Genomic DNA, 72,089 nt, shown 5'->3' on the forward strand with positions numbered 1-72,089 from the left:
TTTTATTTATATTTAGAAAGGTGCATGGTGAGTTTTTTGAAGTGGTAATTTTTTTCCCACAATTCTTTGCAATATCAAGATTTTTTTTCTTTCTTTTTTTTTTTTCACTAAATTGTCAAATTAGCAGGTTATTTCTCACACACAGCATATGCATACCACAAATTATACCCCTAAACACATTCTACTATTACTCCCGAATATGGCGATACCACATGTGTGAGACTTTTACAGAGCGTGGCCACATACAGAGGCCCAACATGCAGGGAGCAAATGCAGGCGTTCTGGAGCACCCAGGCCGATTCTGACATTTCTCTCCTACATGTAAAAATCATCATTTATTTGCTAGAAAATTACACAAAACCCCCAAAAATGTTTTTTTTTTTTAGCAAAGACCCTAGAGAATACAATACAACTTTTTATCTTGCACAGTATTTGCTCAGCAATTTTTTGAACGATTTAAAAAAAAAATGTTTTGTGCTTTAAAAAAACAAAACAGCAAAATTAGCCTAATGTTTTTGTATAATGTGAAAGATAAAGTTATGCCGAGTAAATAGATACCTAACATGTCACCCTTTAAAATTGCACACGCTCGTGAAATGGCGCCAAACTTCGCTACTTAAAAATCCCCATAGGCGATGCTTTAACTTTTTTTTGAGCTACAGAGGAGGTCTAGGGCCAAAATGATTGCTCTCACTCTAATACCCCACATGTGTGATTTGAACATCATTTTCATATGCAAGCAGGACTTACGTTTGCGTTCGCTTCTGCATGCGAGCACAAGGGGACAGGGGCGCTTTAAAAATTATTATTTTTTATTGTTCATTTTACTTTATTTTAGTTTGACACTTTTTTCCCAAAATTACATTTTTTAATCACTTTTATTCCTAGTACAAGGAATGTAAACATCCCTTGTAATAGGGATATGGCATTACAGGTCCTCTTTACAGTGAGATATGGGGTCAATAAGACCCCACATCTCACCTCTAGGCTGGGAAGCCTGAAATAAAAAAAAACAAAAAATGATCCTGGCTTTGATCGCAGCGATGAGTCGGTAGAAGCACCAGAGGGCGGCGGGAGGGGGGGAGTCCCCTCTCACCTCCCATAAGAATGATAAAGCAGTGGAACAGCCACTATGATCATTCTTATGGTGTAGGGAATCGCTGGCTGAAAAAGCTGATATCTGAATGATGCCTGTAGCTGCAGGCATCATTCAAATATCCCCGCACAAAGTCAAGGACATCATATGACGAACAACGGGCGGGAAGTGGTTAAAACGCATTTTTGTTTTTTAACACAAAGTTGTCCATTTATACATTATTTCTAACACATAGCATGTACATAACAAAAATTACACCCCAAAATAGATTCTCCTACTCCTCCTGAGTACGCCTATACTACATGTGTGAAACTTCCACAGCTTTGCCACATACAGAGACAGAGTACAGTCGAGTATAGCTGAGCATGGCCGAGTATGGCTGAGCATGGCAGAGTATGGCTGAGCATGGCTGGGTATTACCGAGTATGACTGGGTATGGCAGAGTATGTCTGGGTATCACCAAGTATTGCAGGGTATGGCAGGGTATTGCAGAGTATTGCAGGGTATCGCTGAGCATGGAGGGATGGCTGAGCATGGATGGATGGATGTGACTACATTTGTCACAGAGCAGCTCTGTGGGCACTACAGATCTAGCCCACAGCGCTGCTGCCACCGATCTCTCTTAGAGAGAGGAACCAGCGTCATGACAAGACACCGGTTTGTTTACATTTGATCATTTACCGTGATCTGTGTCTTTGGATGTCCGCCCAAACACTGTTCAGCGGACAAAGTTGGGCGAACAGTCCGCCCGTGTGTACGCGGCCTTAGAAATGGTAGAAATGAATCGATCTGATATAACAGACTGAAATGATTTGAAATGAGATGAAATGACAGACATAATTCAAACGGCATGAAATGATTGAAATGGCATGAAATTATTCGAATTGGAACGGTCCGACCGGTTTACGGCTTGAAAACAACGTGAAATTGCCATTGTCCGGACTGCTTGATTTAACGTAATGAGCAGTCGGCTGTGATTTCGAAACGATTCGATCGATTCGGATATAGAGAAATGATCGGGGAGTCGTTCGGCTCAGTAGTGCCTACGAAACGAAGTGCCTGATGTGGCACGATCGACATGTCCCGAAAAGGTGATAACGACTTCTTCCGAAAGAAAGGGGGTAGTGACATGAGGTAACGAGTACGAGTGCCACAGTTTAAAACGTTCGTGAAAATGAAAGTGAGAGGTTCGTGAGTTCAGGGACTCTCGTTTGCGTGACATTGTAACACGTGAACTGAAAAGGGTGCCGAAGCCCTACCTGCGACAGCCGGCCCAGACGTGTTGTACGACAACAGAAAATTTCGTTGAGTATAGCGACACTCGGACGGCAAACACACGGACGCTGACGAATGACAAGACGACTTGTCAAATGTGAAGGCGAACGGACAACGCGGGAACTCACGAACACGGCTCACTACGTTTTGGTCTCGAGGATAGTCGGCCCTTGATTTCTGACGTATCAGATATCGCGCACCGGAACCGACGAGGAGGATAGGCGAACGGGCTGGTTATATACTCCACCGGGCTCCTCCCATAATTTCAGGCCACCATACTGGCCTTTCTATATATATATTTTTTTTATTTATATTTAGAAAGGTGCATGGTGAGTTTTTTGAAGTGGTAATTTTTTTCCCACAATTCTTTGCAATATCAAGATTTTTTTTCTTTCTTTTTTTTTTTTCACTAAATTGTCAAATTAGCAGGTTATTTCTCACACACAGCATATGCATACCACAAATTATACCCCTAAACACATTCTACTATTACTCCCGAATATGGCGATACCACATGTGTGAGACTTTTACAGAGCGTGGCCACATACAGAGGCCCAACATGCAGGGAGCAAATGCAGGCGTTCTGGAGCACCCAGGCCGATTCTGACATTTCTCTCCTACATGTAAAAATCATCATTTATTTGCTAGAAAATTACACAAAACCCCCAAAAATGTTTGTTTTTTTTAGCAAAGACCCTAGAGAATACAATACAACTTTTTATCTTGCACAGTATTTGCTCAGCAATTTTTTGAACGATTTAAAAAAAAAATGTTTTGTGCTTTAAAAAAACAAAACAGCAAAATTAGCCTAATGTTTTTGTATAATGTGAAAGATAAAGTTATGCCGAGTAAATAGATACCTAACATGTCACCCTTTAAAATTGCACACGCTCGTGAAATGGCGCCAAACTTCGCTACTTAAAAATCCCCATAGGCGATGCTTTAACTTTTTTTTGAGCTACAGAGGAGGTCTAGGGCCAAAATGATTGCTCTCACTCTAATACCCCACATGTGTGATTTGAACATCATTTTCATATGCAAGCAGGACTTACGTTTGCGTTCGCTTCTGCATGCGAGCACAAGGGGACAGGGGCGCTTTAAAAATTATTATTTTTTATTGTTCATTTTACTTTATTTTAGTTTGACACTTTTTTCCCAAAATTAAATTTTTTAATCACTTTTATTCCTAGTACAAGGAATGTAAACATCCCTTGTAATAGGGATATGGCATTACAGGTCCTCTTTACAGTGAGATATGGGGTCAATAAGACCCCACATCTCACCTCTAGGCTGGGAAGCCTGAAATAAAAAAAAACAAAAAATGATCCTGGCTTTGATCGCAGCGATGAGTCGGTAGAAGCACCAGAGGGCGGCGGGAGGGGGGGAGTCCCCTCTCACCTCCCATAAGAATGATAAAGCAGTGGAACAGCCACTATGATCATTCTTATGGTGTAGGGAATCGCTGGCTGAAAAAGCTGATATCTGAATGATGCCTGTAGCTGCAGGCATCATTCAAATATCCCCGCACAAAGTCAAGGACATCATATGACGAACAACGGGCGGGAAGTGGTTAAAACGCATTTTTGTTTTTTAACACAAAGTTGTCCATTTATACATTATTTCTAACACATAGCATGTACATAACAAAAATTACACCCCAAAATAGATTCTCCTACTCCTCCTGAGTACGCCTATACTACATGTGTGAAACTTCCACAGCTTTGCCACATGCAGAGACAGAGTACAGTCGAGTATAGCTGAGCATGGCCGAGTATGGCTGAGCATGGCAGAGTATGGCTGAGCATGGCTGGGTATTACCGAGTATGACTGGGTATGGCAGAGTATGTCTGGGTATCACCAAGTATTGCAGGGTATGGCAGGGTATTGCAGAGTATTGCAGGGTATCGCTGAGCATGGAGGGATGGCTGAGCATGGATGGATGGATGTGACTACATTTGTCACAGAGCAGCTCTGTGGGCACTACAGATCTAGCCCACAGCGCTGCTGCCACCGATCTCTCTTAGAGAGAGGAACCAGCGTCATGACAAGACACCGGTTTGTTTACATTTGATCATTTACCGTGATCTGTGTCTTCGGATGTCCGCCCAAACACTGTTCAGCGGACAAAGTTGGGCGAACAGTCCGCCCGTGTGTACGCGGCCTTAGAAATGGTAGAAATGAATCGATCTGATATAACAGACTGAAATGATTTGAAATGAGATGAAATGACAGACATAATTCAAACGGCATGAAATGATTGAAATGGCATGAAATTATTCGAATTGGAACGGTCCGACCGGTTTACGGCTTGAAAACAACGTGAAATTGCCATTGTCCGGACTGCTTGATTTAACGTAATGAGCAGTCGGCTGTGATTTCGAAACGATTCGATCGATTCGGATATAGAGAAATGATCGGGGAGTCGTTCGGCTCAGTAGTGCCTACGAAACGAAGTGCCTGATGTGGCACGATCGACATGTCCCGAAAAGGTGATAACGACTTCTTCCGAAAGAAAGGGGGTAGTGACATGAGGTAACGAGTACGAGTGCCACAGTTTAAAACGTTCGTGAAAATGAAAGTGAGAGGTTCGTGAGTTCAGGGACTCTCGTTTGCGTGACATTGTAACACGTGAACTGAAAAGGGTGCCGAAGCCCTACCTGCGACAGCCGGCCCAGACGTGTTGTACGACAACAGAAAATTTCGTTGAGTATAGCGACACTCGGACGGCAAACACACGGACGCTGACGAATGACAAGACGACTTGTCAAATGTGAAGGCGAACGGACAACGCGGGAACTCACGAACACGGCTCACTACGTTTTGGTCTCGAGGATAGTCGGCCCTTGATTTCTGACGTATCAGATATCGCGCACCGGAACCGACGAGGAGGATAGGCGAACGGGCTGGTTATATACTCCACCGGGCTCCTCCCATAATTTCAGGCCACCATACTGGCCTTTCTATATATATATTTTTTTTATTTATATTTAGAAAGGTGCATGGTGAGTTTTTTGAAGTGGTAATTTTTTTCCCACAATTCTTTGCAATATCAAGATTTTTTTTCTTTCTTTTTTTTTTTTCACTAAATTGTCAAATTAGCAGGTTATTTCTCACACACAGCATATGCATACCACAAATTATACCCCTAAACACATTCTACTATTACTCCCGAATATGGCGATACCACATGTGTGAGACTTTTACAGAGCGTGGCCACATACAGAGGCCCAACATGCAGGGAGCAAATGCAGGCGTTCTGGAGCACCCAGGCCGATTCTGACATTTCTCTCCTACATGTAAAAATCATCATTTATTTGCTAGAAAATTACACAAAACCCCCAAAAATGTTTTTTTTTTTTAGCAAAGACCCTAGAGAATACAATACAACTTTTTATCTTGCACAGTATTTGCTCAGCAATTTTTTGAACGATTTAAAAAAAAAATGTTTTGTGCTTTAAAAAAACAAAACAGCAAAATTAGCCTAATGTTTTTGTATAATGTGAAAGATAAAGTTATGCCGAGTAAATAGATACCTAACATGTCACCCTTTAAAATTGCACACGCTCGTGAAATGGCGCCAAACTTCGCTACTTAAAAATCCCCATAGGCGATGCTTTAACTTTTTTTTGAGCTACAGAGGAGGTCTAGGGCCAAAATGATTGCTCTCACTCTAATACCCCACATGTGTGATTTGAACATCATTTTCATATGCAAGCAGGACTTACGTTTGCGTTCGCTTCTGCATGCGAGCACAAGGGGACAGGGGCGCTTTAAAAATTATTATTTTTTATTGTTCATTTTACTTTATTTTAGTTTGACACTTTTTTCCCAAAATTACATTTTTTAATCACTTTTATTCCTAGTACAAGGAATGTAAACATCCCTTGTAATAGGGATATGGCATTACAGGTCCTCTTTACAGTGAGATATGGGGTCAATAAGACCCCACATCTCACCTCTAGGCTGGGAAGCCTGAAATAAAAAAAAACAAAAAATGATCCTGGCTTTGATCGCAGCGATGAGTCGGTAGAAGCACCAGAGGGCGGCGGGAGGGGGGGAGTCCCCTCTCACCTCCCATAAGAATGATAAAGCAGTGGAACAGCCACTATGATCATTCTTATGGTGTAGGGAATCGCTGGCTGAAAAAGCTGATATCTGAATGATGCCTGTAGCTGCAGGCATCATTCAAATATCCCCGCACAAAGTCAAGGACATCATATGACGAACAACGGGCGGGAAGTGGTTAAAACGCATTTTTGTTTTTTAACACAAAGTTGTCCATTTATACATTATTTCTAACACATAGCATGTACATAACAAAAATTACACCCCAAAATAGATTCTCCTACTCCTCCTGAGTACGCCTATACTACATGTGTGAAACTTCCACAGCTTTGCCACATACAGAGACAGAGTACAGTCGAGTATAGCTGAGCATGGCCGAGTATGGCTGAGCATGGCAGAGTATGGCTGAGCATGGCTGGGTATTACCGAGTATGACTGGGTATGGCAGAGTATGTCTGGGTATCACCAAGTATTGCAGGGTATGGCAGGGTATTGCAGAGTATTGCAGGGTATCGCTGAGCATGGAGGGATGGCTGAGCATGGATGGATGGATGTGACTACATTTGTCACAGAGCAGCTCTGTGGGCACTACAGATCTAGCCCACAGCGCTGCTGCCACCGATCTCTCTTAGAGAGAGGAACCAGCGTCATGACAAGACACCGGTTTGTTTACATTTGATCATTTACCGTGATCTGTGTCTTCGGATGTTCATGGGTGCACGCCCCAGGGGGCACGCGAGAGCGGGAGAACATCACTGTACTCCCTCCCAGAGTTATCCAACCGCCCTGAAGCCGTCATTCGGCTATGTGTCCATTGGCAAGTAGTTAATGCAGGGCCCCTACAATGAGAAAAAAAATGTTGTGTTATCTAACAGAGGGAGACAGGAACCTCAAAGAAGAAATCTCACAAATATTTTTTAAGTTTTATTTATTCCCCCCCTAAGCACAACTCTAAAAGCTAGCTGTTGCTCCTCCCCATTCTGAAGGCCAAATTATGGGTATTCCTGTGGGAGGGAGGTACTGCTTTCACAAATCTACATTCACGACAAATAGATCAGCAATATCTGGTCAATCATGTGTATGACACAACCCAATAGTACAGCTTATTTGTTCATAAAAATGATCCATTGACTTGTGGCTAGTCATTTACAAACTGCTGCAGATAGACACAAAGCACTGTAGGTTGTGTGATTTTCTTTTGTGACAATATATTCAAACTACATAACAGGGGGGCATTCAAAACCATATGGAAAATTCTCAATTTCTGGGGCTATTCTACCATATAGTAAAAAAACAAATTTTTTGTGACTGGCGGCACTGGTCTCAAGAGTGATCCCTGCTGCCAGAGACTAGAGCTGGCCCTCACAAACACGTCTCCTTAGCAAAAGAAGGACAGATCTGAACAGGACCAAGCTCCATATGCACATGATCCCCCCAAGGGAATAAATAACATTTAAAAAAAAAGGTAATGAGACTTCTTGTTTAAGCCAGGGGCATAAAGGTTTGTTTTAAATTGATATATTTCTCTCGGTTAGCATTTCAGTGCAGCATTAAAAATAACCAAGAACATATGTAATATTGCATACATCTTTAACCAATAAAAGATAACATATGATTGGGTGCATTGAGTTGACATTAACATATATATTGAAAGATTAAGAGAAAAAACAAGGAGGAAATGTCCTCATTGTTTCAAGTTCCAAATCTGAATACACTGTGGTGGGTTTGCTGGAATCTGTCTGAACCACCAGTCTTTGAATTTTATTGCCTTTCCATTTACAGGAAAGTGGATGTCTGCATGCAAAACTACGCTATTTTTCCTTATACCTTGTAGTATTTCATTTCATGCTAATCTTTCTCATTCAGACTAAGCATATTTGCTTTATATTTAATAACAAGCATTGCTTCATTCTGACTAGCAGCAAAGAGCCGAGAGTGGAACATTTGGATATATCAGCAATAGTTACTGGGAAATGATATCATATAAACAGCATTTATGCTTCTCAAATTACAATTATGCTGCTTTTGGATGATCTCTGATCATGAAATATTATGAAGTGACAGGTGTTATATAATTGTGATTTCTCTGGTGAGGGCCTATGTTGCTTTCCTTTCATCTTTAATAAGAAACCAGCTGGCCAGATCATAGTAAGATTATTTATCTTCCATGAATGTCATACACAGACCATACCGTTTTGTAATGTGATATGCTTTGCCTTGACAAGGAAGCTATCAAGCAGAATATCATAATACAGAAGGTTTATTTGGAAAATAACTTCATATGTCTGCACAAAAGAATTGGTTGTAGCGGTGGTGACAGCTTATTTACCTTTCGTGCATTTTAATAAACACTTCTCGGTTAAAGTGGTTCTTAAGGCAGAACGTTTTTTGTATCTTAATGCATTCTATGCATTTAGATAAAAAAAAACTTCCATGTGCAGCAGCCCCCCTCAGTCCCCCTAAGCCCTTGTACACACGGTCGGACATTCTGACAACAAAATCTGTCAGATTTTGTCCGAGGGATTTTGTCCGAAACTTGTGTTGCATACACACGGTAGGACAAAGTTGTCGGAAAATCCGATCGTACGTAACGTGATGACGTTATTTCGTTAAGATGGGACTACGTTCAGACTAGTAACCAATAGCTTTGATTTAGGAATTTGATCTGAGCATGCGTGGCACTTTGTCCGATCGGAATTCTCTACATACAATCGGACAAAGTCCGATCGGATCATGTTGTAGGAAAGTTTTATAGCCCAGCTCTAAAACTTTGTCCGTCGGATATTCCGACGGAAACAGTCCAATGGATCCCACACACAGTCGGATTATCCGACAACATGGTCCGATCGGGCATTTTCCGTCGGAATGTCCGACCGCATGTACGAGGACTAATACTTACATGAGCCCATCTCTATCCAGTGGAATTCAACCACTTTGTAAAAAGTGAACGCACACTAATGCCGCTTACACACGACCGGACCTTTCGGCAGACTAAGTCCGACGGAATCAGTCCGTCAGACATTCCGATCGTGTGTGGGCTAAACCGATCATTTTTCATAAAAAGAATAAGACGGACCTAGAAATAGAACATTTTTCAAATCTTTTCCGACGGACTCAATTCCTATCGGGAAAACCGTTCGTCTGTATGCTGGTCTGACGGACCAAATACAACGCCAGGGAAGCTATTGGCTACTGGCTACTGAACTTCCTTTTTTAGTCCCGTCTTCTGTCATTACGTTTGAAATGAACAGACTTTCAAAACGGACTTAGACTGTTCGTGTGTGGGCAAGTCCATTCATTCGGAAGTCCGTCGGAACTCTGCTGAAAGTCCGCCGGGAAGACCGTCGGACCCTTTCTACTGGAAAGTCCGGTCATGTGTACACGGCATTAGAGTTAAGTCCAAGGAGCTGCGTGACACCTTGTGGGCTTATTTCTATTATTTACATTTGATAGGTTTATTGCTCTGCCAGAGATACACTTCCTGAGCTGAGCGGAGAGAAGCACACAAGGCAGCTATGCCTGCCCCTCCCCTCTGCTGTCCATTTACAGAAGCTTTTTTCTGAATGTGTTGACATGATACCAAGGCTTCTGTGATTAGGCAGGAGGAGCGGTGGGGGAAGACATAGCAGCTGCAGCAACTCTCCTGTTTAAGATGCACAGCACATAAGGGTCAGTGTCAATCTCCTGGAACTACAGCAATAGCTGTCTTCTGGAAGTATTATAAAGCTACCAAATAGAAATAATAGAGCTAAACCAAGGAGGCATCATGCCTCTCATTGGACTTAACTCATAGCATGCCTTAATTTTCAATGGAACTGAATTCCTAAAATTCAGCTTTAAATATAAATTTATGTCTATGTCTATTTTTGTACCTGCCAATGTCATTCCTACCTCTATGCAGTGATTGTTTCACAACCAGGGCAATTGTCACTGTGCATGGAGGCAGGGCCAGGACTAGGCTAAAAGAACTAGGGCGCACTACTGCCTAGGGTGCAGTCACGACCACTGATTTCCCTACTAGCCTGGCCAGGGAACACAAGGGGCTGAAAGCCCCCACCCTGCACAGGGCTGGGGTGCTGACTGACTCTCTACTGGCCAATCCAGAGAAAGCAGCAGCTGTGGAGAACATCTGTCACAGGTGGCTGCAGAGGAGGTCAGCAGCAGCTCAGTGTGTAAGGAGGGCAACACCGAGCCAGCTCTCAGGAGTCGGAGGACAGCTGGGGGGGCAGAGGAGGTGGGCACCATGTCTTCCCTCAGGATGGAGGAGAAGCTCTTTGTGGGCCAGTACCGTGATATAGACAAATTCATGACTGACTTCAGGAGCATGCTGGAGGGCTGCAACTTGCTGCACGGCACCGACCACTGGCTGTCCAAGCAAGCCCGGAAGCTTGAGCTCAGGCTGGAGCAGAAGCTGGCACTGCTACCCCGGTGAGTCTGCTTTGACAACCAACACATGGACAGCTGATAGCTGCACAGGCTGACCAGGCAGGATGGTTTATACTGTGTACACCTCATCAGTGGGCAGCACCGTTCCTCTACTTCTCACATACACTCAAGCTTGGGGGGTTCTTAAACTGAAACCTGCTGTAGATCAATGGGCAGCATCAGTCATCTCTTATGGTGTAATGGCAGCCCATGCAAGGGCTATGTCCATGCAGCACCTGGCTGTAAGTTCATACTGGATGCGGTGGATAGGGGGGTGGAAGTAGTGCCTAGTAAGTGAATATAGTCAAGCACTGGCCCTGCACAGAGGTATGCCGTGGGACCTGCATGAGACTGCACTTCTGAATGTTTCTGGTTATATGGGATGGGCTCCCAGAAAAGGCAGGAAGAAAGAGAAAGAAAAAGGTTGTGTGGCAGCCAGTGGCTATCTTTTTTAAAACTATAACATATCTCTTTCTTAAAGGCTAAGTTCACCTTTCAATAAAAATAATAAATGCACATGCTTTTGCAGATAAAAAAAATATGCATATGTTTTTTTTTTTTTTTTAACACTGCAGCCTGCAAAGCATTGCACCCACAATCAGAGCATCGTCAGGCTCCTCTAGACACATTAGAGCTGTTTGTCTGGACGGGAAGGTACTGGAGGGCAGGAAGAGTCAATGAATTATGAGGGCACTTATCAGTGCTCTTGTAGTTCATTGAGAAACACAAGCCATTTTCTGCAGTTACAGACATGACTAGTAGTTCATTCATTCACAGATTCCTGTGAATCTGTGATCGCTGTTTTCACAATTTGACAATAAGTTAGGGAAGAGGCACCCCTGCCTGTTATTACAGGGTAAGATCAGAGGGGTGCAGGGGACTGCTCCAAAGTAGCATGTCCATAAGTAAGAAAATTACCTCCCTAAAAACCATACTATTCTTAATGTGTGACAGGATATAGTTTGGTATTTTTTTTGTAAAGTCCGTTACACATGTAGCACCCTCCTAGGTAGGTGCTAAAAGAGAGAATTGTTTTTGATGTTTCTGCTTACCAGGAAGATGGTCAGGTAAAACTTAGTGTGCTCTATGCCTACCAGGGAGCAGGATCTATTGGTTAGGTCTGCTCATTGTGCTCAGGTGCAGCTCAGCTTGTTTGACTGTCCCTCACTGTTCCAATAAGTAGTGTGACAGAGAGATGCTCTGTCACTATAAGTTTATATGAAAAGGTGACCCAGGAGTCTCATTAAGGGTTAATGCAAGGTTCAGAACTAGCATCTCTCCAGATTCTGTAGTTCTGAAACAGAACATTCAAACCTGGGTTATCACGTACCTGGTACAAGAGCCTGAATGGACAAGAAAGGCCTCCCTTACTACTCTGACTCAGGGCCTCTGATAGAGCAAACAGAAGGCACCGGAGTGCAGAGTCACACGAGCGCCAAGAAGTCTTTGGTGGCAACAGGGCGGTTAGTCCCAATAGTGCTGGTGAAGACACAGGAAAGCTTCAGCAGAAGACCAGCAGGTGGCAGCAGGTGCAGATGACAGCAGCAAGTAGCAAGGTCAGGCAGGCAGGGTCATACACGGCAGGCAGAATTGGTACCAGGTTCAGGCTGGATCATAGTCAGGAAACCAGCCAGGTCAAGCTGGATCAGTGGTGCAGGTGCCAGGGAGAAGACATGAGATTGGTCACAGGATAAGCCGAGATCGGTAAATGCAGGGTTCAAGGGGTTGTCAAGACGAGCCGGGTAGATAGCAGGAATCAGGACACGGGTTCACAGGACACAGGATACTCAGGAGCTGATGACAAAGCAGCACCGGGCAATGTACTGGCTGAACTTAAATAGATTTGATTGGCGTCAGTGCAGGTGCGCGCAAGAGCCGGTGCACGTGGGTGTGCGCAAGTGCCAGAGTGCACACGGGTGCACGCAGGCACCGTCGCACACGAGGGTGCGCTGCAGCTTCTGTTTATGCTCCCGTTAGGGATGAGCTTCGTGTTCGAGTCGAACGCATGTTCGACTCGAACATCGGTCGTTCGTGCGTTCGCCGAATTCCGAACGTTTGGGCCGTTCGCGGCAAAATTCGTGTGGCCCACAATGCACTGCGATGGCGCAATGCATTGCTGTCTCACGATTGGCCAAGCATGCACTGTGACCCCGCATGCTTGGCCAATCGCAGCGCCAGTAGCGGGAAGAGCAATGGTTGGTCACAGGCATCCTGCCTGTGGCCAATCATAGCTCAGACAGTGTAGTGCACGGCCCACACTATATAAAGCTGCCTTTCAGGCGGCCTCGTGTAGTGTTTGTTAGCATCTGAAGCAGTGGGTGTTCTGTGTACCTTCAACACAGTTACACACCAATCGTTTTTGGCTGATTTACTATTTTGCTCTTGTGTAGTGGTTACTGTCTGTGCCCTGACCGCAGTATACACCACTATATTCACCTCACCTATATAGCTAGTGATCTAGCTTTAATAATAGAGCTTGCAGTCAGTAGTGTTAGTGCGTGCTGTCTGCGTGCTCTGTACCCAGTACATACCACTATATACACCTACATAGCTGTTCTCTATTTGAGCCTGATTGTCATTTGCTGGAGTTATTGGAAGTTGTGTGTGCCTCCAGCACAGCACAGTATACAGCTGTATATGCCCCTTTAACTCTGCTGTTTTCTTGTTATTGTCTGCGTGCCCTGACCGCAGTATACACCGTGATATTCACCTCACCTATATAGCTAGTGGTCCATCTTTAACAATAGAGCTTGCAGTCAGCAGTGTCACTCAGGAGATAGTGCGTGCTGTGTGCCTGCTCTGTACCCAGTACATACCGCTATTATCCACCTACATAGCTGTTCTCTATTTGGGCCCGATTGACATCTGCTGGAGTTATTGGAAGTTGTGTGTGCCTCCAGCACAGCACAGTATACAGCTGTATATACCCCTTTAACTCTGCTGTTCTATAAAAAAGGCATCTGCAGGAGTTAGTGGGTGTTGTGTGCCTCCAGCACAATATAAACTACCCAACTACTGTTTTACCCAACTCCCTTCAGGCCATTACCATGTCTGGAAGGCCAGCAAGGAGAGGCAGACAGGCGCGAGCCGATAAAAGAGGGCAAGCAGGCTCTGTGTCTAGAGACAACAGTGCTGGTCGGGGACGCGGTGCATTGTCATCAGCACGTGGCCATGGGACATGCTTGTCCTTCTTTTCTGCAGCTGGACATGTTGAACCGCAACATGCCAACGACTTGGTAGAGTGGATGACCAAGCCCTCTTCATCCTCCTCATCCTCTCTCACCCAGTCTCAGGGTAGTAGAAAAGCAGCTGCCAACACATCGTCGTCCCTCCTCTCAATGTCATCATCAGTGACTCCTTCCCTAGACCCACCACGTCCTCCTGAGGAGTCTCCTGAACTCTTTGAGCACAGTGTTGGGTACATGCTCCAGGAGGATGCCCAGTGTTTGGTGGGCTCTGATGATGACACTCAGCTAGAGGAAGGCAGTAGCGTGAGCACAGAGAGAGGGGATGCTCAAGAAGGACAGCAATCTGGCAGTAATGTTCCACAAGCTGCAGCATACTGCCAGGTTTGCTACAGCGATGAAGAGGGAGGGGATGATGAGGGCACTGACTCCACGTGGGTGCCTGGAAGGAGGGAGGAGGAGGAGGAGGAGGAGGAGGAGGCACATGTCCAACGAGGCAGGATGCCCTCCGGGGGCCAGCTTAGGGGCAGCACACCGACTGAATCACACCGCAGAGCTCCGCCTGCGCAGAGCGCTTCCTCTGCGCAGAGCGCTTCCTCTGCGCGTTATTCTAAAAGTTCTTTGGTGTGGGCCTTTTTTGAGACGAGTGCATCAGATCGCACCGCTGCTATTTGCAACATATGTCTCAAGCGTATCTCACGTGGCCAAAACATCAGCCGCTTGGGCACCACATGCTTGACCAGACATATGTTGACCTGCCATGCAGCTCGTTGGCAAGCATACCTCAAAGACCCACACCAAAGAACAAAGCGGACCTCTCCTTGCTCCTCATCAGCTGGCATCTCCAACCCCACTAGACCTTCAGTCCTCTCTGAAACCTGCTCTGAGAGGAATGAAGGTGTAGAATTAGGTGTGTCACAGCCAAGTGCTTCCGGGAACTCTGCTAGTGGTACATCCACGTCCGATTATAGCAGACAAATGTCCCTGCCCCAGCTGCTGGACCGGCGGAAGAAATTTACTCCCAGCCATCCACATGCCCAGCGGTTGAATGCTAGCTTGGCTAAATTGCTAGCACTTCAACTGCTGCCTTTTCAGTTGGTAGATTCGGCCCCCTTCCGTGAGTTTGTACAATGTGCGGTTCCTCAGTGGCAGGTCCCCAAACGCCACTTTTTCTCACGGAAGGCAATTCCGGCTCTCTACCGGCATGTGGAAGGCAATGTCCTTGCCTCGCTGGACAGGGCGGTCAGCGGTAAGGTGCATATTACCGCTGACTCATGGTCCAGCAGGCATGGACAGGGACGTTACCTGTCTTTCACGGCCCATTGGGTCACTCTTCTGGCTGCTGGGAAGGATGCAGGACAAGGTGCAGTAGTATTGGAGGTTGTTCCGCCACCACGCCTCCAAAATGCTACTATTGGTTGTGACACACCTCTCTCCTCCACCCCCTCCTCTTCTTCTTCCTCCACGGCCTCTTCCAGTGCTCTGTCCTCAGAACCAGCGGTGCTCCGTAGGCGTTGCAGGGGCTACGCAAGTACGCAGGCAAAACGATGCCATGCCGTGCTTGCGCTGGTTTGTTTGGGGGACAGGAGCCACACTGGGGCGGATGTTTTGTCAGCTCTGCAGGGGCAGGCCGAGAGGTGGTTGACGCCACGCCAGCTTAAGCCAGGAATGGTGGTTTGCGACAATGGCACCAACCTCCTCTCCGCCCTCCGACAGGGACAACTGACCCATGTGCCCTGTGTAGCTCACGTCCTTAACCTGGTGGTGCAGCGGTTCTTGGGCAGGTACCCCGGCTTACAGGATGTCCTGAAACAGGCCAGGAGAGTCTGTGTGCATTTCCGCCGATCATTTAATGCCTGTGCTCGGCTGGCTGAGCTCCAAAAGGAGTTGAACCTGCCCAAGAACCGCCTTATATGTGACATGCCCACCAGATGGAACTCAACATTGGCCATGCTGCAGCGGCTGCACACGCAGCAGAGGGCCATCAATGAGTACCTGTGCGACTACGGCACCAGGACAGGGTCAGGAGAGCTTGGTTTTTTCTCACCACGCCAGTGGGGCATGATCAGGGATGCATGCACTGTCCTGTCACCGTTTGAGGAGGCCACAAGGATGGTGAGCAGTGACAGTGCATGCATCAGTGACACTATACCTCTTGTCCACCTCTTGGAGCATACGCTGCGTGGAATAATGGACAGGGCACTTGAGGCAGAACAGAGGCAGGAAGAGGAGGACTTCCTTGCCTCTCAAGGCCCCCTTTATCCAGACAGTGTTCCTGCTGTGCCACCCATCACACAGGAAGAGGGTGAGGAGGAGGAAGAGGAGGAGGAGGATGATTGTGTCAGCATGGAGGTGGAGGCTGGCACTCAGCATCAGCAGCAGCAGTCTTATAGGGATGATTTACAGTCCCAAGAAACACGTGGACTTGTACGTGGCTGGGAGGAGGTAGCTGCGGATCATGTTGTCCTTAGTGACCCAGAGGACTCCGGACCGAATGCCTCAGCTAACCTACGCTGCATGGCCTCCCTGATCCTGCAAAGCCTGCGGAAGGATCCTCGTATTCTTCGGATCAAGGAGAGGGACCATTACTGGCTGGCCACTCTCCTTGATCCACGGTACAAGGGTAAGGTTGCCGACCTTATCTTGCCATCGCAGAGGGAGCAGAGGATGAGACATCTCCGGGAGGCCTTGCAGAAAGCTCTGTGCAACGCGTTCCCAGAGACTGGGAGGTCACAAACTCCTGGTCCTGGACAACGTGTTGCTGAGGCATCAGTCAGAAGGAGCGGTGGAGAAGGTGGCCGTCTGACTGATGCGTTCAGACAATTTTTTAGTCCGCAGCCCCAAGGTATGATTGGTTCCAGCACCCATCGCCAGCGTCTAATTTACATGGTGCAGGAATACCTAGGGGCAAGGTCAGACTTGGACACCTTTCCCACTGAAAATCCTCTGGCTTACTGGGTCTTGAGGATGGATCACTGGCCAGAGCTTGCACAGTATGCAATTGAGCTCCTGGCCTGTCCTGCATCCAGCGTTCTTTCGGAACGCACCTTCAGTGCTGCTGGTGGCTTCGTTACCGATCACAGGGTGCGCCTGTCCACCGAATCAGTTGATCGACTGACCTTCATCAAGATGAATCAGTCTTGGATCACCCACAGCTACCAAGCACCTGAAGCTGATGTAACCGAATAATTTTTTTTGAAATACCACATCCCTTCAAGACTGCCTATGCTGATGCTGAGTGACTGTCCTGTTATGTTGATTGTCTATCCTCTTCCTCCTCCGCTGATATGTTGGAAGAACATTTTTGGTTCTGGGTGATGCCAGCAGCCCAATTTTTCTGCCCCTGTTTAACAGGGGTGTTTAAGTACAATTTTTGATGCAATGCTTTGCAGCAGGGCTAATTCCTGCAAAAAAAATAGAGTGTATGGCAGAGGTTGCAGTGTGATGGCACCAGTGCCTAAGGCCCAATTTTTCTGCCCCTGTTTAACAGGGGCGTTTAAGTACAATTTTTGATGCAATGCTTTGCAGCAGGGCTAATTCCTGCAATAAAACTAGAGTGTATGGCAGAGGTTGCAGTGTGATGGCACCAGTGCCTAAGGCCCAATTTTTCTGCCCCTGTTTAACAGGGGCGTTTAAGTACAATTTTTGATGCAATGCTTTGCAGCAGGGCTAATTCCTGCAATAAAACTAGAGTGTATGGCAGAGGTTGCAGTGTGATGGCACCAGTGCCTAAGGCCCAATTTTTCTGCCCCTGTTTAACAGGGGCGTTTAAGTACAATTTTTGATGCAATGCTTTGCAGCAGGGCTAATTCCTGCAATAAAACTAGAGTGTATGGCAGAGGTTGCAGTGTGATGGCACCAGTGCCTAAGGCCCAATTTTTCTGCCCCTGTATAACAGGGGCGTTTAAGTACAATTTTTGATGCAATGCTTTGCAGCAGGGCTAATTCCTGCAATAAAACTAGAGTGTATGGCAGAGGTTGCAGTGTGATGGCACCAGTGCCTAAGGCCCAATTTTTCTGCCCCTGTTTAACAGGGACATGTAATTACAATTCTTGATATAATATTTCACAGGAGGGCCCCTTCCTGTGCCCACCCAGAGTAACTGTGAGGACTTATAGTGTTGTGGCACCAGCACCACAACCACCAAAGGTCAATTTTTCTACCACTGTTCAACAATGGCATGTAATTACAATTCTTGATATAATCGTTCACAGCAGGGCGCTCCAGCGGCCACCAAGAGTCACTTTGAGGGCTTACAATGTTGTTGCAAAACCAACACCTTGTTCCGCCATTTCTGCAGAGCATATAGGGCAGGCCCCTACTTTCAAACATCCAATTTACAAACATCTCCTACTTGCAAACGGAAGGAGACAACAGCAAGTGAGATGAAAAAAGATGGACGACAAAACAAATTATACAGGGGTGATAACCCTTCCCTATGTTTTCCAAAAAGCTTAAAGATATTTTTTTTGACTGGAGCTACACTTTAAAAATGTACCGCTTGAAAATGACAAACAGATTCAACTTAACACAACAAACCTACACAGTCCCTGTCTTGTTTGCACCGCCTGTATACTGCTGTTCTGAGTATATAGGGCCTGGGGGCCACACGCATTTCCTTTTTTTAATATGGGTACGGGGTTCCCCTTAATATGCGTACAAGACCCAAATAGGCTGGTAATGGGCAGGGAGGGCTACCCATGCCATTTTTCTGAATGATTTTCAACCATATTACAGGAACCAGATATAACATTAAAACCGCAAGCAGTTTTAAATGGTGTTATTTCCGTTTAATGTCATTTTGTGCAGGGACTGTTCTAAACATGGGAAACACGTGGCACTTCACAGGCATACTATAGACACCCCCCAGGCACCATATTTAAAGGAATATTTCACTTTTTTTTTTCACTTTAATCGTCATTAAAATCAGTGCTCCCGCCAAAACGGTAGTTTTTAAAACTTTTTTTTGCAGTGACCCATGTCCCCTGAGGCAGGAGGCAGATCGCCAAACCCTTTTTAGCACACTATCTTGCATATTAGCCGTTAAAATTAGCACTTTCCAATTCGAACGTTCGAGTCCCATAGACTTCAATGGGGTTCTAACGTTCGTGCCGAACGCGGGGGTCGTTCGCAAGTTCTGGTGCGAACCGAACCGGGGGGTGTTCGGCTCATCCCTAGCTCCCGTCTGCACATGCACACATCTATGCGCCATAGCCCGGTTTCTGTACATAAAAGGATTGCCTCAGGAGTCTTCTGGGGGGATGAGACTGTCCGCTGGTGGGTGCATCCTGACATGGGTCCAGGTTTTGCTAGAAGCCTGCAACCTGGCTCACTACACAGGTGTGCAGGGTCATTATATAGTCAGGTCTGAGAATTGCTCAAGGATCTCACTTCGGAGACAGCTTCCAGTTTGTAAACGGAAGGCCTCACCCGGGTCAGGGGGCCCCAGCCAGAAGCTACGAGACAGAGGTCTCATCGAGGGGTCAGAGGGTCCAGCCAGAGCAGGTCTTGGTCCCAGGAGTCAGGTCAGCTCCTATTAGAGGTGTCAGGAGAACCCCAATTCTTAGGTCAGAGGTGGGACACGCAGCATGGCACTGCGACTGAAGGCTAGAGAGCCAAGTGTTCTGAGAGAGCTGAATGACACAGTCAAAGGCTGGTAAGAGGAGCAGCCATGCTGCCAACACATAAGCAAGGTGGCTTGGTATTTAAATTAATTCATGTTATGTAGAAGAATCTCCTGCGTGGGCAACTGATGTATAAGTGAACTTTCCTTATTTTAAATAAAACACAATACAGTTTTGGACTGGCATACTCACTGGAAATGCACCTACCACTTGAGTCTGATCACCCCAATCTTACAAGTGGTGGAAAATGCAGACAGAGTTGGAAGAGTTCCAGATCCTTGCATACCAAAAACAGTGAGTAGCAAGAGACTGTGTTTTACAGCAATAATGTGAGGAGCAGCTAATGTGAATCAGTGGAGTTTGCATGTGAAAGTGTGCTGCTTGCAAGTCTTAAAGAGACAGTACACCAAATTGTCCTGTGTTAAAAGGAACTGTGTTAAAAAGCATTGTGAGCCTGACTTCAGAGAGGGGGCGGTTAAAACGCAAAAAGGAAGCAATGTTTGCTGACATGAGCGACAGAACCCTGTGGCTGGAGGGGTTGTTACCCCAGACTGGTGCAAGATGCATTTGGCTGCACTGGAGCAAAGACAAAAGGAAAGCAATCCTTCACTTACTGCAAGGAGTTAGCAGATGGGTGCGGTTGCCTGTGGCAACAAAGGAGAAATCTTTATGGCTGACTTCATACAGCCTATGTTGCCTTGTGAACATGTTGAAGTCTTTTTGGCTGAATTTGTGATGATTGCTTCCTACCAAGGGTGGCCCAGGGGCTGCTACCCTGAATTGATGCAACCTTTTATGACATGAGCGAGATGACTACGATAATTATTTAGAAGCCATCCAGTCTATGTAGCGCTGGAAAAGTTCTGCGGGGAGAATGTAGTCTCCTATAGCAACCAGAGAAAGTCTGTTTGCTGAAAGGAGGAGCTAACGCAGAGATGTGGCTCAAATTCTGAGTGAAGTGGTCCATGCAAAAGTGTCTGTTGACACCCCTGGCAACCGTGAAGGAAGTTTTGTTCAGCCTGCAGGGGGGGTTGGAGAGCACATGAAACCAGTGGTTTCAAGTTATGGCTGCTTGTGTGAAGTGGTCAGCCCAGAGCAGAGAGCACAGTATCTAGCATCCTGCAAGGGGTATGACCATGTGTGTGCGTCTGCTGTTACCCCTGGCAACAGGAAACTGGTTTGGTCTGCAGGGGATGTTTGAAAATTCAAGAAGGATGCAATGTTGCCCCGTGTCGATATGGGGGCATTAGCTTGTGAGAGCACAACAAAGAAGCAACAACGTTCTCAAGTGAAGCTTTCAACACCTGCCAAATGGAATGGTAAGATCGTTGCTGTTACAAATGTGAGAGAGACTGCTTGGTGGACTATTCCCTGTGAAGTGGGAGTAAGTCCAGTGAGAAAATCTGCTTTCAGAGACTTTCAGCAAATGAATACCCTGTCTAGTAGCAAAGCACAGTTTGAAGCTGAACCTACAGCAAGCGTGAGGACTGTTAAGGACTTGTCTCTGTGCAATGCCCTTTGTAGCAGAGAGACAAGGGTTAAAGCTAAACTCAATGATGTGTTGTGTACTAAGAAGTCTGAAAATGGTGATATATTTTCCTCTATGTTGATGTTTAAAAGGAAAACTGTTCTGTGGAAGGGGCAGGACTGATTCAGCAGACTTCTGAAGTAGATAGGTCAGGTGTGACCACTGAGAGATATGTGCCATTGCCCCTAGAAACCATGATGGGGGAAACAAGGTTGTCCCTGGAGACCTCTCATGGTGTCTGAGCTTGAGGTTTTCTAGGATGACTGTGTAGCCACCCTGACGGGTGAGAGAGTGTCTTATAAAGTAAAAAGCGATGTAATAAATATCCCACAGGCTCAAGCTGGTAATGAGCTGGGACAGTCTGTGAAAGTCAGGAATGAGGAATGTATGTCTGACAATGTTGATGATGAAGGTTTCCCCCTAGCAACCACAGGCAAGGCTGCAGAGTTTTCCAGCCACGTTGTCTTCCGCAGGTGGCAAGCCCAAGCCACCATTCTGGAGCTGTCTATAAAACTAAAATAAGTCTGGGAGATGACTCCACCATCCGACATCCGGCCATTCTTCCCCACGTCCACATACAAAAATTTGTATGTCACCAACACCACCGCCAACAACACAATACTATTAAACCCCTTATAATTATAGTAGTATGACGTAAAGTTAGGGGGGTGGGATGATGCAGACATGTTTCCCATCGATTGCCCTTCCGCAGTTTGGGAAGTGCAACTGCTGGGCAAATTGGGATTCCACAGTCTGCCATTCCTGTGGATTTATAGGAAACTGTGAAGTCAAACAAATAAAAAAAAGTACTTTTGCACATAAACATTGCAAGCAGATTAGACACAAACATTCTTGGCCAACATAATTATAACTTTTTAAGACACAATTATAAGGTCCACATATCAGATTCCTCACCCCCTCTAATGGCCCATTGTGAAAATGTTATGGTGGGGGGGGGGTGGGGGGGGGTGGGAGATGTTTTGGACAGGTAACCCTCTCCACTTCATTGAGAGCTGAATGCATAAATAATGTGTTTTACTTTGGGCAGCCCACCTTACTTAACTATTGGCAGCCCACTGGACAGGTAAGAAGTGTCGTAATCCAAAAATATGAATACACACTGTACAAATTCAAGCACATTTTTACATTCTGCAATTACCTATCAAGATTTGAATGTATTCAGGCAGGCCCTTGCACTACAAGGTATAGTTTGTATGGGTATGGAAAGTCAGCAGATAGAGTATTGTTATCAGTTGACTTAGTGGTTGAGGGGAGGGAGGGTTCCAAATGAGCTTTCGCCCCCCCCCCCCAAAAAAAAAGCCTACGTAAATTTAAGGACAAAAGTCACATTTGTACATGTTTTAGGGGGTGATTAGGGTAAGCACTACAATGGAGCTGACAAAATACACTGTTAAGTTACTAGGCTAGGTGTGTATGGGCCCAGGATAGCATGCTGGGGAGGTTAGTGAAGGAAAATATGCATGAAGGACAAAAAGAGAACTTTAAAAGCTTCCAGCATGCGGGGCAGCACAGTGGTGTAGTGTAGTTTTAACTAGCAGCAATAGGGTCGCTGGTTCAAATCCCGACCGCGACACCATCTGCCTGGAGTTTGCATGTTCTGCCTGTGCCACATGGGTTTTTTCTGGGTACTCCGGTTTCCTCCCACACTCCAAAGAGGTTAATTAGATCCTGTCGAAAAAATTGGCCAAAAATATGTGCTTGTTGTATGTGTTTGTAAGCCTGTCGGGACCCCATGGGGAAAAGGACCGCGCTATACGGCAGATAGACACTGGCAGCAAAAAAGCACCCTGAGGCTATTCAGTTCATATAGGTAGCACTATATAAGTCACTCATTCATTCAGAAGGATAGAACTTACCTTAATATAGTCCTTCTGCAGGAATGATGGCAGAATAGGTCTCTGGAATAATGATCTCCAAAGCCTGGGGGAGATGCCTGTCAAGAACTTGATGTCCTTCAGACTTCTCCCTGTTGCCAAGTACCACAAGGTGGTGACAAGTCTCTATTGGGAGTGATGACTTGGTGCATGCAGGTGTCCTGCTTGGTAATATAAGGGGACAGCAAAGCCGACAGACAGTGAACAATGGGGTCTGTCATCCAAAGATAATTCCTGAAATCATCTGGATTATTCTCATGGATCTCCCGCAACAAAGGCATGTGTGAGAATTGGCCATGAACTCCTCCTCGCCCTCTTCATGAGGACTGGGCTTGGGACAAAGTAAGAAACCCAACACCAAGCTCCTGCACAGCACGAACTCTACGATGAGTACATGGCTAGAAAATTTTTGGCTGGTCAGAACGCACTGATAATCAGAAAGGACGATCTGAAAATCAAAAATGACCGGACAAGAACGCACTGAAAAAGATAGCATTAGTATATCAGCCTAATATTAATTTATGTTGATGTCCTTGTTAAATGTGCTCATTTTCTTTAACATTCACTAAAGAGAAATGTCTATACAAATAATGTCAACATATTGAGGATCGCTTAATACATTTTTTTTCAGCTTTGTATTATCTATCGTTATATTCACCATACTTAGCAACATTTGCTTGACCAATTACAAGTGCATTCCTTGTCATACTTAGCAACATTTTATTTATTTTTTGACGATTACTGCATATGTAATTTTCCTGTCATCTGTTTTTTTTTTCTGCTATATACATATTGGATGTTGTTCACTGAGCACAATATTATAGAAATCAGACAAGCATCAATTGTCTGATTACAGTATATTAACATGGTTGTGTTCTAAATAATACATGAATATCAACTTATTGAGACTGGGCTAATAAAATGATTTCAGATCTGTACTAATGATCATCATCTTCGTCATATTTACTTGCACTTGCATGACCAATTACTGTGTGTCTAATGTTCCTTTCATCTGTTTCTTTGCTGTTATATACATCTTGGATGTTTTTAACTGGGCAAAATAATGTAAAAATCAGTCAGGTATCATTCATGTGATAATGATTTACACTAACCAATGTCGACTTAACAACACTTGCTTGCAGTTACTGGTTATCCTCATCATACTTAAACTAAGCTATTGGAGATGTACTTTCATGTTATTTATAAAGTGACGAACTGTTAGGCGTTCTGGGTTGGCAACGTCAACAGCACGTCGTCCAGGTCTGTTCGCAGATGGTGTCTGGTGTTTGACGAAAATCTGCTCAGCCACCTTCCAGGTAAAATCGGCATGAATAAGAGGCTTGTCACTCTTTGCTCTGTATAATACATATGCATTCCAAAGGCATTGTTCCAGAAGATGCCGGAAAATCTTTTTATAATATTTTATTTGCTGTTTGCGCATAGCTGGATAAAATGTCATTGCCTGATCGGCTCTGTCGACACCTCCCACAGTGCAATTATAGTCTATCACGACTTGTGGCTTCAGCACATCTTTCCCATGTTTGTTGTGGACCATGGCAGTGGAGGTATTGTGCACAGTGCTCATGAGACACACGTCCTTCTTGTCTCGCCATCGCATTGCCATCATCTTACCCTTCTGCCAGGCAACCATTTCTCCGGTTTTTAGCTTTTTCCTGGAGAACATAGATGGCACGTCGGTTAGGCCTAACAGTACCATACGCATCGGTCTTGTTTTGTAGCAAAACCTCAAAAAGTTCCAGAGGCGTATAGAAATTGTCCATGGTCACACAATATCCCTGGTTCAGCAATGGCTCCAGCAGTGTAAGGACAGAAGATGTGGCCATCCCACTGTACCTGGGGTTGAACTTCGTGTCTTTACTGGTGTAAATTACCAAATTCCAGATGTACCCGGTGGATGACTCGCAGAGCATGTAGGATTTTATGCCAAACCGTGCTCTTTTGGATGCAATAAATTGTATCCAGCTCAGGCGTCCCTTGTAGGCCATCAAGCATTCATCCACGTAGATGTCCCTTTCTGGCACGTAGGTCCGCTGGAAATTGGTCACGATAATTTGGCATACCTCCCAGATTTTTTTTAGTTTGGGTGCAGGATGCATGACCTCATCAAACTCTTCATTGTTTGTGAAGTGGAAATACTTCATGATGAGGGAAAAACGGTATTCGGACATCACTGTGCCAAAAACGGAGTGACCAGTAATTTATTGGTGGTCCAGTACCATTTCTGGAGCGGTTTCCCCACCACCCCCTGAAGAATAATGAGTCCCAGGAACTGCCAGATGTCCTCTTTGGTCACTGGTTCCCACTTTCTGCTTCGGGAAAACCTGGCATGCAGCGTAGCGGATTGCTGTTCTTGGTAGCGATTTGTCTCTGTGACAATTTTTTCAATTACATCCTCAGTGAGGAATAATTGCAGGTATGCCAGAGGGTTGTCATGCTCAACATCTACCTGTATCCCAGGTGATCCAGTGAAGGGGAATCTTGGCGGCGCTACCTGGTCCATATCGCAGTTGATAGGGCACCAATTACGTACATCGCTGAGGTCAGGTGCAGGATCATCACCGCTGTCACTTGTCAGATCCGTGTCAGTGTCAGACGACAATTCTCCCCATGACTCCCTATCGCTAAATTCTGCCAGCAACTCTGTGTCGCTGCTGCTGTCACTCAGCTGGTCCAAATGCGATTTTGTAGCGAAGTGGCACTTTTTTGATGCCATGTTAGATTTTATTGGCTATTTTATTGGAGGCAAGGGGCACTGTACAGTTATCAGTCAGATAAAGAGATGCTACAGTGTATCACCTCTTTTTATGTGTTTGTGTTATGTTTCACTTTGAAATTCCCGCCCAGTTCCGCTCCCATGCGCCGCTGCTGCTCGCAGGGAACGGAACAGGAAGTGAGATGCTGGTGATCTCGCCGGCGATCACGTCGGCGATCACAGGGGAGGACAACAGAGGAAAGCGTAGAACATCGCTGGAGCGCCAGGAGAAGGTAAGATCTCTGCTGGCCGCACTGCAATGTTACCCTATGCGTGACGAGTCACGCTCGGGGATACCGCCAAGGAGGTTAAAGCCTGACTGAAAACTTCTAGAGATAGCATCATCCCATCCTGCCTTGCTAGGATATTACTAATAAACTCGCAGCTGTTACAGTTCACTTCCACCATCACAGGAGTGAGCTTTTTCACTGATTCAAACCCCCTCACATGTGCTTTCTTCCCCATAATACAGTAGCTCGGCATTTGGAAGCTTGCTCCTGTGACACTATGTTGACCTTAAAATGGTTTTATTTAAATTGTCACTAAACCCACAACAGTAAAATCAGTCTGTATATGCAGAATAGCATGCTTGTTATACTCACTGTGGAACTTAAGGGGTTAATACTCTGCATTGTATAAAAAGGCTGTTTGATTGTTTATGCATAGATCCTCCCCCTCCTGCACTGTCCCCCTGGACAAGTCCGGATAAGACACAGTGAGTGGAGTCGGGCTGCACATGCTCAGTTTGGTCACTATTGCTGGAGAGAACATTTCTTGTTTGATTGGAGCTAGTCAGGTCACATGGTATGACCTCACACATTTGGGCATGTATACAGATTCTAAATGGCAGCCCAGTCCCTCCTTCCTCCTTCATGCCCAGTAACTAAAAGAGGACACAGTGGGTGGGATGTCACATCTTGATTGATTCCCATAAACATGATAACACCAGTGTACATGCTACTGCAATGTTCTACATTACACATGTAGCAATCATCCATGATGTCCATCCTACCTGGCACCCCACTGCCACCTTGCTAATACTCTACCTCCTGTCATCTTCATCCTCATTATACCTGGCACCCCACTGCCGCCTTACTAACATCTTACCCCCTGTCATCCTCATGACCATATAATACCAATTTTTGGTTAAAATATAAAAGATGAGGTTGCATTGAGTAAATAGATACCAAACATTTCACGTCTTAAAATTATGTGCACCCGCGATATCGCCAAAAATGAGATGCCCAAAAATTCCCATAGGTGGCGCTTTAAAAGCCTTAGCAGCTCATCAGTTCAGAGTTAACCAGGAGCTCTTGTGCTAGAATTATTGTTCTCACTCTGACATTTATGGCGATATGTCACTCGTATGATGTGACTGCTGTTTACATGTGTGTGTATATCCTGGCTCACATTTGTGCAGGTGTGCGGGGCGACGGGGGTTTTCACCAATTTTTAAAAACTTTTTAATACATATACTTTTTCCTTTTCTTTTTACATATTTTTTTTACTTGATTGCTATCACAAGGGGTTAATAAACCCCTATGTGATAGCATTGGGCAGGTGACAGGTACTCTTTATGGAGACATTAGGGGTCACAGATCGGCTTGGTTAGATGTATCCCCTGGCTGTGCTGGCCAGGAAAATGTGAATCTGAAACCAGAAGTGACATCACTTCCAGCTTCACAGTTTGTATGTGAAATCGAGGCATGGATTTGCCTCGGTCTCACTGCATCCTCTTTCCCTCAGCCGCCGACTGTGTTCCTGGCCACTGGCGAGTACAGGACAGCCTAGGAACCACAGAGGAGGGTGGGCCGCCAGCGTAAGGGGGGGAGGTACTGTGCTGTTGGCTGTGTAAAAGTGATTGGCAACTATGAAGCCACAGCCTCACTTTCACTTTTGAGCTGGGAGCTGGCTGAACAAAACCCACACAACCTGATGGCTGCGTGGCTGTGCCATCAGCTTGTGATTAAAGGTTCATGCTTTGGGTTGTACGTAGTATGCCAAAAGAGCTGAATTGGATATACTGCTGATGTAAAAAGGTATTTACGAGTTTATATTTACTAAAATAATTGAATTTCCATGTTCTGTGTACTGTGGGAGACCAGATGAATGCAGGTTCTGAGTTTAGTAACACTTACTTGCTCAGCAGTGTATATATACGTTGCCAACATGCGCACACCCCCTGCTGACCCATGCTGTGTCCAACCACTGATTTTGTCAGCAGTTGTCAGCCAATAATTTATGGCTGAGACATGCTAATCGGCTGTGTCCAAACACAGCACAGAGTCCTGTATTTACAAACACGCAGGATTCTGTAGACAGAGCAGTGATCTGGCTGTTTCTTAAAAAACAGCCAAATCTCTTAGTAAAAGCAGCACTTATTACACACATTGATTGCCCTTTGATGTTAATATCTTCCCAGCCAGTGTCATTAGTACAGTGGCATTGTACAGTATTATAGCTGATCACTATATTAGTATCCCTATTGATGTCAGTGTCAGTTAGTGTACTTCCCAGCGAGGGTCTGTTAGTGCAGATTGCCTGGCACACTATCACGGTCCCACTATAAGTTGCTGATCACCACCATTACCAGTATAGGGTCATAGCTGAGTAATTTCCAGTATATATACTGTATATATAACATAGTATGTAGATATATATATATATATATTTTTTAATGAAGACATATAGCAGAATACATTTCGGCCTACATTTTCAGAAGAAATTAGATTTTTGGATTTTTGGATTGGATGTGTTTTATAACAAAACATTGGAGATATTGTTTTTTTGTTTTGTTTTTTCAACATTTTCAGTCTTTTTTTATTTATATAATAAAAAAAAAATAGAAAACCCAGTGGTGATCAAGTATCACCAAAAGAAATCTCTATGTGTGTGAAAAATTATATAAATGTATTTTTACGTGCAGTGTTGCATGTTTCACACAAAGTCAGATCTGCTGTTAAACATCAAGAATCTCTTTCTTTGTTACCCTTAGCAACCAAAACTTCTACTGAGTGTTCTTTACCTCCTGTAGATCAGTGCCCTGCTATCGGTAACCACATTTCCTCTGCATGTCATCCATTGAAGGCTCCCCCTGCAGTACTATTACTCATAGAAACCTCTCAGACCTTTTTCCTGCACTTCTGTTGCTCTTCCTTCTATGCTCCTCAGTACTGTTACTACTTTTCCATCAGCAGTACACTCTGGTCAGCACCATGCAATTACTTGCTGTCCACTGCTGCTGGTGAACTGCTATCCGCTGCTAATCTTGCCTCTGGTAAACCTCTGTCTTCTGCCAAGCCTGCTTGTGACCTGCTGCCAACCGCCCAGCCGTACAATGCTAATTCCCCGGGCTGCCACCCAGCTGGACTATGCTGATTTCTGGGCTCCTGCCCACCCAGACTATACTGATTCCTGGGCTGCCACCCAGTTGGACAATGCTGATTCCCAGGCTGCGACCTAGCAGGACTATTCTAACTCCTGGGCTTAGGTTCTTGCTTGCTGAGGGGTTTGAGACTTTTGTGTTTCCTTTGTCACGTGGCTTGTATGGGTTATCTGGTTGGTCTGAGATCCCTACTATTTATCCTTGAGTTTCTTGCTCCTGTTGCACCAAAGCCAGGAAGTCCAGATACCCACTTGCAATTTGAAAGCTCCAGTAGAGCCCCAGTAGTAGAGGTCTTCTAGCAAAGGTCAGTGTTCCATTTGAACCTTGTCCTGACCTGGGTAATAATTTTGCGATCTCAGGTGCATTCGGGGACCTGAGTTGGGTAACCTATGCCTTGGATAGACCTGAGAGGCAGTAAAAGTGTGTAGCAGTCTCTAGCTATCTGAATGGGGAGGGTCCAGTAGTGATCGGACACCCTGGCATCAGGGTACCTGTTTGGACCAAGGAATTTTGGACCAAGGAATTTTTAAGCTTTCAGTGTTGCGCCTCATGGGAGATCTGACCAGCAGGGAACCCAGCCAGATTTTGGACCCTGGGGCTGGGATATTCATTCAGCTTCCAGACCCTGGCAGTGGGGCACAGTGGAGCATTTTGATGCCGCTACTTAAGGCAAGGAAACTGTCAGGACCTGGTTCACCTGCTGTTGGCACTGTGGGTCTCTGGGCTGTAGTTCCAGTGACCACCAACCAGTGTCTCCCAGCAGCCAGCAGATTCCTGCAATCAGTTCTACCTGAACCTAGCTGCAGGTGAGTACTTAAGTCTCACCTTTTGCAACTTATGTCAGTGTTTTGATTGCCATCCTTGCTGTCAGATCCTTATGCCTGTGTATCTTTCTCTTGAGCTAACCTTGAATCCTGTACCCAGCCTTGATTTTCCCCTTCCTTACATCCCTGGTATTCCCTGTTACCCACATCCCTCATTTTGTATATATTTTGTATATACACTGTAAAAAATATTGTGGTAAGTCTACTCAAAAAAATTGAGGCAACTATTTGCATCAGCTTTTTAAGTATTGTTAATTACATTTATTTTTGTTTGACTCATTAGACTTTTTATGTTTTCAACTTTGTTGTTTTAAGTAAAGCCAACTAAATTTTTTACGTTTATAGACCATAATGTTTTAAGTTAGGAATACATATGTCAACTTCACTGGAACTATATTTTTAAAGTGATTGTAAAGCTTTGAGTTTTTTTTTTTTCAATAAAAAAACATGTCATACTTTCCTCCATTGTGCCCATTCCATAGACGCAAAATGCAGGACTGAGCCCCATCCCCCAGCACCCACGCCATTGTATTTGATTGACAGCAGTGGGAGCCAATGGCTGAACTGCTATCAATCTATCCAATCAAGAGCCAAGAACCCTGGGCAGAGAGGTACAGCGCGTCTCTTTTGAGGGATAGAAGGGTTCAGGTGAGTAAAAAGGGGGATGGGGCACCCCTTTAAATACAGATTTTGATCTTTTTTTTATTTTTATGATGGTATAAGTCTCTATATGTGTTGACCGATCTGCCAGATATTGGCTGATACGGCCACACATTATGAGATTTCTTTGTTTGTCGTTTAGTTTTTTTCATGGTATGTGAATATACAAATTAATTTTGATGATTCATTGATTATGTTTTCTTTGTATTTTTTTGGATGAACTACATGATTCAGCATACTATCTTCAAGGGAAGGCGTCCTTTTGTCCCATTTTTTAGCTATTGTTCAGATATACCCATAGATATAAAAATGATGTATGAGAGATACAAGGGGTGGTTTGTGGAGATTGATTCCAGCTGAATGTAATTAACTGATTAATGATAGATGTGAGCTATAAGCCTTTATATGTGAAGTTGGGTACAATTTTTATTGCAGGTATGTGGTCATGAGGAAGGGCGATATCATGCTTTGCCCGAAACGTCACCTGAATACCTGAATTATTCCTGATGTGATATATATATATATATATATATATATATATAGAGAGAGAGAGAGAGAGAGAGAGAGAGAGAGAGAGAGAGAGAGAGAGAGAGAGAGAGAGAGAGAGAGAGAGAGAGAGAGAGAGAGAGAGAGAGAGAGAGAGAGAGAGAGAGAGAGAGAGAGAGAGAGAGAGATATCTCTAATATATTCCTTTATATAATGCAAACCCATAATATACTGTAGGTGTACATTATTTATTTGCATTAGGCATTCATTTTATTCTTTCTAAATTCCCTTTATTTCAGTGAAGGACTTCATGCTCATAGAACATCTCCCCAAACGTTCACTGCAGGTGCACTGCTTTAATATGTCTAACAGTTCCACCATCATAAGTTCATCTTTAATTGATCTTTATCTTATTTCCTCTATAATAAATTTGTTTAGAAAAGTAAACGCAATGGTGACTACAATATAATATTTTACACCCGTGAAGCCAGATTATTCTGTATGGCACAAAGGTGTTGAGCTAAGCAAGGATGTCTAAGTATTCATAGTAATTTGTCCCATATGCTATAAGCCTACATAAATATAAACCAATAAACAAAAATAAAAAAGATGTGTAGAATTCGGTCAACTATTAAAATACTATTTGGATTACAATACATTTGCAGGTTTAAGTTTGCTTTGAACAGCTAGCTGATCCTCTGTGCATTTTCGGTATTGGAAATATTCACACCATTTATACAAAGATAAGACATTTTCACACTGTGCATAGGGAATAGGATTGTCTGAAGATTATAATTTATAATGCACAATTCACGTAGTCTCTGTAAATTAATGGATTAAAAATTCCAGGCTGATACAGATGAGATGGCAACACTTACTATACATAAAGGAGACAAAATGAAAATTGAACTAATTAATGTTTTTATAGCATAAGCCATTGAACATATTCAGCTTTGCAAAGCTCATTCCATTAACATAGATGAATAATTCATAAATCTAAAGAAAATCACAGCAGTATTTGCTGAAGGAAATAATCGGGAACAGAATTCTAACCTGTGCTCAGGCTGTCATGTTTTTCAATTTCTGCAATTACATATAACTAGCTTACACTACATAGTAATTTGTGGATTTCTGAACATTTTAATGTAAAAATAATAGTTATCTTTCTTAGAACCTACAAAAATACCAACAAATATCAATCATTTTAAATTGCACATATTCATAGTACATTAAAGGTTGGGTAACAGTAGTAATTTCTGAAGTTCAGCTTAAGAAAAAATTGTAGATAGCCCGATATATACTGTATTATGTGGTATGTATACAGCTACTTTTTTGACAGGGATTCAGATGAATAGTGACCAGCATGCGGTACTTACTGATCAGTGTTTCTGTTATAAAAAAAAAAAAAAAGATTTGACATAGAGAATGTACACTGTTTGTTGAAGGTTTAAATCTGATAGATTTATTTTTTTGTCTTACTATTATAATTCAGTATGGAAAAGACTAATTATGGAAATGTCAAAAGATGATTTATTAATAAAGACGTGCAGAGATAACTCTTCTTCTCTTTACATACCATTGGTTATTGTAGCTGTCACTCAGTTTTCTGCTACTGCTCCATATACATCCGCCATGACTGTGTATTGTAACAACTATTGGACAGACAGGAAATGAGTTTAATATTGACAGCCAGAGCAGAGAGTGTCTAAAAGAAGCCATAAAAAGTGATTGATTGCATAGTAACAATAAAATATATAGATATACCTATAGTATTGGCTATTAGTGTACTCTGGCAAATGTTTTAATGTTTTGTCAATCTTATAAATCATACCTCTTGCATACCTGAAAACTACATGTCAAAATAATTATTAGATCCAAAGGTATTGGCAGCTGAAATTATATGCATATGTCATACTTTTTCGTGGGTGGCTTCATTAACCAATAGGGAGGCTCAAGAGGTTGCAAAAGATGGTATGAAGCTAAACTTTAACAGGAAAAGTTAAGATTTTAATAAAATTTCACCTGACAAGGAGGTGAATAAGTAGAGGGAAGTTGAAAGAAATGGGCTGCCAGAGAGGTGCGTATACTATAGACCCAATGCACAAAGCTTTTTTTTTCATTTTGAATGTTATATAATTATGTAGTTGTTATGTAGAGGTAGTCTATTTACAAAAGTCAATACCATTTCTTAATCAAATTTAGACCTTTTTTTATGTAGCAGAATAATAACATGTTAGGCAGCATTTTGCCTACTATTTTCTTGCCTTAGATATTATTTTAACAACTTAAAATATGCATGACATCCTATTCACAAAGATCCCTTTATCACTTAGGTTTAGAATTGTATTTATGTAAGAATAGTAGTGTCCTGCTATATACAATAAAAATGTGTTTATATATGGGTTAAAATGAATGTGCAACAATTTCAGAAAGGAAAATACAGAAATTTTTGCCCTTGGCACTTTAAATGAGGTGTGACACTGGTATTAATTAAATAAAAAACAACAGATTTATTACTTCACACACGATCTACGGTAGCCACAAACAGATAAAAAAATAGTAAGGTATCCCTGTGCTACCACAAACAAGGCTAATAAGTAAACTTAAAACTGATTGCAGCAAACCACCAACAAAGGTGCAAACCCCACCAAAATAGATGAATGTTAAAAAAATCAATAATTGGTGTTGCGCTACCAAACATAAATATTAATTACCACTAAAGTGCCTAGTGCATAAATATAGAGTGAACCACATACACTATATAGAAAACTGATGACAGAGGTGCAAACCCCACCCAAATGGAATTTATAATTAATGTAACAATCCCTACATAAATAATTCTGCAAATATATTCAAAGTGCCTAGTGCATAAATATAAAGTAAAACACACACAATGTGTTGAACGAGAGAAACTATCAAAAACTTGCGTGTTAAAAATCCATATCACTAATATGATCAAATATTAGAAATAGCAGCCTCCAAACTAGCAACGTTAAAGTGCAAACAGTAGCAGAAAAATCAAATCAAGTGCATTAAAATAAGTGGGATAAAACAACAGATTCAATAAATAAAATCCGTGAATCACACAGTGCAAACAAGCAAATAAATACAGTCCATAAACAAGATGGAGTTGAGTGACATTCAGTGACTTATTAATCTTGTGCCTCTCCATTGAGATACGGGTGACTTAATACTCCTGTGCCTCTCCAGTGTTCACCGCACACCAGGTGAAATGGCCCCTTACCTTACTGCTGTAAGGTAAACAGCAAAATTACAGAGATCCAGGCGCTGTGTCCCATTCCTGGTAAGTGGATCTGTCACCCTAGACGGCTGGCACTAATATTTTACTATTTACGTGATGATCTCATCAAATATCTAGAAAAAGGGGCTCCAATGGTGAAGTATGTAACACATTTATTTTAAGTTAAAAATGCAAAAGGTACTCACAAAAATCAATGCAAAACATGCATAGTACAAACGAGCACAGCACTCATACTGCGGGCGTCACACTGGAGAGGCACAGGAGTAGGGATGAGCCGAACACCCCCCGATTCGGTTCGCACCAGAACTTTCGAACGGACCCCAAATTCGTACGAACGTTAGAACCCCATTGAAGTCTATGGGACTCGAACGTTCGAAGTTAAAAGTGCTAATTTTAACGGCTAATATGCAAGTTACTGTTCTAAAAAGGGTTTGGGGACCTGGCTCCTGCCCCAGGGGACATGGGTCAATGCCTAAAATGTTTTTAAAAATGGCCGTTTTGGCGGGAGAACTGATTTTAATGACGATTAAAGTGAAAAAAAAGTGCAATATTCCTTTAAATATGGTGCCTGGGGGGTGTCTGTAGGATGCCTGTGAAGTGCCACGTGTTTCCCGTGTTTAGAACAGTCCCTGCACAAAATGACATTAAACGGAAATATCACCATTTAAAACTGCTTGCGGTTTTAATGTTATATCTGGTTCCTGCAATATGATTGAAAATCATTGAGAAAAATTGCATGGGTAGCCCTCCCTGCCCATTACCAGCCTATTTGGGTCTTGTACGCATATTAAGGGGAACCCTGTACCCATATTTAAAAAAAGGAAATGCGTGTGGCCCCCAGGCCCTCTATACTCAGAACAGCAGTATACAGGCAGTGCAAACAAGACAGGGACTGTGTAGGTTTGTTGTGTTAAGTTGAATCTGTTTGTCATTTTCAACTGGTACATTTTTAAAGTGTAGCTCCAGGCAAAAAAAACATTTTTTAAGCTTTTTGGAAAACATAGGGAAGGGTTATCACCCCTGTATAATTTGTTTTGTCGTCCATCTTTTTTCATCTCACTTGCTGTTGTCTCCTTCCGTTTGCAAGTAGGAGATGTTTGTAAGTTGGATGTTTGAAAGTAGGGGCCTGCCCTATATGCTCTGCAGAAATGGCGGAACAAGCTGTTGGTTTTGCCACAACATTGTAAGCCCTCAAAGTGACTCTTGGTGGGCGCTGGAGCGCCCTGCTGTGAACGATTATATCAAGAATTGTAATTACATGCCATTGTTGAAAAGTGGTAGAAAAATTGACCTTTGGTGGTTGTGGTGCTGGTGCCACAACACTATAAGTCCTCACCGTTACTCTGGGTGGGCACAGGAAGGGGCCCTTCTGTGAAATATTATATCAAGAATTGTAATTACATGTCCCTGTTAAACAGGGGCAGAAAAATTTGGCCTTAGGCACTGCTGCTGGTGCCACCACACTGCAACCTCTTCCATATACTCTAGTTTTATTGCAGGAATTAGCCCTGCTGCAAAGCATTGCATCAAAAATTGTACTTAAACGCCGCTGTTAAACAGGGGCAGAAAAATTGGGCCTTAGGCACTGGTGCTGGTGCCACGACACTGCAACCTCTCCCGTATACTCTTGTTTGATTGCAGGAATTAGCCCTGCTGCAAAGCATTGCATCAAAAATTGTAATTAAACGCCCCTGTTAAACAGGGGCAGAAAAATTGGGCTTTAGGCACTGGTGCTGGTGCCACGACACTGCAACCTGCAACGTACAACACGTACAATGTGACTAGAAAAAGGAAGTTCAATAGCTAGTAGCCAACAGCTTCTGTCTCGTAGTTGAATCTGAGCAAGCGTGATTTTTGGCATGTCGGAATTGCATACACACGATCGGAATAACCGATAGAAAGTTATTACATTGGGAAAATTGAGAACCTGCTATAAATTTTTGGCTGGCGGAAATTCGGACAGCTAAATTTCGACGGAGCAATACACTAGCTATATAGGTGAGTTGAATATAGCGGTGTATACTGCGGTCAGGGCACGCAGACAACAACCACTACACAACAGCAAGATCGAAAATCGTCCGAAAACGATCGGTGTGTACTGTGTTGAAGGTACACAGAACACCCACTAACTCCTGCAGATGCCTTTATTATAGAACACCAGAGATAAAGGGGCATATACAGATGTATACTGTGCTGTGCTGGAGGCACACACAACTTCCAATAACTCAGATGGCAAGTGGGCTCAAATAGAGAACAGCTATGTAGGTGGATATAGCGGTATGTACTGGGTACAGAGCACGCAGACAGCACGCACTAGCTCCTAACACTACTGACTGCAAGCTCTATTATAATTAATAGATCACTAGCTATATAGGTGAGGTGAATATAGCGGTGTATACTGCGGTCAGGGCACGCAGACAACAACCACTACACAACAGCAAGATCAAAAATCGTCCGAAAACGATCGGTGTGTACTGTGTTGAAGGTACACAGAACACACACTAACTCCTGCAGATGCCTTTATTATAGAACACCAGAGATAAAGGGGCATATACAGATGTATACTGTGCTGTGCTGGAGGCACACACAACTTCCAATAACTCAGATGGCAAGTGGGCTCAAATAGAGAACAGCTATGTAGGTGGATATAGCGGTATGTACTGGGTACAGAGCACGCAGACAGCACGCACTAGCTCCTAACACTACTGACTGCAAGCTCTATTATAAATGATAGATCACTAGCTATATAGGTGAGGTGAATATAGCGGTGTATACTGCGGTCAGGGCACGCAGACAACAACCACTACACAACAGCAAGATCAAAAATCGTCCGAAAACGATCGGTGTGTACTGTGTTGAAGGTACACAGAACACCCACTACTTCAGATGCCAACATACTACACAAGGCCGCCGCGCTGGCGGCCTTATATAGTGTGGGGCGTGCACTACACAGCCTGAGCTATGATTGGCCACAGCCATCCTGCCTGTGGCCAATCATGGCTCTCCTCGCTACTGGCGCTGCGATTGGCCAAGCATGCGGGGTCACAGTGCATGCTTGGCCAATCATGAGCCAGCAATGCACTGCGCCATCGCAGTGCATTGTGGGCCGTGAGCGCCACACGAATTTGGTGCGAACTGACCAAAATGTTCGGACTTCCCCGAACGGACGAACAGCCGATGTTCGAGTCGAACGTATGTTCGACTCGAATACGAAGCTCATCCCTACACAGGAGTATTAAGTCACCCGTATCTCACTGGAGAGGCACAAGATTAATAAGTCCCTGAATGTCACTCAACTCCATCTTGTTTATGTTTCTTCACAGTAAGAGCTTGAAAATGTGGAATACACTCCCATAAGAACTGGTTCTGGCCACCTTAGTAGATTGCTTTAAAAAAAAGGCCTGGATTCTTTCCTAAATATGTGAAGTTGATCCAGGGAATATCTAATTGCCTCTTGAGGGAACAGAAATAATTTTTTTCCGCCTGCTGGTGGATTGAAGCGTCTTTTGTAACATAACATTGATCTTCTTCAGAAGGATCCAAAGAGAATCACTATGTAGAGGTCCCTGCTAAAACTCAAAGTATTTCCAGGTCCAGATAATGTTTCCCACGCAAAAAAAGTGTGCAATAAAGGCATTGCAACCAGCACCATTTTAGATGGCATCTAGGCCAAAGCCTCCTTGATTCTTTAAGGCTTAATTTTAGGTTTCAAGCCTGAAAGACCATTCTGCCTGATACTTGGGATATGCACAAGCCCCTTATGTATATTCATTTAATTTCATTTATTGATGATACCTGTGGGGGCTATTACAGATATCAGCTGTAAGTACATGCTCAGGAAGTGAAGAGAGTCAGCGTGTCACAAGCATTCATCCAGGCTTATAACTTTCTTGTTTGCCAGTTCCATCTAGTGACCAAAATGCAATATATTTTTCTAATTGAGGTATTTCAGAAAAATATATCAAAATTTGGCATGACAATTAACTGTATGGAAAGTCAGATTCATGAAACAGGTTGTATAGAAAAGTAATAATGATATTTTGTATTTCTTAATCATCAGTTTGAAGAGTGTTTAGATACACTATCAGAAGTCCACAACAGCAAGTTTTTACAACAGCAAATTGTGAAATGCCAGAAAATATGAAGTGAAGTGGTAGTGGAGCAGGAGAAAAGCATGCACTACATGCACCCTGTGTACTTCAATCAATTATTTTTGGGCATTTGTAGTGCACGCAATGTTCAAAACTGGTTTACATCAAAACACATTTTTGGAGGTCAGGAGAATTATTTGCCATCACTACACTGACTATTGATAAATAATCAACCTAATATTTCAGATAGTGATTCTGTTTAGAAAGAAATATAAATCGCTATTTATAAATGATTTTCTTGATCATACATCACGGGACACAGGAGCTCATTACATAGTGGGTTAAATAGGCACCTCTGGTGATTGAACACTGGTTAACCCCAATTAAGGAGAATTCCTCCCCTATATAACCCCTCCCATATGGGAGGCACCTCAGTTTTTTCGCCAGTGTCTATGGTGGTTGGTCACGTAAAGCATGTGCTATGAAGAAAGCTCTGTGCAGGTCCCTGTGGGGGCCTAAGGGCTACAACAAACTGGATCCATATCTCGGGCCGATATTTGACTCCCAAGATGGTATGGTACCCGGGCCTCGTCATTCGAAGAAACGAGGTTTGGCCTGTAAGTCCTCTCCTATTGGAAGACTGGGCTCTGGGAAAACCAGACTTGGTGTACTGTTTACATAGTGGCACGAAAGTTTCTGGCAGAGTCTTTTACAAGGTCCAGGTAGGAGGTTCTTCTGAGAAAGAACCTCAGATAAACCTGAAGGTTGGCAAACACTGTCCGCCGTGATTGGGTGAAGGCTGGAATCTGTCTGTTTCAGCAATTCCTGCGGCGAGGACAGGTAAGGGAAGTTAATCCTATATATAATTATATTATGGATTTCTTCATTTTGAGTAGTAGTATGTCTTACCTAGTTTTCACCACTAGAGGGAGTAAGAGCAGCCTGATGTATACTTACATGCCTTTCAGTACACATGCTCAGTGAAGCCTGGTTCTCCAGAGGTCTCACGTCTCCACTGCAGTCCCTGCCACAACAAGGTAATACAGGGGTCCCTCGTAGTCTGGGGTCCCACGCAGCTCTGATGGAGATTCCTTCCCCCCTTGGATTCCGGCGGTCCTCGTGCACGCGTGCCGAGCGCGCTCCCGGGCTAATGGAGGAGGGGGAGTGTGGTTGTGAGCCATGCATGTTGGTGTGCACGGCGCTGTACTGCGCAGGCGCCAGGCGGCAGTTTTAACCACTTCAGCCCCAGACCAATTAACAGCCTAAGGACCGGAGGTATTTTTACAATTTCGCACTGCACTGCTTTAACTGGTAATTGCGTGGTCATGCAATGTTCTACCCAAACAAAATTTGTGTCCTTTTCTTCTCACAAATAGAGCTTTCTTTTGGTGGTATTTTATTGCCTCTGCGATTTTTTTATTTTTTGCGATATAAATGGAAAAAGACCGAAAATTTTGAGAAAAAAATATATTTTCTACTTTTTGTTATAAGAAAAATCGAATAAACTAAATTTTAGTCATACATTTACGGCAAAATGTATTCAGCCACATGTCTTTAGTAAAAAAAATGTCAATAAGTGTATATTTTTTGGTTTGCGCAAAAGTTATAGCGTCTACAAACTAGAGTACATTTTCTGGAATTTACACAGCTTTTAATTTATGACTGCCTATCTCATTTCTTGAGGTGCTAAAATGGCAGGGCAGTACAAACCCCTCCCCCCCCAAATGACCCCATTTTGGAAAGTAGACACCCCAAGGAAATTTCTGAGAAGCATGTTGAGCCCATTAAATATTTTTTTTTTGTCCCAAGTGATTGAATAATGACACAAAAAAAAAAAGTTTTCAAAAAGTTGTCACTAAATGATATATTGCTCACACATGCCATAGTTATATGTGGAATTGTACCCCAAAATATATTCTGCTGCTTCTCCTGAGTACGGGGATACCACATATGTGGGACTTTTTGGGAGTCTAGCCGCATACGGCACCCCGAAAACCAATCACTTCCTTCAGGGTTTCTAAGGGTGCAAATTTTTGATTTCACTCACTACCTATCACAGTTTTGAAGGCCATAAAATGCCAAAATAACACAAAACCCCCCCAAATTACCCAATTTTGGAAAGTAGACACCCCAAGCTATTTACTGAGAGGCATGTTGAGTCCATGAAATATTTTATATTTTGCCACAAGTTGCAGGAATATTACAATTTTTTTTTTTTTTGCACAAAGTTGTCACTAAATGATATAATGCTCACACATGCTATGGGCATAAGTCAAATTACACCCCAAAATAAATCCTGCTGCTTCTCCCGAGTATGGGGATACCACATGTGGGGGACTTTTTGGGAGCCTAGCCACGTACTGGACCCCGAAAACCAAGCACTGCCTTCCGGATTTAAATATAAAACGCTACCAAAAAAACTGTTAGCGATCACAGGGATCAGGCCTGACTCTGCGATCGCAGGGATCAGGCCTGACTCTGCGATCGCTGTAGTTATATGTTTAGTGTTTTGTAAGTGACAGTGATCGATCGATACTGCACTTGGGTGGGCTGGGCGGAGGGGCAAAATGCAGGTGCCAGCAGGTATCTGGGCTGATCCCGCTAACAATGCGTTTTTTTGGAACCCTAAACTGCTGGGGACGCTAGTATAGATCTGATCAGATCAGATATTGATCTGTTCAGATTCTATACCACTACGGGAGGTTTATGCTTTGCACGTGGGTGTTAGCGGTACTGGCACTAACCTAGCGCTGACTGGGGCGACGCAGACCATGACCCTAAAACCTAATTGATATCACCTGCCGGGTGATCAGGGGGTTAAACCTTTATTGGGTAATAAATGGTGGGTGCCCTGATGCTATAAAAAGCAAACTAACTAACCAGAGTCACCCGTAACACTTATACGGTGATCACTGGTGAAAGGGTTAACTAGGGGCAATCAGGGGGTTCAAATTTTTATTAGGTAGTATATGGGGGTCCCTGGCACTATATAAAAACCTGACGGGGAACCTAAATAACTAACTGGCTAACCAGCATCACCAGTAACACTAATGCAGCCATCAGAAAAATGATCGCTTAGTGACACTGGCAAAAGGGGGTGAAATGGTTAACTAGGAGCAATCAGGGGGTTAAAATCATTATTGGGTAGTATATGGGGTACCTAGCGCTATAAAAACCTGGCGGTGAACCTAAAAAAAAACTAGCTACCTAGCGACACTAGTGGCACTAATGCAGCGATCAGAAAAATGATCGCTTAGTGACACTGGCAAAAGGGGGTGAAAGGGTTAACTCTAAGGGCAATCAGGGGGTTAAATCTTTATTGGGGGGTGGTAGGGGGCTACCCTGGACCTAACAATAACTGCCCTGACAGTTTTAACTTTTACAACTGACACTGAATGCAGTGATCAGTAAATAAATGATCACTGCAATCAGTGACACTGTGACTGGGGGGAGGGGGGCGGGGGGACATCGGGGGGCGATCGGGGGGGTGGTCGGGGGGGTTTGTGTGCCTATGTGTTATTTAGTGTCAGTGTAGTGTTTGGTGCAGACTTACTGTGTCCTCTCCTCGTAGTCTGGTCAATAAGACCGCCCCGAGGAGAGTGACATCACTTCCTCCCTGCCTGTGTATACAATACACAGTGGGAGGAAGCTTCTCATTCGCCAGGAGCGATCGAGAGGGGATGGCCAGAAACCAATGGCCATCCCCTCATCCCGGATCGCTCCTGAAGCGAACCGGACCGCTGCATCCAGCGGGAGGGGGTCCGATCGGACCCCCCACCCGCTGGAAGGCAAGCACGTACATGTACGTGCTTGTGCCTGTACATGCCATTGTAATGACGTACAATGGCATGCGGCGGTCCTTAAGTGGTTAAAAGCCCAGAGCGTCAGGGGCCTGTAAGTGTGAGACACAGGAGCTGTAGGCAGTAAGCATCCCAGGGGATTAGATGCAGGCAAACCTTAGACACCTACTCAGCATCAGGTTGTGCAGTATTAAGCATATATATTTATTGTGAGACTTTAAGCACAACAGTGATTGCACTTTATACTAGTACCTCTGCTTTGTAGCTTAGGACTATGTCTCCTCGTAAGAGGGTTTCAGGGGGAGGTAACAAGGGCACTGGTAAATCACCGCCTAGGTCCAGGGGTTCTAAAAAGGCCTGTAAGTTACCATCCCCCCCTGCAAGACTGGAGCCAGCCTCACAGGACGAGTCAGTGCCCCTGTCAGGTTTTGTAGCCTCTCCTAATGTCTCAGCCCTGGTATACGTCACTGAGGACTCCCTTAGGGCTACATTGGAGGGTTTTGAAGGGAGAATCATGAATTTTATTTCTGCTTCCCTGAAAGATAGCAGGAACAGGGGTAGATCTCCTCCCTCTGCTGAGATTCCTCTTTCAGATGATTCTTCTGACAATGAGGAGAGATCCCTATCTTGGGATAGGGATCTTGAGCAGTCAGAGGAATCAGAGGAAGAGGAGAGAGTCCCCTCCTCCCAGGCGCTCAGAAAACAGGTGCAGTATTATACTGAATTGGTGCGTACCACATTCAGAATGCCTGCTGCTGAAGTCGCTATGTCCTCTGTTTCTTCCCTAGGAGTCAGGAAAGTCTCACAGACTGCTTTTTCCTTTCCAATTCATCCCTTAATGGATAAATTGATGTATGAGGATTGGGGACATCCCGATAAACTGTTTACTCCTCCTAAAAGGTTTTCTATGCATTATCCTCTGGAGGAAAGTTTCACCAAGAAATGGGGGGGTCCCATCTGTCGATGCGGCTGTTTCTTGTGTGAATAAAAACCTGACCTGTCCATTGGATAATGCTCAGGTATTTAAAGATCCAACTGAGGTTGGAAACATTATTAAAAGCCTCCTTTTCCATGACTGGCGCTGTAGTGCAACCTACAGTCGCAGCCGTGGGGTTGTGTCAGTTCCTCAAGGAACAGGTTAAGCAGATGCTTGGCCTCCTTCCCAGTTAGGAAGTGGAAATTATACAGAAATACCTCAAATTCTGTGTTTCATGATTGATGCGATTTTGGATTCTGTCCAACAAGCATCTCGTTTGTCTCTCCTGTTAGTACACATGCAAAGGGCCCTATGGCTAAAGAATTGGGCAGCTGAGCTATCATGCAAGAAGCATTTGATTGGGTTCCCGCTTAAAGGGGAACGTCTGCTTGGAGAAGAATTAGACAAATTTGTCCAAAAAATTTCAGGGGGTAAATCTACTCTCCTTCCAGTCAAAATGAGCAAACGTCCATCATTTAGGCGTTCTCTCTCTCCCGGAGCATCAAGCTCTAAGCAGTGGCGACGGCCTTCTCAACCCTCCTCTACAGGAAAGGCTCAGGGCCGGGCCCAGGGGCAGAAAAAGACTTGGGGGCAGAAGCCGGCCAAGCAGAGCCCAAAAGCTTCCTTGTGAAGGGGCGCCCCCTCTCGGCCGAGTGGGGGGAAGGCTTTGGCAGTTTGCGGAAGCCTGGCGGGAAGAGATCCGGGACAAGTGGGCGATCTCTTCGGTATCTCTGGGCTACAAGCTAGAGTTTCAGGAGATTCCACCTTCTCGCTTTCTAAGGTCAAGGATCCCCAGGGATCCAGTAAAGCAAAAACCGCTATTTCTGGCCTTAGATCACTTACTATCCCAAGGGGTGATAGTAGAAGTGGACCCAAAGAACAGGGTTCAGGGTTTTACTCGAATCTCTTCACCGTTCCGAAGCCAAATGGAAGTGTCAGACCTATCCTGGATCTGAAGTATCTGAACCGTTTTTTATGCATCTGGTCCTTCCGAATGCAGTCAATTCGCACTGTGGTCTCCTCCCTGCAAGGGGGAGAGTTTATGGCATCAATAGACATCAAGGATGCATATCTCCATGTGCCAATTTTTCCCGCACACCAAAAGTATCTAAGGTTCGCGGTAGAGCAGAGCCATTTTCAATTTGTGGCCTTGCCGTTCAGGCTCGCTACGGCCCCTCGAGTTTTCACAAAGATTCTGGACCCTCTCTTGGCAAACCTAAGAGCTCAGGGTATAGCCGTCATCGCTTATCTAGACGACTTGCTTCTCATGGAGAAAACAGTAGCGTTCCTGAACCACAGTGTTTCCAGAACACTAGAACACCTGGAACGCCTAGGTTGGATTATAAACCTAGAAAAGTCGTCCCTACAGCCTGCTACCAGGTTGGAATACCTGGGTTTGTTTATTGACACCGCTCAGGGCAAGGTGTTTCTTCCAAGGCCAAAAGCCTTGGCCATCGGGGATCTGGTGCACCTAATTCTGGGCAGGAGATCTTCCCCCATTCGGTTGTGCATGAAACTGTTAGGGAAAATGGTCGCCTCCTTCGAGGCCATTCCATTCGCCCAGTTCCACTCAAGGCCTCTGCAAAGATGCATCCTTGCGGCTTGGAACAATCCTTGGATCTTCCTATGCGTCTATCCCCAGGGACACGCAAGAGTCTCGTCTGATGGTTACAAACCGAGGATTTGCTGAAAGGCAAAACCTTTCTTCCTCTTTCATGGAAGGTTATTACGACAGATGCCAGCCTGACAGGCTGGGGAGCAGTGTTAGACGAGATGTGCTCGCAGGGGAAATGGTCTGCGATCGAGAAGCTATTGCCCATAAATGTCTTGGAGATCCGGGCAGTTTATATGGCTCTCATAAAGTGGTCTTCCAGAATACGAGGTCTTCCTGTTCGTGTTCAGCCCGACAATTCCACAGCAGTGGCCTATATCTCTTCAAAAGTTTTTTATTGGTAACAGGAACAAAGAATACAGAGATAACAGCCATATAGTATCAATAAAAAATAAAAAGCAAGAGTCTGATACATAACAAATAAGGCCAGACAGAGTACATCATAGGCACATATTAACACACATGGCGATCATTTTAAACGAGCTCGTAAAGCAGGTCCCAGATCTGCCACGGGCTCCAAAGGAGGCCTGCTACGTGACAGGGCCAGGACCCTCACGAATTTGACATTCAGAGTGCAGTTTATTGCCATCTCGCAGGAAACAGTGCAAGGACATAAACAGGACTGCTAATAACCTATGTTACCTAAATAAGTATCAAAAAGATATAGAGGGTATACACGAACAGAGAGCAACAAAGAGGGAGGATAGGGGAACTGAAGAGGTACGAAGATCGGGGAAAGAGAGGGAGTAGGATAGCTAGAAGAAAGAGAAGAGGAAAAAAGGCAGAGGCGCCAGGGAGAAGAAGAGGGGGGAAAGAAGGGAGGTCGGCCGACTCACACCAAGAAAAAAGGGGGGGCAAAAGGTATACACGTACGACTGGATCAGGGGATATGTATGTTTAAGGGTTCAGTAACTGTCTATCAAAGTGCGGTGGCAGATAATGGTCAACCCAGGGTTGCCAAATTTTAGTGTGGCGAGGGATCTTGTCCAAAACAGTGGCTTCAATACGACTATGAATCATAGCTTGTGTGACCCGATTTTTCACTTCGGTTACATGAAGGGCTGGGCTTTTCCATGCTTTGGCAATTGTTTGCTTAGCTGCCGTGATAAGCTGCAGAGATAAACGTATCTGCGCCGTGGTGTGAGAGTCTGGATAAAAATTCAAGAGGGCCATTGCAGGGTCAGGGGTTATCGGTTTCTGAAACATAGTGGATAGCATTTGGAATACTGTTGCCCAGAAGCATTGCGCCACAGGGCATGTCCACCAGATGTGCATGTGGGTACCTCTTCCGCCGCAATTGCGGAAACAATTTGGAGAGTAGGACGGTAGGAATTTGGCTATTCTGTCAGGCACTAGGTACCATCTCATAAGCACTTTGTAACTGGCTTCAAGGGCAACAATATTGTGTGACGAGATTTTTGTGTTGTGCCATACACTGGACCAGTCCTCCTCATCCAAGGTTAGTGACAAATCTTTGACCCATTGTTGTGCGTAGGTCGGCAGTGTCGTGGACCGGGAGGTAAGGTATTCATACAATTGGGATATAATGCCCGGTGCGTGAGGGTCGGAGTCGCAAATCTTCTCAAATATGGAAAGAGCATGTGGCGTCACAGCTGGATTAATGACCCCCCGCACGAAGTGAGAAATTTGGAGGTAACGAAAATATTCAGTATTGGGAAGTTTGGCTTGGGTTTGGATGGACAGGAATGTTTTGAGAGTGCCCCCAGTCACTAGGTCACAAATACGGGTTAAACCTGCCTGGGCCCACGCCCGGAAAGAGGCAGGTTCTGTATGTGCCGGGTAGAAGTGTTTATGGCCTATGAATGAGAGGAGCGGGGAGTGCAGGGATCGTAGGTTAAACCGTTTGCATAAACTATCCCAGAGCTTCAGGGTGTGCTGGGTGATGGGGTTAATAATGGGATCCCGAGCTGTACGGGGGAGCCATAAGAGATTTGCCAAAGGTATCGGGTGTATGTCTATCGCTTCCAGGCTCACCCACAGAGGGATCTCAAACTTAGCATGGTACAGGGTCATTTGGGCCAGTTGGGCTGCATGATAGTAATGAGAGAAGTTAGGGACCCCCAGTCCCCCCCACTTATGATGGCGGAGTAGCACAGATCTTGTCACCCTAGGCCTAATGGATCCCCAGACGAAGCTGAAGACCCGGCTCTGGATGATACGATGAAAGTAGGGGGGCACTGGTACAGGGAGAACCCTATAAAGGTATAAAAGTTTAGGTAAAAGGGACATCTTGGTGGCAGCAATGCGACCCATCCATGAGATATGAAGGGAACTCCAGTCATGAAGTAGGGAAGACAGGTGTTTCAGCATCGGGATGTAATTTGTACGAAAGAGGTTTGCTGGGTCACTAGACAGTTTAATACCAAGATAAGGAATAGAGGAGTCAGACCATTGAAAGGAGAAGTTTTGTTGCAGAAGAGTGACAGTATCCCTCGGCAGAGACACATTCAGAGCCCTTGATTTAGCTTGGTTAACTTCCAGGCCGGAGATCTGAGCAAACCGATCAAGGAGGTGGAGTAGGTTGGGGATGGAAGTGTGGGGAGAGGTGACAAATAACAAAGCATCATCTGCAAACAAACACAATTTGTGTACAGTTGATGCTATCTCCAAGCCCTTAATATCAGGATTTACCCGTATCATCGCCGCTAGTGGCTCTATAGCCAAGGCAAATAGCAGTGGGGATAAGGGGCAACCCTGTCGAGTCCCCCGCTGTATCGGGAAAATTTGGGAGCGAAAACCTGAATATTTAACTGAGGCGTGAGGGTCATTATACAAAGATGCAATCCATTGGAGGAAGTGTGGTCCAAAACCCCAACGCTGCAGGACAAAGTGTAAGTAAGGCCAGGATACGGTATCAAACGCCTTTCTAATGTCCAGAGACAAAAGATGCATAGGAATGGAGCGCGATCTAGCTAGGTGTTGTAATAATATGACACGACGAATATTGTCACTGGCCTGTCTAAGAGGGATAAACCCCACTTGATCTTTATGGATTAATTTGCCGATGAGTGGATTGAGACGCAGCGCTAGGATTTTGGACAAAATTTTTATGTCCACGTTGAGCAGAGATATGGGGCGAAAGTTAGACCACAGGGTGTTATCGGTGTTGGGTTTGGGTATCATAACAATGGACGCAGCGAGAGTGTCTCTGCCGAGGGTCTGCTGCTTCAAAAGGGCGTTAAAAGCGTTTGCTAATAAAGGGGCCAATACGTCAGAGAACTTCTTGTAGTAATTGGCAGGCAAGCCATCAGGGCCCGGGCGTTTTCGGGACTTAAGGGATTTTATGGCTGTGAGCACCTCCTCTACGGTGATTAAACTGTCTATTGATTCCCTAGCAGATTGCGAGAGTTCGGGGATGGGCAAGTCCTGAAATAAGTCATCTGCTTGTTGGGGGGAAAATTCGGTTTTAGCTGCATATAGGTCAGCCAATTTCTGTCGAAACTCGGAAAATATCTTGATAGGATCACTAGTGTGTACGTTCTTATTTATTTTAAGGCGTATAGGTTTGCGGATTCTATCAGGCTGACGGAGACGTAGGGCCATAAAGGTGTCGGGTTTGTTGGCTTTAGTATAAATTGTATGATTATTCCTACGTAGGATCTTATCTGCTGATTCCGCTAGGAGGAGGTCTAGTTCAAGCTTAGTTTTTTCCAGGGTCAGTCTATGAGATTCTGTAGGTGATGCTTGAAATTGGAGGAAGTGAGAGTGATAGTCTGATTCCAGCTGTAGTTGCCTGCGTACCCTATCCTTCTTGAGGTGGGTGGCAATTGATATACAGCTGCCCCGAATTACGGGTTTATGAGCCTCCCAGAGGAGAACCGGGGAAATCTCAGGGGTATTATTGTGTTGCAGATAGTCTGTGAGGGAAAAACGAATGTCGAAACAGAAAGGTTGACTAGTGAGGTGTGCCTCATTCATGGACCAGGTTCTATCTGCAGTCTGAGGGATCAACGAGGATACCGTGGTAAGCACCGCACAGTGGTCCGACCAGGGGATTGGGCAGATTATGGACTGGATCACAGTCGGGAAGGTAGCTACCGGTGTAAAAATGTGGTCTATTCTAGAGAAGGATTTGTGTGGGTATGAATAAAAAGTGTAATTACGTTTGAGGGGATTACATTCTCTCCAGGTGTCGAGGAGGGAAGCTCTCTGTAGTTGTTGACCTAATTGGACCGAAAGGGAGTGTTGCTCTGGGGCGTATGGCGACTTATCGAGATGAGGGTGTAGGGTCAGATTAGTATCCCCACAAATAAAGAGTGAGCCTTTGCGGTGCATATTGACAACTTGCAGGAGGTGTGAGAAAAAGGGATTTGGGTTTCCATTAGGTGCATAATAGGAGACTAGGGTGGTTTCAGTGTCCTGGAGTAATCCCACTAGAATAATATAACGCCCTTCAGGGTCTCTAATTTCCAAAGTGGGGGTGAACGGGGAATTGTGATGGAAAGCTATCAGGACCCCCCTATGCTTAGTGCCAGCCGAGGCCGTGAAAACTTGGGGATAACTGGAACTAAAAAATTTCGGGGTATGGGACACAGCATAGTGAGTTTCCTGGAGGGCTACAATATTAGCTTTCAAGGATGCGAAATTACGGAAGGCTTTAATCCTCTTATTAGGGGAGTTGAGACCCTTAACGTTAAGGGACAATATATTCAGCGGAGCCATAAGAGCTGGATGGGGGGAGGCTTATAGGGCATAGTAGAGGACGTGGGAGTCGACCGACCTAAGGTAAGTGGGGGGAACCTTACAGGGATAAGAAAGAAGAGGTGGGAGAAGAAGAGGGGGGGAAGGACTCTGCGTATAGGGCGAGCCATGAAAGGGTAGAGACACACAGTAGCCAGGCTAAATCGCCCCAACCAAGCAATGCTCAATCTCCGGGGCCAAAAAAGGGTGGCCCAAGAGAAGGTGCATTGAAAAACAGGGGAGCAGTGGCTGTTCCCCGCCGCCAGCGGGAAAATATCGTTTTCCATAAGCATAACATACATGTCATTTGTGAAACACAAAATAGACTGATATTAGATGCAACATAACAAGTAAACCACCCAAACTGTCAACATATTAAATAAAACAACAAGAAAAACATATAACCGGAGTCAAGGAGAATCTTTGAAAGGGGTATTAAGGGACCTAAGGGGACAGGGTAGGGAAAAAAGGATATGGGAAGGGGGAGGGGGAGAGTCCGAAGGGAGGGAAGGGGAAGGGTATCAAGGGAGGGAGGACAAGAGGAGCAGTAGGAGGAGAAAGGAGAAGGACAAGGGGAGGGAGTTAGGGGCGGTCAGGGTAAGGAAAGGGGGAGGGGAGAGGATAAGGGGGCAGGAGGGGGACCAGGGGGGGAAGGAATTGGAAGGTAGAGGGAATTACAGTGGATACATAGCTGATAGGTAATCACTATGAGCATAAATCTACAAGCATAGTTGCGCAGCAACCGGATAACCTCTGAATAAATCATGCTCCAGTGACTGTGGGAGCTATGGGTGATGCTGTAGAAAAGCAGGGTAGTAGCGGGGTTAAAAGGACAAAAATCAAAAAGTAAATAACATGAGATACATCAAGTTAAGCAAAAATATATATATTGAAAAAAAAAAAAAAAAAATTTTAGAAAATAAAAAATCATGTAAGGAAAAAAGAACGAGTCTGTGAAAAAAGGCTGAAAAGTACCGAACCATATAAGGGTTGTAAGGTGTAAATGTCGGACTGTAGAAAGCAGTATACAAGATGATTTTGAACCAGGGGGACAGAGTACCGGGTCAAGTTGGAGTGTGGTCAGCTATGAAGTAAGGGTAACCAGACCTTCTGGGGGGTATCAGGAGTAAGTTAGGCCAGGAGATGGTAACAGGGGCCTGTTGAGAAAAAATCATAGGCGGAGAGAGGGGACCGATTCGGCGAGCCGGAGCCCAAGAGTCAGCAGGGGCTTATTAGGGACAGAGAGAGTACATACCATCTGGCGGGTCCCAAGGTTTCGGTGGAAGGAGATCTCCTAGTAGAAGAATCAGTGACTCCCTTCCTCACGGTAGACCGAAACCTACAAAAAAAAAGTAAGAGGGACACAGTGGTGCGCTTACAGCTAAGCGGGAAGGAGAGATAACAAACCCAGCGTCTTCAGCGTGGTGTTCGGGATTTAGGTGTAGCGATTCTGTCCATCTCGGGCCTCGAAGGGGTTCCCTTGCGGATAGAAGCTGGGCCTGGCAGTTGGCGTAGTGGTGTATTCAGGTAAGGATGAGCTGCTGGGCGGGCTGGAGTACGAGGGAGGTTAGTCTCAGGCTGATGATCCAGAGGGACTAGATGGAGAGATTCCAGCAAGCGTTGCAGGGAGTCCGGGGACGAGCAGGTGTGCTGTTGGCCCTGGTAGGCGAATTGGATGGTGAATGGGAATCGCCAGGCGTACTTCAGACGGTGTTGGATAAGAATCTGCAACAGCGGCTTCATGGCCCGGCGTTTGGCGATAGTAAGTGGAGCCAGGTCAGAGAAGATTTGATAGGTGTGACCCTGGAAGGTCAGTGAGTCTTTATTGCGTGCTGCTGTGAGGAGTTGCTCCTTGGTGCGAAAAAAATGTAATTTGACGATGATGTCACGCGGTGGTCCATCAGTTTGATGACGGGTTAGGGCCCTGTGAATTCTATCGAATTCCAAACGTTCAATAGGTGTACCAGGGGCCAGCTCTTGGAATAAGGCTGTGGTGAAGGACTGGACGTCCTCTATTGATTCGGGGATCCCCCGGATCCTCAAATTGGATCTGCGTGAACGGTTTTCTGCGTCTTCCAAACGAGAGAGCAGGGTGGCGTTCTCCTCCCGGAGGGCTGCAAATTCTTGCGTGTGTTCATGCAGCGTGAGCTCCATGTCATCGACCCTAGTCTCTAGGTCTGCAGTGCGTTGGCCAATTTCGCGGATTTCCCTAGAAAGTCTGTCCGTGATTTGCTCTGATGTGGTTTTCAGGGCTTTCTGGAGCATAGACTCCATGTGTTTAAGGAAGTCACTTTGCGACATACCTGCTGATGGTAGCGAGGGAGAGCTGGCGATCGCAGGTTCCTCGTCTGCACGATCGTCTTCGCTATCAGAATTGTCTCTGCTAGGTGTGGAGGCCGCTCTCTGGCTAGCAAGGGCCTTCGCCGCCATCTTGGATGAGGTGCGGGCGAGAGCTTCCTTGATCGGCTTCGGCTTATTCTTACCCCTATGGCTGGTCAGCACCATTCCACCCGGTGCTCAGATAGTTCAGGGGGTAGTATGTCCGGAATATAGCGTTGGATCTGGTTCGGTACGCTAATTAAGTCCCAATATAGCGGCGAGGAGTGCGGAGCACTAGCGGAAAGCGTCCTCCATGCTAGGCTTCGCGCATGCGCCCCAGCAGTGGCCTATATCAATCACCAGGGCGGTACCAGGAGTCTGGTTGCGCAAAAGGAGGTGTATCGCATACTTGTCTGGGGAGAAAAGCATGTTCCATGCCTTTCTGCAGTCTTCATTCCAGGAGTGTAAAATTGGCAGGCGGATTTTCTGAGCCGCCAGCAGTTGTGCCCAGGAGAATGGGCTCTGCACCCCGACGTGTTTTTGGACATATGTCACAGGTGGGGTACTCCAGACATAGATCTGTTTGCGTCCAGGTTCAACAGAAAACTGGACAAATTTGTGTCAAGAACAAGAGATACACTTGCTCAGGGGTCAGATGCTCTGACAGTTCCCTGGGATCAGTACAATCTGATTTATGCCTTCCCCCCGTATCCGCTTCTGTCGCGGTTCCTGGGAAGAGTCAAGAGGGAGACAAAATCAGTTCTTTTGGTAGCCCCGGCTTGGCCCAGGCGACTGTGCTACGCAGAGATCATGAAGTTGGCAGTAGGCAGGCCATGGATCCTCCCTCTCCGGCCAGATCTGCTCTCACAGGGTCCAATTTACCATCCTGCTTTACACAGTCAGAATTTGACGGTTTGGCTGCTGAAACCCACATTCTGAGAGACCGTGGGCTTTCGGGGCCAGTCCTTTCTACTCTGGTTAATGCCAGAAAGCAGGCCTCCAGGCTTATTTACTACAAAATCTGGAGGGCCTATGTTTCCTGGTGTGAACTCAGGGAATGGCATCCTAGAAAGTATGTCGTTAGCAGGATCTTGGCCTTTCTCCAGTCAGGCCTAGAAATGAATTTGGCCGTAAGCACTATCAAGGTGCAGATTTCGGCCTTGTCAGTGTTTTTTCAGAAGCCACTTGCATTGTATTCCCTGGTGTGGGCTTTCATTCAGGGGGCAATGTGGATAAGGACGCCAGTCAAACCTCCGGTATGCCCATGGGATCTGAATTTGGTTCTCACGGCTTTGCAGGGGCAACCTTTTGAACCTTTGCATCTGGCTTCATTAGTTCTTTTGACCAAAAAATTGGTTTTCTTGGTAGCCATTTCCACGGCTAGAAGAGTGTCAGAACTAGCAGCTCTCTCCAGCAAAGAGCCGTATCTAATTGTTCATAAGGACCGGGTGGTCATGCGCCCAACAAGGTCCTTTCTACCTAAGGTGGTTTCGGGATTACATTTGAATCAAGATGTAATCCTACCATCCTTTTTTCCAGACCCACAGTCCACAGAAGAAGAATCTTTGCACACTTTGGATGTGGTTAGGGCAATCAGTATCTATCTTCAAGCAACGGCTCAGATAAGGAAAACTGATTGCTTATTTATTTTGCTGGAAGGCCCTAGGAAGGGCCAGGCAGCATCAAAATCCACTCTCTCAAGGTGGATTAGACAGATTATTTCTCAGGCCTATAGTGTTAAAGGGAAAATCCTTTCTTTTCAAGTGAAAGCGCACTCTACTAGGGCGTGTAAGTGCTTTTTGGGCAGTGCATCACCAGGCCTCCCTGGCTCAGATCTGTAAGGCTGCAACTTGGTCATCAGTCCACACATTCACCAGATTCTATCAGGTGGATGTCAGAGGGCAAGAGGATATTGCCTTTGGGCGCAGTGTACTGCAGGCTGCAGTTTAGGTCCTCCGGCCCATGGCGGTCTATAATTATGATCTGTGTCTCCCTCCCCTCAATCTGAGCATTGTTTTGGGACATCCCACTATGTAATGAGCTCCTGTGTCCCGTGATGTATGATCAAGAAAATAGGATTTTTATATACAGCTTACCTGTAAAATTATTTTCTTGAGAGTGCATCACGGGACACAGGGCTCCCGCCCCTCTTGGTTTTTACGTGGTTTCCTATTGCTTTGCTACAAAACTGAGGTGCCTCCCATATGGGAGGGGTTATATAGGGGATGAATTCTCCTTAATTGGGGTTAACCAGTGTCCAATCACCAGAGGTGCCTATATAACCCACTATGTAATGAGCTCCTGTGTCCCGTGATGTACTCATAAGGAAAGGATTTTACAGGTAAGCTGTATATAAAAATCCTATTATTTTACTCCTTAACTCCTTAACCTAAATTAGTATGCAGATATTCCTTTTATGGGGAATCCTTAAATCCCTAAACATGTAGTGAAATTGAAAGAAAAAAATGTAAACTGAGTATGCATGAACAAATCTAGCTTTTTTTGAATTGCATGTTTTAGCAAGTAAAATAAATATTGGTAAAATAAGAACATATACAGTAAAACCTTGGCTTACGAGCCTAATTTGTTCTGGAAACACTGATTGATCCAAAGCACTTGTATATCAAAGCAAATTTCCCCATAAGAAGTAATGGAAATTCAGATGATTAATTCCATTCATAAGTCCTTCAGTTTATAGTCCATATAAAAAGATTATAGCAATGTGATAGGTTGTGTAACCATAATATGTCCAGTCTTAAATGGCATCCTCCACAATGGATTGGAAGCAAAATCCAGCAGGAGCTACATTGTGTAAAATAGAAGAGAGGTGACTCTAAGTGTAGCAATATGGTTACTGTCGCATATTTAATGGTTTTGAGCCCGAATTGCAGAGGGAGGCCTCCCTTACGGCTCCCACTCCCGGTTCCCTGGTAAGGTAACAGGAGAAACAGGAGTAAGGAGGGGCACGGGTGCCTGGCAGGATCAACAGACTGGAAAGGATGAACAGACTGGGTCAGCTCAGCAGACTGGAACAGCTTGGCAGACAGGATCAACTCAGCAGACTGGATCAGCTCAGCAACCTGGATCAACTCAGCAAACTGGATCAGCTTAGTATAGTATGCCTGTGAAGTGGCATGTGTTTCCCTGTGTTTAGAACAGTACCTGCACAAAATGACATTTCTAACAGAAAAAAGGCATTAAAAACTGCTTGCGGTTTTAATGTAATGTCTGGTCCCGGCAATATGGATGGAAATCATTGAGAAAAATGGCATGAATACACCCCTGCCCATTACCAGCCCCTTTGGGTCTTGTATGGATATTAAATGGAACCCCATACCCAAATTAAAAAAAGGAAAGGCATGGGGCCCCCAGGCATTATAAACTCAGAACAGCAGTATACAGGCAGTGCAAACAGTTTGTTGTCTGCTCTGCAGAAATTTGGGCCTAAGTGGTTGGTGTTGCCACAACACTGTAAGACCTCAGAGTGACTCTTGGTGGGTGCTGGATTGCCCTGCTGTGAATTATTATATCAAGAATTGTAATTACATTCCTTTGTTGAACAGTGGTAGAAAAATTGGGCCTTTGGTGGTTACTCTTGGTGGGTGCTGGAATGGGCCCTGCTGTCAAATATTATATCAAGAATTGTAATTACATGCAACTGTTGAACAGGGGCACACAACCTGGGCCTTAGGCACTGGTGCCACAACACTGCAACACCTCACAGAAACTCTAGTTGGAGAGCAGGAATGAGTCCTGCTGCAAAGTGTTGCATCAAAAATTGTAATTACACGACCCTGTTAAACAGGGGCAGAAAAATTGGGCCTTAGGCACTGGTGCTGTTGCCATAACACTGCAACCGCTCACTAATATTGTAGTTAAGCGCAGCAACAACCCTTCTGCAAAATATTGCATCAAAAATTCTAATTACACGCCCCTGTTAAACAGGGGCTGAAAAATTGGGCCTTAGCCACTGGTGGCGGCGCCCAGAACCAAAAATGTTCTTACAAGCTATCAGCATGATCATTGAGGAGGAAGAGGATAGTCACTCAGCATAACAGGATAGTCACTCAGCATCAGCATAGGCAGCCTTAAAGAGATCTGACATTTCAAAAAAAATGATTCAGTTACATCAGCATCAGGTGCTTGGTAGCTGGTGGTGATCCAAGACTGATTAATTTTTATGAAGATCAGTCCATCAACCGAGTCGGTGGACAGGTGTACCCTGTGATCAGTTAAAAAGCCTCCAGCAGCACTGAATGTGCGTTCCGAAAGAACGCTGGATGCAGGACAAGCAAGTAGCTCAATTGCATACTGTGCAAGCTCTGGCCAGTGATGCATTCTCAAGACCCAGTAACCCAGAGGATTTTCGGTGGGAAAGGTGTCCAAGTCTGACCTTGCCCCTAGGTATTCCTGCATCATGTAAATCAGCCGCTGGCGATGGTTGCTGGAACCGATCATACCTTGGAGCTGTGGACTAAAAAATTGTCTGAACGCATCGTTCAGATGGCCACCTTCTCCACCGCTCCTTCTGTAACTGACCGAAGCCTCAGCAACACGTCCAGGACCAGGGATTTGTAACCTCCCAGTCTCTGGGAACGCGTTGCACAGACCTTTCTGCAAGGCCTCCCAAAGATGTTTCATCCTCTGTTCCCTCTGCAACAGCAAGATAAGGTCCGCAACCTTACCCTTGTAACGTGGATCAAGGAGGGTTGCCAGCCAGTAATGATCCCTCTCCTTGATCCAACGAATACAAGGATCCTTCCGCAGGCTTTGCAGGATCAGGGAGGCCATGCAGCGTAGGTTAGCTGAGGCATTTGGTCCGGAGTCCTCTGGGTCACAAAGGACGACATGATCCGCAGCCACCTCCTCCCAGCCACGTACAAGTCCACGGGTTTCTTGGGACTGTAAATGATCTCTAAAAGACTGCTGCTGATGCTGAGTGCCAGGCTCCACCTCAATGCTGACACAATCCTCCTCCTCCTTCTCCTCCTCGTCCTCTTCCTGTGTGATCAGCGGGCCAGCAGGAACATTGTCAGAATAAAGAGGGCCTTGAGAGGTAAGGAAGTCCTCCTCTTTCTGCCTCTGTTCTGCTCCAAGTGCCCTGTCCATTATTCCATGCAGCGTGTGCTCCAACAGATGGACAAGAGGGACAGTGTCACTGATGCATGCACTGTCACTGCTCACCATCCTTGTGGCCTCCTCAAATGGTGACAGGACAGTGCATGCATCCCTGATCATGGCCCACTGGTGTGGGGAAAAAACCAAGCTCCCCTGACCCTGTCCTGGTGCCATAGTTGCACAGGTACTCATTGATGGCCTTCTGCTGCATGTGCAGCTGCTGCAGCATGGCCAACGTTGAGTTCCACCTGGTGGGCATGTCACAGATTAGGCGGTTCTTGGGCAGGTTAAATTTGTTTTGGAGGCCAGTCAGCCGAGCACTGGCATTATATGGCCGTCAGAAATGCACACAGTCTTTCCTGGCCTGCCTCAGGACATCCTGTAAGCTTGGGTACCTGCCCAAGAACCGATGCACCACCAAGTTAAGGACGTGAGCCACACAGGGCACATGGGTCAGTTGTCCCTGTTGGAGGGCGGAGAGGAGGTTGGTACCATTGTCCCAAACCACCATTCCTGGCTTAAGCTGGTGTGGCGTCAACCACCTCTCAGCCTGCCCCTGCAGAGCTGACAGAATCTCCGCCCCAGTGTGGCTCCTGTCCCCCAAGCACACCAGCGCAAGCACCACATACCAGCACTGTTCAAGCAACCAGAAGCTGATCTGGAAGGGATTTAAATAGCGAAGCATTGGACAGGAAGTAGCAGGAAGGAATGAAATAATTAAGCAACTGGTGGAGCCGGTGACACCCATAGCTGCAGAGTGCAGAAGAGCTGAACCCAAGCTAGTGGAACAACAGGTGCCAGCCGACCCACAGCAGTAAAGGTAAGACACAGATCAGCTCCTAAGCTGATTTGTGACAGTGTCCTGCTTACAATATGCCAAACAGCACAGAGACAAGACTTAAATTTGGAGTGATGAGACCAAAATTGAGCTTTTTTGGCCACAGCCATAAATTCTACATTTGGAGGGGAGTCAACAAGGCCTATTATAAAAGAAATGGAGGTGGATCGCTGATGTTTTGGAGATGTGTGAGCTACAAAGGCACAGGGAATTTGGTCAAAATTGTTGGCAAGATGAATGCAGTATGTTATCAAAAAATACTGGAGGAACATTTGCATTCATCAGCCAGGAAGCTGCGCATGGGACGCACTTGGACATTCCAACATGACAATGATCCAAAACACAAGGCCAAGTCAACCTGTCATTGGCTACAGCAGAATAAATTGAAGGTTCTGGAGTTCTCAGTCTCCTGACCTCCAATATCATTGAGCCACTCTGGGGAGATCTCAATCGTGCAGTTCATGCAAGACGGCCCAATAATTTACAGGAACTGGAGGCTTTTTGCCAAGAGGAATGGGCAGCTTTACCATCTGAGAAGATAAAGAGCCTTTTCCACAAATGCCACAAAAGACTTCATAAAGAATTCCCTCTGCCCACAGTATGGCATTTTTTTATAATTCTTTTTTTACTTCATTAAATGTTCCAATGGTAGTGCTCCACTCTCCATGCACTTTCCTGTTAGCCTGTTAGCCTTGAAAATTGCTAAAATTGATTATCAAAACTTCATAGATTTTAAAGGGGTTTTGTTTGATTCTGGTATTATGGACTTCGTACAAAACTCCATTAACTCCCCATGAATCAAACTCCATCCAGACTAAACACTGGTGGAAATTGAACCCAAAGTATTGGCTATATGTTACATTTGTGACTGGAGGTTATAGTACAAAAATGATTTCTACCTTGTAAAAAGGGGTTCCCCTACTGAAATGTGTATGTATACATATATAAAATAAATAAATAATAACATTTGAGTCCTGTACATTGTCTTTTTAAAATATAATTATTGTGTATTTTATATTTCTTTAAATCAAACATTTAGTATTTTTTTATATTAAAACCCATTGATTTCCAAAGGCCTTTTTTTACTGTATAACCTTTATTAAACAGCTGAAAGTGGGCCACCAAAAGTATTGGTGTCCCATAAAAATCATTTACATTAAAATAATATTTTATTTTAAACAATGAAATGTATGTATATTCATTTTTTTTCAGTTGTTATTGCTATCTGTATCCTGCTATGTAGATTAACAGACTATTTTTCCTGATGACCGTTGTCATAAATACACTAACTGATGGGAAATCCAAAATTCTAGAGCTGAGAAAAAAGTTGAGGGAAATCTTCAAATAGGTGCAAATGTTCAAGTGACAACTGTCAAGAGGGGAATTACCTTCACTTTATAGAGATTTTCGGTAATTGTAAAGTGAAGAATAATCTCTGTAACCAAAAATAGACAGCTAAAAATAAACTGGAAAGGGTTTTAATCCTTTTCTACTTTATCTAAAACAAAAAAAAAACATTTTGTAACTACAGCACATACACTTTAACCACTTCAGCCCGGAAGATTTGGCTACTCAATCACCAGGCCATTTTGTGAGATACGGCACTGCATCATTTTAACTGACAATTGCGCAATCATGCAACACTGTACCCAAACAAATTTTTTTCCCACAAATAGAGCTTTCTTTTGGTAGTATTTGATCATCCCTCGCATTTTTATTTTTTTGCGCTATAAACAAAAAAGGCGACAATTTTGAAAAAACACAATATTTTGTACTTTTTGCTATAATAAATACCCCCAATTTTTTTTTAAAAAAGCAAATTTTTTCCTCAGTTTAGGCCAATATGTATTCTTCTACATATTTTGGTAATAAAAATCGCAATAAGCGTAATATTTATTGGTTTGCACAAAAGCTATAGCGTCTACAAAATAGGGGAGATATTTATTGCATTTTTATTATTAATATTGTTTTACTAGTAATGGTGGTGATCAGTGATTTTTATCGTGACTGCGTCATTATATCAAAACTTTTGACACATTTTTGGGACCATTAACAATTATACAGTGATTAGTGCTATAAAAATGCACTAATTACTTGTAAATGTCACTGGCAGGGAAGGGGCTAACTCTATTCCCTCATGTGTGTTCTAACTGTAGGGGGATGGGATTGACTAGAGGAGATGACAAATCATTGTTCCTAGCTAGTAGGAACACACAATCTGTCTGCTCTCATCATTGTGTGTGTTTACACACACTTCCCTGTTCTGGCTCTTGTGTCCACAATCATGCGTGGCTGGCAGTCAACGCGACACTACTGTGTCATTACAGCGGCAGGTTTTCTTTGGAAGTGTCTGATTAGAGCCATGGGATCTAATAAGCGTTCTGATTTGAGTGGTAGGCTCTAATAGGCTTCCAAAATGGTAAACAGCAGGCACAATTCTGTGCTTTCGGTGTTTACTCAGTGTTATGTTAGGAAAGCAAATAAATCACTTTCCTAACACTGACCCGCCTCTCAGCCGAGCTGGTGCTCAGGTCTGGTTACCTGTCACCTGATTGGCTGAAACAACAGGTGCTGTGATTGGACGCCTGATAGAGAGGACCGGAGACATTGAGGAGCATGGACGTGGAGGACGCCACCGCGACCCGCTGCGAGACAGGAAAGTTCAGACTCCTGGGCAATGCACACTGGCAGCCTTTGATGGGGCATATTAGCAGCAATTGATGGGCACACTGGCAGCAATTCATGGGGCACACTGGCAGCAATTGATGGGCACAGTGGCAACAATTGATGGGCACAGTATCTGCGTTTGATGGACACAGTACCTGCATTGTTTTTTTTTTTTCAGTTTGTTTGGGCCTCCCCCAATTTTACTCATGATTTGAGAAATAAAAAAATGCAAATATTCACGTAAAAAGTTGCAATAGTAACATATTGTAGGTGTAGTAAAAATGTGTACATGCATCTATACATCTGTGTTTCTTATGGCATAATTATGTTTGCATTAAATTATGATTTGATTACGAATTAATACATTTTTAATGTAGCATCACTTCCCTTTTAGGAATTAAAAGTTAATAACTATATTGTTTTATTATATTTCTACTTATTTTGCTCAGTGCTTTAAACTCTCTTTTTTTTTCATTTTAAGATTTATGTTTCTGTGAACAGACTAACAATTTGTATGCCTACACATTTTTCAATATGTTTCCTTCCCAGTGGTGTTGTAAGACTAAATATCTCTGCAGTTTCCATTGTGTTCACATATGAATCACAGTGCTCCCTCGTTGTGCTTTGCATAGCTTGAACAATATGTTTGTTACAAAAGTAGACTGGTGAATAATTATATGAACAGCTTTCAATTTAATTACTGTAATCGTCTAAAACATTTTTTTTATTTAACCGAGCAATGTCTAGTAAGCATTGATACATGCCTTGAAGGACATTGAATAACAATTCTCTGAAAATTTTAAAATATGCAATTTAAACATTGCCAGATACGGTATATGGAAATATAAAAATCAACCAAACAAAAAGACCAAGATTTAAAACGTTAAAGAAAAATATCACAGAACACATTGTGGTGGTGTGCATTTTTTTTAACATATTTTTATATGTAAATTTTTTAATCAATACAAAATATATCACCAAAAAATTATATTTAAACAAATTACACAGAAATCATATTGTCCAAGATACCTTTAACACATAAAAAAGAGAAATATATGAGCGCATATAATTAAGAATGTCTTATAGATAACAACTAAGAAGAATAACTTTAACCTGTATTTTTTACATGCTTTGCCAAATAGGCTCTCTTTATTAAGAAGAGAAAATTGCAAAAAACAATAAAATGCAAACACCTCATATACTCAGACAAACTAATGACTAATGCCATTCTGTTTTAACAGCTTTGAATGGTTTGAACAATACAGTTTAATTTGATTGTAGCTATATTAGTGCACTTGTGACAGAAACAAATGAGTACTGTCTGTGATACTTGATAATGTTAAAAAAAAGACAATCTCTGAAGAAAGAGAAAAAAACATAACAAATGCACACACCAATAGACATGTGCATTCGTTTTCGTCCGAATGCATTTTCGTCCGAATTTCGGGCATCCAAAAACCAAAAGCTCCGACATAAACAAATGCTTTATTTTCATTTTTGTTGTGTCAACAGTTCGATATAGATAGGAGATTCGACATGACGCTGACAATAGCAATCTGTGTCCATCGAACCTGTGGTTGAATGTGCCTATCCTTAGCTTTATTAGTCCAAGATGATTCTACATAGAGAGAAAAGATTTGACGTAGAGAGAAAAGATTCGACATTATAGAGACAATAGCAAAAAAGGTCGAATGTGCCTAACCTAACTCTATTAGTCCAAGATTATTCGACATAGAGAGAAAAGATTTGACATGAAGATTTGATGAGGCAGTCGCCACGAGCTGACATTTATGGTCAAATGCTCTGCCCATAGGCTATAGAATTCTAATGTTGGTTGACTAGTAATAATAATTAATAAATATAATTATTACTAGTGTCATACAACATTAGAATTCTACTATAGCTTGTAGGTGGAACATTTGATCGACACCATAAGCCTTCAATGACAGATTCGACCTTAATTATTTCAGATTTTCAGATGAAAAAAAATAAATAAAAACTAATTTCGCGAGTAACTAAATAAATGTATTTTTCGGATGAAAACGAAATTCGGAAACAAAATATTTCAGTGTGCACATGTCTACAACCAATGGTAATTAACCTAGTTTATTTTCCACTGGTGTAAACATTGTTTTTACATTTTTTTGTTTTTTATTTTTTATAAGAATTAGAGTTGAAAAAGATTTGGAATGGTAAATACTATGCCGCTTGTTGGCATGAAAGCACAATATAACAGCACTATTTCTGCTGTTGCCTTCAGTACTTGAAGTAATTTGCAACTGCCTTCAGTATCTGTAATTAGTAGTACATAAATCAGCATTAGAGATGCAAATTAATTAAAAAAATAAAAATAAAAGAAAGATGCCAGGCTTTTAAATTATATCAAAATCTAACATATCAACATAGGAATTCTAATAAGAAATTTATGAAGCTATGGAAAAACTGGTTGGATACTCCAGGGTTAGCTCCACCACAACTAGTCATCCACAGATTGTTACAAAATCTAACATCCTCTCTTAACTGAAAGAACATACACTGTACAGGGTTAATTTGCCCATATAATCGGGGGAAAGATTAGAACACCAGGTTAAGCTCTGGGTGGCAGAGCCCTCTCAAATCTAAAGAACATGGTAATGCTATTTACTTTACAGTGTTATTGCTTTAACCTGCTACTTATATATGTTTTATTCTGTTTGTTTTAAAAAGTGATGTAATACTGGCTTTCTTGTGAACATGACACACATATCTGTAATTATTATGTAATTTCTCTGAGCTGTATATTTGAGATTCTTGTACAATGTGCACATAAATACTGTATGTTAATAAAGAGAGTAATTGATTTAAAGGCAAAGTATAGTCAAAGATGTTATGGCTATACTTCTCCTGTCGGTCACAGGAGTGCAGTTTGTTCTGCCCTCCTGTGACCCATTTTTAGCTGACAGCAGACTAAAGTCTGCTGCCAGCTGATGTCACTCAGCAGGTTCAGGCTCGGGAAAGATCCTGATCATAGGGTCAGGATACACCCAGAAGCCTGGACCAGCACCTGGCTCAGCCTCTCAGTGATCCACTGAGAGCCTGAGTCAGCCCCTTCCGCCCCCTCCACAGCCCAGCACTCCAGTGATCACTGGAGGAGCAGATCAAAGAGCCAGTGACTGACAATCACGACTCTCTGCTCAGAGCAGAGAGGAGAACTGAGCGATCAAAGCCACTCACAGACTGACGCAGCAAGACTTATTTACTAAAGATGTTGGGGCTTTTTACTGAAATAAATTGTGTGAATATTCAGCTCTCCAAACATGTGAAAAACATCTGCACTTGGTTAACTATTTAAAGAGATTAGTTGTTGTTTTTTTCATATGACTGAATAAATTAAGTGATTATTTACACATTTTTTTCAGTGAAGATTCGTGACTTCTTTAGTGAATGTGTTGAAATGTATTATCATGCAATTTTATTATATTGTCATGGACAAACTGGATACTGGACCCTTTGTGCTATCTGCAATTTGGAGAGAACGTTAACCCTTAAAATGGACGAGGCACAGATACTAAACATACCCACCAAAGCTTCACCAGAGCACCCAGCTAAAAATTATTGACTTTACTGTGGGGTACCCCTAGGAGACCAATTCTATTTAATTTATTCATAAATTATATAGAGGTCTATATAAATAGTTAGCGTATTTATCGGCATATAACACGCACTTTTTTCCCCTTAAAATCAGGGAAAAATCGTGGGTGCGTGTTATACGCCGATCACCCGCCGATTGCGAGCTCTTCTGCCTTTTCTGCCAGTCTCAGCAGCTTTTGGCTATTTTCGGCCGCTCTTGACTATTTTCGACCGTTCTCGGCTATTTTCGGCCATTCTCGGTGGCTTTCGGACGGGCGAAAGATGCAGAGAACAGCCAAAAATAGCCGAGAATGGTCGAGTGTGGCCGAAAATAGCTGAGAGCGTCTGAGAGCTACCGAGCGCCACCGAGATACACAGGACATCCGCTCTGTATCTCGGCGGTGCCATTTTTAAACGGAAACCTTCCAAAAGAAACTGACAAGGCTGCAATGGAAGGCTGCAAATGACTGGGAAGGCTGCAAATGACTGACAAGGCTGCAATGGAAGGCTGCAAATGACTGACAAGGCTGCAAATGACTAACAAGGCTGCAATGCAAGGCTGAAAATGACACTGACAAGGCTGCATTGATGGGCATTTAAATGTAAGTTTTTTTCCTTAAACGTCCCTCCTAAAAGTTTTTTTATTTAAAATTCCCTCCTAAACTTAGGGTGCGTGTTATACGCCGGTGCGTGTTATACGCCAATAAAAACGGTAAATCTGAGTTTTTACGGATAACACAAATATACGCAGGGTAATAACCTCACATCAGGATATAGAAATTTTATAGGAAGACCTGAATAAAATAATGGAGTGGGCAACTACATGGCAGATGACGTTTAATGTGGAAAATGTAAAGTAATGCACTTAGGGGCTAAAAATACAAACGCAAACTACTCACTAAGAAGAGAACCTCTGGGGGAATCAAGGATGGAGAAAGATCTGGGGTTCTTGGTAGAAAACTGACTTAGTAATAGCAGGCAATGTCAAGCTGCAACAAGCAAAGCCAACAGACTATTAACTTGCATAAAAAAGGGAATTTACACCAGAGATAAAACGGTAATCCTGCCACTTATATTTCCAAGCAGCAGCATATAGACTCTCTTAAGAACTGAATCTTGATTTTAGACATGGAAGTTTGTTAAGCTGCGTACACACGGGCGGACTGTCTGGCCTACTTAGTCCGCCGAAACACATTTCAGCGGACAGTCCGCTCGTGTGTGGGCTTCAGCGGACTTTTTCAGCGTGCAGTCTGGCGGACTAAGTATTTCGGAATTTCCGTAATACTGTCCGTCGGACTCGCATTTCGGCGGACAATCCGCCCGTGTGTGTGCCAGTCTGCCGTACTTTTGAAATGAGCGGACTTTTCCCGCCCGGAGAAAAGTCTGCTCATTTCGAGCGGGTATCCAGGTAGGCGGGGCCCGCGAAGGAGACGTCGCTGGCCCCGCCGCCTGGTATGGACTTAAAGGGGAACCCCAACGCCGAAAAAAATCGTCGGGGGGGGTCCCCCCAAGTCCACAACAGACCCTTTTTCGAGCACGCTACCCGGCCAGCCAGGAAAGGGGGGCGAGCGAGCGCGGCCCCCCCACCCCAAAGCACCTTGTCCCCATGTTGATGAGGACAAGGGCCTCTTCCCGACAACCCTGGCCGTTGGTTGTCGGGGTCTGCGGGTGGGGGGCTTATCGGAATCTGGGAGCCCCCTTTAATAAGGGGGCCCCCGGATACCGGCCCCCCACCCTATGTGAATGAGTATGGGGTACAATGTACCCCTACCCATTCACCTGTAAAATAAAAGTACAAAAAAAACACAACACACGAGATAATATACTTTATTGCACAGCTCCGGGGGTCTTCCGTCTTCGGGGGTCTTCTCGCCGGACTCCTCCGCTATCTTCTTGTAGCTCTTTTGCTAGCGGAGGAGTCCGGCTTTCTTCCTCGCCGCCGGCCTCTTCTCCCGATACCGGCCCCCCACCCTATGTGAATGAGTATGGGGTACAATGTACCCCTACCCATTCACCTGTAAAATAAAAGTACAAAAAAAAACACAACACACGAGATAAAATACTTTATTGCACAGCTCCGGGGGTCTTCCGTCTTCGGGGGTCTTCTCGCCGGACTCCTCCGCTATCTTCTTGTAGCTCTTTTGCTAGCGGAGGAGTCCGGCTTTCTTCCTCGCCGCCGGCCTCTTCTCCCGACTTTGGGGGTCTTGTCCCCCTCTTCAGTTCTTCTGCCGGGCCACCGCGCCTTCTTATAGCTCTTTTACAGGCGGTGGCCCGGTCTTCTGTCGCCGCCGCCTTCCGTTCTTCTTCTTCTTCTTCTTCTTCTTCTTCTCCAGGAGATGTTGCCTCGACGATCTCTCCGGCCGGAATGCCAGGGACGCACTGCGGGGCCACTTATATAGGGACAAGGGGCGGTGTCACATGGCTTTATGTCACATGGGTTGGTGTCACATAGTGACCCCGCCCCCTTACGATGTCATAGTCCCCATGTGACATCAACCCATGTGACCAACCCATGTGACATAAAGCCATGTGACACCGCCCCTTGTGCCTATATAAGTGGCCGCGCAGTGCGTCCCTGGCATTCCGGCCGGAGAGATCGTCGAGGCAACATCTCCTGGAGAAGAAGAAGAAGAAGAAGAAGAACGGAAGGCGGCGGCGACGGCGGCGACAGAAGACCGGGCCACCGCCTGTAAAAGAGCTATAAGAAGGCGCGGTGGCCCGGCAGAAGAACCGAAGAGGGGGACAAGACCCCCGAAGTCGGGAGAAGAGGCCGGCGGCGAGGAAGAAAGCCGGACTCCTCCGCTAGCAAAAGAGCTACAAGAAGATAGCGGAGGAGTCCGGCGAGAAGACCCCCGAAGACGGAAGACCCCCGGAGCTGTGCAATAAAGTATTTTATGTCGTGTGTTGTGTTTTTTTTGTACTTTTATTTTACAGGTGAATGGGTAGGGGTACATTGTACCCCTACTCATTCACATAGGGTGGGGGGCCGGTATCCAGGGGCCCCCTTATTAAAGGGGGCTCCCGGATTCCGATAAGCCCCCCGCCCGCAGACCCCGACAACCAACGGCCAGGGTTGTCGGGAAGAGGCCCTTGTCCTCATCAACATGGGGACAAGGTGCTTTGGGGTGGGGGGGCCGCGCGGCCCCCCTTCCCCAAGGCACCCCCCCATGTTGAGGGCACACGGCCTGGTACGGCTCAGGAGGGGGGGCGCTCACTCGCCCCCCTTTCCTGGCCGGCCGGGTAGCGTGCTCGGACAAGGGTCTGTTGTGGACTTGGGGGGGACCCCCACGCTGATTTTTTTCGGCGTTGGGGTTCCCCTTTAAGTCCATACCAGGCGGCGGGGCCAGCGATGTCTCCTTCGCGGGCCCCGCCTACCTGGAGACACGCTCGAAATGAGCGGACTTTCCTCTGCGTGTGTGGGCGAGTCCGTTCATTTCAAAAGTAGGGCGGATAGTATGGCGGACTTAGTACGCCATATTAGTCCGCTCAAAAAGTGGTGTGTGTGGTCAAGTCCGTTCATTCGAAAGTATGACGGACTGTCCGTCGGATTGTCTGACGGACTAAGTTGGCCAGACAGTCCGCCCCGTGTGTACGCGGCTTAAGAGTTGTCTCTAACAATAGCCCTGCACAATTGATGCTGTTTTATTCCTATATTGTATGTGAATATATACATATACAAATTTACCACATTTTGTCATGTTAAAATCAAAAACATAAATGTATTTTATTGGAATATTATGTGATGGACCAATACAAAGTGGAACATAATTGTGAAGTTGAAGGAACATGATAAATGGTTTTCAAAATTTTCTACATATGTGAAAAGTGTGGATGTATTTGTATTCAGCCCCCTTTACTCTGATACCCCTAACTAAAATCTAGTGGAAACATATGCCTTCAAAAGTCAACTAGTTAGTAAATAGAGTCCACCTTTGTGTAATTTTATCTTGGTATAAATACAGCTGTTCTGTGAAGCCCTCGGGGGTTTGTTAGCTAACCTTAGTGAACAAACAGCATCATGAAGGCCAATGAACACACCAGAGAGGTTGGGGTAAAGTTGTGGAGAAGTTTAACCCCCCTGACGGTATTCCCGAGTCTGGCTCGGGGTGGAATTTTTATACCAAAGCGGTAACCCCGAGCCAGACTCGGGACCGCATCGCTGGATCCAGGAGGACGCTTACTTACCTTCTCCCTTGGATCCAGCGATGTCCCCTGCACTGTACGAGCGAGCCGTGTCTCGCTCGATCTATCACATCGCCGATCTCCGTGCCCTGCGAGTGTTGTGATGCACGGGGACGGAGATCGGCGCCAAATTCAAAAAGTGAAACACACAGTATACATACAGTATAATGTAATCTTACAGATTACATTGCTGTGTGTAATAATTTCACATCCCCTTTGTCCCTAGTGGTCTGCCCAGTGTCCTGCATGCAGTTTTATGTAATAAAAACTGTTCTTTCTGCCTGGAAACTGGAGATTGTCCGCAGCAACCAAAACTGTCCCTTTACATCAGAAATGATTTTAGACCAGCTAGAAAACAGCGATGATAAATTGTAATCACTTGCAGAATTGAGCGATAGCGAAATGTGGGGAGATCCGTCATCAAATACTGAAAAGTAATGACAGTTATAATATAATCATTGTTATATTATTATTTGGTACAATTATTTATAATTATTTATTATATTATCATTTATGATTTCATTTTTCAAACTTTATCATACCCGGGATGTCTTCTAGACTCTGGTTTGGACAGCTTTAAGCGAGTTATTGCTAAGAATTACAGGACTACAATATAAAACGCCAAATTTTCATGCAAAATAATTGTAATGCTTTTAGCACCTAAAATCCGAAATAATCGTACCGCCAGGGAGGTTAAAGCAGGGTTAGGTTATAAAAAATATCTCAAGATTTGAACATCTCAATCCATCATCAGAAAATGGAAATAGTATGGCACAGCTGCAGACCTACCAAGACATGGCCATCCACTTAAATTGACAGGCCGGGCAAGGAGAGCATTAATCAGAGAAGCAGCCAAAGAGGCCCATGGTAACTCTGGAGGAGCTGCAGAGATCCACAGCTCAGGTGGGAGAATCTGTCCACAGGACAACTATTAATCGTCCACTCTACAAATCTGGCCTTTATGGAAGAGTGGCAAGAAGAAAGCCATTGTTGAAAGAAAGCCATAAGAAGTCCCCTTTGTAGTTTGTGAGAAGCCATGTGGGGGACACAGCAAACATGTGGAAGAAGGCGCTCTGGTCAGATGAGACCAAAATGTTACTTTTTAAACTTTTTTACCTAAAGCAAAACGCTATGTGTGGCGGAAAACTAACACTGCACATCACCCTGAACACGCCATTCCCACCATGAAACATGGTGGTGGGATGCTTTTCTTCAGCAGGGACAGGAAAGCTGGTCAGAGTTGATGGGAAGATAGAGCCAAATACAGAGCAATCTTAGAAGAAAACCTTTAAGAGTCTGCAAAAGACTTGAGACTGGGGCAAAGGTTTACCTTCCAGCAGGATGATGACCCTAAACATGCAGCCAGAGCTACAATGGAATGGTTTAGATCAAAGTATATTCAGGTGTTAGAATGGCCCAGTCAAAGTTCAGACTTAAATAGAATCTGTGGCAAGACTTGAAAATGGCTGTTCACAGATGCTCTCCATCCAATCTGACAGAGCTTGTGCTACTCTGCAAAGAAGAATGGGCAAACATGTCACTCTCTAGATGTGCATAGCTAGTAGAGACATCCCCCAAAAGACTTGCAGTTGTAATTGCAGTGAAAGGTTTTTCTACAAAGTATTGACTATTTATTTGTAAAAATGTTGAAAATTATTTTATCATTTTCCTTCCACTTCATAATTACGTGCCACATAAAATCTCAATAAAATAAATGTATGTTTTTGGTTGTAACGTGACAAAATGTGGAAAATGTCAAGGGGTATGAATACTTTTTAAGGCACTGTAAAGGTAACAGAGTATATCAGCTCTAGGTAACTCAGACACAACTGAGGGAGTAACAATGAAAAACAGAAAAATACACAAATAGTCACTTGTTACTCAAATTGAGGACAAACCAAGGAGTCAAAGGCCTCTATCAAAGAACCTATTATTCCCAACAAAGGCAATAAACTGTAAAAGAATGGAGACGAACCCCCAGATAATAGCTCCCTAGCTAGCTGACCACCAAAAGTCAAAGCACAATGCCTTCAAAAGAAACATTTCACATATGTGGAGTAAAAAAGAATGGGAGATGAGAACCCATTGATCAGAGTCGGGTGGTTGATACAATGATCACAAAAAAAATTATATAAAATGATTTTATTAAACAGATATGGACACCCTTTTTAGAGATACAAAATTGTCTAAAAACAATTATAGTAAGTACACAAAACATGGTTCTTGTGGATACAGCACTTTAGATGGAATTCCCAACATGTTGCACCCACATCCTGGGCTTCCTCAGGGGATGCTGTTCACTTGAGGTACAGGCCTTCTAATAAAGAAAATATATACAACAGTCATATATAAAACGTATAATTTTGTAGGGAAACCACAATTTTATTTAAACAATAAACATTAATTTTCTAGAAAGATAAGTATTGACATACATGTGCACATTCAACCCCAGACTATCCTTACTCACCCTGGTCTTTAAAGGCAGTGCATACTACAATCAATAATAATTCAGGGGGACTGCAGACACCACAGAGAACAAAGAACTACAGGTGAACATAGGGGGCATTCAAGGACCAGCTAAGAAAAACATAAACAATCTGAGTGTGATCGGGTTGTGTATTAAAGAATGAGAATTAATCTCCAAAAAGCAAAATACAAAAAAAAAAAAATTTACTTACAAACAAAATTTTGCAAGAAAGCCCAACAACCAGGGATATAAACTCTCCAAAGCAGGGTACTTGTGTCTAGGACTTAAGAAAAACAGACAGAAAAAAAAGCTTAAAATATGCAGTGAAGAAAGGAAATCATAGACATGAAGCATTCAAATGAAAGCTCCACAGATTACCAGTCTTCCATACAACCAAGAAAAAAGGGGAGCAAAGATATCCTATCCAATGTAGACATTGCAAAGATAGAGTAGCCATCTGTAATATCACAAGTACCTTGAGTCCTGTAATGGCATGTGTGTTCCTGTTGTCCCAGCAGCATCAAATAGCCAGAACAAGCATCCTTAAATACTCCCATCTGGCTAAGCCGGATGTGGATAAGAGGACCTCACCGCACATTTGCAAACTACGTCATATCCCCCACCCGTCCAGCCATCACTGGGTCCTAATGACTAGCCCACAGAGAATGTGAAAAGCTCCCTCTGGTGGTTGGAGGGGAACACTCACTCCAAGAGTGGGGACCAGACACAGAAAGGTTGATGGCAGACAAAGGGGGGAAGGACTAGGGGGACACAAACGGCACAGTGAAAAGGGTGCTGTCCAGGGGAATCCCCTGGATCAGATGCCCTGGGCACTCGTATGGACACCCCAGGTATTCAAAGATAGATCGAACGATAAGCAGACTAACCCATACCAACTAATTTGTTTCATAAATCAAAAAGGGAATGAAAAAAGAACAAGACAACAAAGGGGGGAAGGCTGAGAAAGACAACCCCAAAGAATACCATCAGGAAGTAAGCGCACACGTGTAAAAAATGTAATATATGTAAATATGTGTATCATTCTTGCACCTTGAAAATCCCATAAATCCCCCCTGCACCCATTCAAATTAAGGGACGTGGTGCTTAAAATAGGGTTTGTCTGTGGCTAAAAATGTATCTGGGGTAATAGGTTGTTTCCAAAGAGCTGGGATACAAGCCCAAGCTGCATTTAAAAAGTGAACCATAATTGAGGATTCTTAATGTG

The sequence above is a fragment of the Lithobates pipiens genome, unplaced genomic scaffold (genome assembly GCF_037356315.1).
Source record: "Lithobates pipiens isolate NorthernLeopardFrog02 unplaced genomic scaffold, aLitPip1_a1.2 Scaffold_3, whole genome shotgun sequence".
NCBI classification, from domain to species: domain Eukaryota; kingdom Metazoa; phylum Chordata; class Amphibia; order Anura; family Ranidae; genus Lithobates; species Lithobates pipiens.